At 34.0% G+C, this 72,089-nt stretch overlaps 1 protein-coding gene across 13 annotated transcripts; it reads left to right on the plus strand.

Moving 5' to 3' along the window:
- Positions 1 to 1,152: 1,152 nt before the first annotated feature.
- On the plus strand, positions 1,153 to 28,969 carry LOC123539732 (semaphorin-5A-like). 13 transcript variants are annotated; one of them, XR_008367812.1, is made up of 12 exons: positions 1,198 to 1,345; positions 1,895 to 2,012; positions 4,820 to 4,893; positions 7,877 to 7,918; positions 14,528 to 14,695; positions 14,916 to 18,042; positions 20,196 to 20,389; positions 21,790 to 21,869; positions 23,311 to 23,346; positions 24,826 to 24,873; positions 25,141 to 25,329; positions 26,173 to 28,969. XR_008367812.1 is itself a non-coding variant. In XM_053526646.1 (9 exons), exons 4-9 carry the CDS (start codon positions 20,337 to 20,339, stop codon positions 26,325 to 26,327), a joined length of 561 nt encoding a protein of 186 aa, XP_053382621.1. In that variant the 5' UTR covers positions 7,890 to 7,914; positions 14,528 to 14,695; positions 14,916 to 18,042; positions 20,196 to 20,336; the 3' UTR covers positions 26,328 to 28,969. The 13 variants fall into 13 exon arrangements, 5 of the variants coding, with proteins under 5 accessions (XP_053382622.1, XP_053382620.1, XP_053382619.1 ...); XR_008367815.1 differs by lacking the exon at positions 1,895 to 2,012 and having other exon boundaries at positions 1,193 to 1,345; positions 7,877 to 7,922; XR_008367811.1 differs by lacking the exon at positions 1,895 to 2,012 and having other exon boundaries at positions 1,193 to 1,345.
- The last annotated feature ends 43,120 nt before the right edge of the window (positions 28,970 to 72,089 follow it).

The raw sequence follows: 72,089 nt of genomic DNA on the forward strand, positions 1-72,089 counted from the left end.
CAGCTTCTGCTCAAGAAGTCAGTAAGGGCTGCATTTCTCTCTGAAAATTTACTGTACATGTTTTCTTTAATTCGTACTCAACATATTATTATACTACTAAAGTTATTCTGCTTGTTTTCCATAAAAACTAAGCAATAAATCACGTCTTGCTGTTCTACCTGCAGTTTTTGTGACATGTTTAACACGTGCGAACTATGGCACATGTATACACAAAACAATTTTTCTTTACGAAACGGGAAGAAGGTCTAGGCAGCTAAAAAAAATAAATGAAAGACACGAACTTCAGCATTTACATATTGCACCTGAAAACCACCACTTGACCAATAGATTGATGATGCATTATGGAATAATGGCAGAGGCTACTCGTAATGAATATGCATAAGTGCAAGATGGCGGCGCCATACTGTTAACTCCCTGGGGCCGAAATGCGACTATAGGCGTTATATTTTCTACCCCAGTAGCGTCGATATCCCACTATACGCGCGTTATCAGGACTCCCCAGGACGGCGATTGACGAGTATAGTCGCGGCACCGAGATCATACTGATTGTGACATGTACCTGTTAATTTTTGATAATCTTGGCAAAAGCAAAATTATTTTGCATACTGGGTATTATTTCTTAGATGTTATAATTAGTGCTAATTAGTTCCCTTGTTAAAATAAGTGTTTGCCATTATGCGGCCATGTAAAGACGAATTCCACTGTGTTTCGTTCATACTGTACGTATTTCAAAGGAGTAAAATAATGTCGTCTGCCAAAAATCTTTCTTAAAATAATGAAAATATTCATTATCATACAGCTTCTGACATATCAGTTCCGTCCGATGATGATTCAGACGATGAAATTCCATTGTCAGTTAAATAAATGGTCGGAAAATGTTAAGTTTTAGAAGGCTGAAATATTCGTACACTTACATCGAATACGATACAAACTGAAAAACATGAACACAACAAAACATATTTTATAAAATACAAAAACAACGTGACTACATAAATATATGATTGTAAATTTAATAATCTTTCAAAGGTAAATGTATATATTACAATTTAACTGTCTTATCGCGTGTCACAAAACGTTTGTGTACATGTATACATCAAAATTAATCAAAGGCATAATCGATATTCACACAAAAACGGGTGTCAATTTTCAGTATGCTTTTATAAATAGTCTTTGTAAATATTGTATTTCTATTCAATGGAGTTCAATGTCTTTACATGTGAAAAAGTAAGCGAACCAGAAACGTTCAAATATTTTCAACGCAGTAGGTTCGTTAAAATTGTGAATACTTCGAAGTGAAAATATTGAAATAGGATATAAAAATATTTTTTGAAACTTCGAAGATTTTGTAAGTTTATTTTAATTTATTTTAATCACCAATGATTCCCTGCATGATTTCAATTGACTGCATGCGCGTGAGATAGTGATAAGATCAGAAAATGTTCTTCGACGTTAGGTGGTAATTCTTATCCCGCCGCAGCAGATATATTACGATATCGGCCTCAGGGAGTTAATCTAATGCCTTTGACAGAATGTGTATCCATTACCTGCTCAGTGTATAATGTCAAGCACAATTGTTCCTTCTTTTGGGAAGGAACAATTATAGGAGTACTTGCTTTACGTCAAGAGTTCGTATTATCTTGACTGATTATTTCCCTCGAAAGTTAGTTACTTTGTTACTAATTCGCATGGGTATATCTTAATATTGAACAGAGGGTTGTTTAGAAAATCTACCTCAAAATGGTTACAACCCAGCAAATCGTAATGCCTTGGCAAACATATATTTGTTTATGCTATTTTTTGCGCTCAATTTCTTGTCATTCCAACGATAAAGTTAAGCATACACGAAAGAAATAAAAAAACACCATTCCCCAGTGTAATGATTGATCACTTCCAGAGGACTTCCCTGCGTTGTATTAATTAACTGCATAAGGACAAATCTTATTTAATATGGGTAAACAGAACGTGTGCTGATTTGAAGGGGATTTCAAATGAAACAGCGATTGAAAAAATGAGTAAGTTCGTTTTTTATACTATTTTCCTTTCAACCGTAGTTCATACCGTATAGAAGTAGTCATTTAAACAAATAAATGTTGGTGGATACTGCACTGACTTTGCTGTCTGCAAGTAATAGACAACTGCCAAATCTGAATCAGAGCAAAAGCTAATTCGCTACAGATCACTTATTGATAGTCTTATGCTCTCCCTAATATGTAAACTAGATGTGATTGAGAATTTACAGACTATACATTGATCGTATATTAACTATTTATCCGAATAGAAACAAAAACACTACACATTTCATTTTGCATTATCTATGAGTCAGCTGTAGAAAAGTAATGTTGTTAGAGCCGTTCATAAGTCTTGTAATTTCAAACAACAAAATTGTTGTATGTGTGTTGTTTGAAGTATGTGCAACTGGTGTCAGATAATTAGAATGGCAAGAAATGTGTCCTTAGCGTAACTGCTATATGAAGAAACGAGTTTACATGCTTTTTGAAATCTATAACTAGAGACACAAAACTTATTTCCTCAACAGCTATTTTTTGTTTCATCGCGTTATTAATAAAACAATTTGTTACTGTACTCACATATGTTTTCTATAAGTTTTGGTCGTGTATATGCTGTGAAACAACAACGACAATTTGTGTTACAAATATACCAATTTTGAAGTTTTTATGATCTTTAAATCCTACAATACTATATCCATGAAACACATTTGCATATGTTTAATTTTGATCTATCTTATTGTTTTCTACCAAAAGTAATAAAATACTCCGTTTTTAAGCAGTTGTCCCTTTTTGTATTAAGATCGTCAGTACTATAAACACTCTTTGAAATTTTCTACCGTAACCGCCTGTTAGCCACTTGAAAATCATCGCTATCACAGTTTTGTTCTTAAAACGTGGTGTGCTCAATTTTTAACTTTAACCTTTAACTCTTTCAAAATTGAGTCAATTTGCTTAATTTTGCTGCCAAGCTTTATCTAATATTCTACAACATATAATTACCAAGCTTTCATTTCTCTTAAAGCCATTCATCTATTACATGACAATTATACATCTTCTTTATTTTAGGTATTTATTGTAGGAAAAATAATCAGTGTTGACAAATGTCTAGTCTGTTTCGTTATGTACTAGTATTCATCCTCTATTCAGCACTTTTCTGAAGGTATCTTTAAGACTAACAATGCCTTAGTTTACAACATTACTATCGCATGTTTTGTTATGAATATAATATACAATAACATTCAGTGGCGCAGTGGTTAGCAGGTTGGACTACAACGCCAGCGGTCCGAGTTCGATTCCCGGTCGCGGCTGATATCCCTAGTATTCAGTGCTGGGTGATTTACTTAAACTGGTACTGTTTCCAGCAGTGTCGGTCTAGACTGTATGCTGGGGAGGTAATATATGACACCTGTCGTGGGCTCGACTGGAAAGAAGTTGTTCCATCTATTCCAGGTGACGAACAACGTTAAACAAGAAACTTTACCTTTTTAACTGTGTCGTTTCATTAGAAAACCTGTATTAGTAGCATGACATTATTTTTACATAATCGATAATTTAAATACTGGAAAATTGTTTTTTTTTTTTGTAAAGCAGATTTGAAATGTAAAAGAATTGCTCTCATAAATCTACGGCGCCTCTGGAAAGCTGATAAATTATGCTAATAGCTTAATCTTTAACACATGCTTATGATAATTGTGGCGAGTGGACGGTGTACTCAGTCTCAGACGAAAGTAGTTACTGTTGGATACATATAAGCTCTCAATAAGGACTGAAATTATTACAGCTATGTAAAACTTCCCGCTTTCATAGCTTTGGGTGTAATCACCCCTTTGGTATTGTGCCTGCTTTTTATTTTTGTCTTTAGGCAGTCCCTGTGATATGCAGGCTCTATAACCTCAGACCTCCTTTCTAAATTCTAGTTTGTTTAGTTCTGCCCATTGTTTTCTCGTTTAGGACAGACCCATTATTTTTACCGCTTTTCATGGAATTACAAGCTAGTGTATCATTGAAGGTTCCATGTGCACCGCCGTATGAACACATCTGCGGATGTCACTATTGTTTTTGTACTTGTAGCATGTGTAAATTCGGAGTTCTGTTCAACCCGAGGCTAGAGTGCGTTTATGGTAGCATGCATTTCCACTACTGTTCACGAACAGGCTCAGTCAAACCGAGCCTGCAACATTTTCGTTTTTGTCGTGTTGAGGGACCTGTGGAGTTTCCACTTCTTCTATTTCATTTCTATTCCATGTCAAATAACTTGTAACTTATTAAACTTATCATTTTAAACTTAGGTAAATAGTGACTTAGCAACCATGTCTTGAGCATTATTTTAGGGCAATGTTTTATCATTTTTCGTGCCTAACAGTTCCTTCTTAATGTCTGTGAGCATCATATTTGTAAAATAATAAATTTGCAATTTATTCCAATTTCATGTTCATTTTCATTCATACTTAAATACTTTTAAGATAATTTTACTTTCTTTAATTGATACTAATTTTCATTACAAATAACTGCAGATAAACAAAGTAATCTGATGAAGGTAAATCATGCTTAATGTATGTACCCCTTTATATAGATCTAGGATGATATCTTGACACTTGTATACATAATGCACTACCAAATTTTTTGAACACGTCCTTTGCAGCAGCACCACCAACACCCTTTTCGCGCAAGCGCAATCAATCATTTTTAGAGAAATAAATGAAATACCATTACAGCATCAACGAAGATATAAAACTTGAAATGTTAGCTGCACCAGTTGCGTACAATTTCCGATCGTTTAGACATATTTCGGTGTGTTTATTTTCTTTCAGAAAATGGTGAACCGGTTTACCGAGTAGTGTCCCTTTGAGGAGGTTTAAATGCCGTGAACTGAGATACATACGGGGTAAAATGTTCCACAGGCGGATATCACATTCATTTTTCTAAGTTAAACTTTTGCAGGACAGAGAAATAGTTTATTTAATTAAAATGCAAATGTTTTCTTTAAATGATCTTTAAATATTTCGCAATATTTCACTAGTATGTCTATAATCAATGGTTGCAAAATGTAATTGATTTTCAACAACATGCAACTTTAAATGTGGCCAATCAAATTTTCGAAGTTTACAGTTATGGATTTGGGCAAAACTTGAACTATGATTTGAACTGAAAATTTACACATATTTATGTTCACTGGAGGGAGGCTTAGTACTTGAATTTCACCGGAAGTACTTGTTTTGTTTTTATTTTCATGTCCTGTTTGACAGAAGTATGTTTTGTTAGTATGCTAGTATAACAAACATTACTTTGGCACACAAATAATACTGTCAAAAGCTGTTAATACGACACCATATGACATATAACTTAATCGGTTTAGTTATAAACGTAAGTAAAGGCCAAAATCTGTTGCAAGTCTAAAACTATCTTTCATACCTTATACAAAAGGACAGAAACAATGTTATTTGCCATGAGAATATTGGCCTAGAAAGAAACAAGTTAAACGTTGAATGCACCGAAGTTTGAAATAGCAACGCAATTGCCACTTTCTGTTTCAATGTTGTTGCTTCATTTCTCTAAATTGTCTCTATTTCCATGCTGTTATCTAAATTAATTATTTTTTGTTAGCATAGCATGTAAGAAAATGTACATTCTCCCCACTGTGAACAATACCTTTTTAACTTTTACTAGTCCGTCAGATTTTCACTTATCAATTTTAAAACAATACTTGTTGCCCTATTTCTTCGTTAAGTCAAGCTGACATAAAATGCATAACCAAATATTAATGTAATACATTATTTAGATAGAGAGGGTCACGCCACATGCTATTTTAAGTAACTTTAGATAAGACCAGATCGCAGTTCAGACAATACAAGAGCATAGTTTTCTAATATGTAAACAGAAAATGAAATATCACAGTAAGTAATTTGATATTAAACCAATATTGTAATAGAAGCGTTTATTAAATCATTCTATCATGCAAAATCATTTATTTTCATTTTCAATATAATACAGCACTTTAGACGTCACGTGGATATATTATTTTGTGCCATGCAAGAGCCGTGAAAAAATGATACCGTATTTTATCTTCCTCAGAACGGTGTTACAATTAAGGTAGTTCTGCACGTTTGATAAACCGGAAGTGATGGCGTAACTTCCTTTATCCGGAAAGCGCAGAATAAAGCCTGGATTCGGCGTACGGAAATGAAAATCATTTTATGAATTAATGGTAACCCGTGAGAAAATTTATTACAATGGCACTGTTACTATCTTCGTAAAGTTAAAATATGATATTTAAACGTCTTACACGTCAAATAATTCAAAATAGTGTCTTAGAATAAACTTGAAATGTGCGGTTCACTTTAATCATGGTCAAATATCTCGAGAAAAAATTCCCATAGACTCCCAGTATGAAAAATTGCGTGAGGTCCAAATTTTCAAATCAGTATAGCAGAAAACCAAGCACACGACCCTATATTTTTTATTTGTTGAATTTTCGAAGCATATTATGAAGTTTTGAAAAATCTGGGTTTAATCACATTCTACATTGTAGAAACATTTCGATCCGAACGTGCAAAATTACCTTAATTCCCACATTCTGAGTCAATTATCAGGCGCGCTGAATAATTCGCTAGATGTCTGTGGACTCCTATCTTTGGGCCGGAAACTATATAACAGAACCACATTTGAACACTCCGAGCGCGCTTTTTAGTTTATTCCGGCTACATCATCTTCAAATTATTGCATGGAAGTAATCAAAATGTTACCTATTTGTTGATCGGATACCTTAAAATACAGTAATTGTGTTTGTATTGTACAATCAGTTACATAAACTCTGACATAAAAGTTCGATGTTCGAATCAATTAAAGAGATAATAATTCTTGATAATTTTTAAAAGGAGAAATTTTCTAAATTTAGTGCATAGAATGCATTGTATTTTTTTTCTAAAAAGAGTTGGTAACATGTCAGCAAATTAGCTTTTAATATGACTTAAGTCTACATGTCTAGTTTTCCATGTTTTTGCTATCTCGGATGTAAATTACAATAATGATCAATAATACAGTACATATTCAGTATAACTGCTAGATTTATACATTTATACTATACACTTATTGAATGACTTGTAAGTCAATAGTTTTGTAAGGTATCCAATAATTGTTTTTTTATATGATATCAGAAATAAATTTCAATTACTTACCTTTTCAAGATTTGACTTTAGCCCATCAAAATATTGTGTTGAAAGGTGTGCGATCATATAGTACAAATCATGGACCGGTGATAGAAAGAGTCAAGAAATAACACGTAATTTACCCAACAGCGTTAATAATAGATATAAGTCGCAAACACAATTTTTCAAGATTATTGATTTTATAACCAAGTGAATTTTCTTCTACTTCTAAACAAAGGAATACGTCCGAGTGGCACATAGAAACAAATTATTCGCTCATTGCGCTGTTTCCATTACACAACCTAGTGTCTTGAATGTTCTGATAATATAAAACCTTAATTTCTAACTGACAAGAGCTAAAAGTAAAATTGATGAAAAGAGATTATGTCATGCCGGTTATAACGTTCTTTAATTCTCCTCAAAATGTCCTTTCTATAAGCTCAATGTCTAAGCCTTACCCTCCTCAATTTCTACAATGAATTTGTCAATTTTTCAATTAAGGCAGTACCATTAACTGTTAAAAGGAGTACTTACTAAAAACATACTGATTGAATGGCGAACTTTGCAGATCATGATCAGACTGCACGGATGTGCATGATCTACACTGGTCGCAAAGGCAGAATCAGTCGTGTCCAGCATGAGAAGGGATAATGAATATTTGTTGCAGAACAATGAATGACGACTCATATTTGTTGTAGACAGAATTTATTTCTTTCGTTGTAGGTTTAATCGTGTTACTTGCGTTTCATTCAGTTTCATCAGTAAGTAAGTAAGTATGTTTTTTCTGATCATTAAATGATGATAAAGGCATAGAACTTGGGAATATTTTATTTTTGAAAATATATTATGAATAGTTTATGTTATCCCGTTTCTTTTTCTTCAAAACCACCAGAGAATGTTATTTACAAAGCCACTGTGATTGGTTGGTAATTTAAAGAAAAAGCGGGGAAATAAGATTACAAACACATAATAGTGAAGAAATACATACGATTCTTATTCATGTATTTCTAGTATTTGAAAAATCTGTTTTAAAATCAAATATGTATGAATGTTTCACTGACATATCATTATCAATAATACATTTTTGGTTGTGAGTCATAATCCTCTTGAATTTAATCAACATGTTATTTATTCTGGTTTTCTGTCAAGACGTGGGCCACCCTTCCCATTAAAATACGTCAGCTAATAAAAAGTCCAGTTCACACTTTCTACGTGTGAAAAATGTCGCATTTTCACAACATTTATAGTACTTTGCATTACTTACAGAACAGAACAGAACAGAACAGAACAGAACATACCTTTATTAACTCGAAACTTGTACATAACAGTTATTTGAGTATACAAAGCAAGAGATACATTCAATTCAACATGACATGGTGATATAAGCATGTGCGAAGTCTAATAACATATATAATTTCATCATTGTTTTTGTTTTGCATATCTTTCAAAAAGATGATTAAATTACAGAATATATATACGTATATAAAGCAAAAGTAAGTGGACAAAAAAAATGGGGGAATGTTAATACAATTATCCCGCAATCAATAATAATATTTGAAACAACCTATACTGTGACCGAACTATAATTTCCGGAAAAGACTATATACTACTTAAAGTTATATTGAAGTAGACTACAAGTTTTGACCCTGACGAGTATCTGTGTCAACATGTGCGCTTCAATTGGCATAATTGTCATGAGTAGTGTGTGATTCATGGATACTTTTTTCCCCTTCCTTTTTATTCTCTTGATATTATACGAAGGAATATTCACAAGAGGTGAGTTTGTTATTTCCTATCATTAAACAATAAAGCATCTCCAGTTTGAGGCTAGGAATTTGAACCTAGGAGAGAGAGAGAGAGAGAATAAAGAAGAAGAAAAAAAAAACATTCAAAATAACAAGCAAGTGTAAATTTGGTTACTCATGGTAGAGACTAGGACAGATAATTACTCAAAAAGTAAAACGAAATAAATTTAATAAAGTTTAACATCAACCCAATATTTACTTATTGACATCAATAAGTAAAGTAAATTGGAAAGAATAGATGTGTTATGAGTGATATACAGTACATAATCATGTATATACATAAGATATAACTGCTTGTATGTAAACAGACACTTGTATCATAGAGCTATAAAATTGTTTGATACATAGGATATAACTGCTTGTATATAAACAGACACTTGTATCATAGAGCTATTAAATTGTTTGATATTATTAGTATCTTATTTTGACCTGTGTCAATAATATTTTTAAAAATTTACAAAGTTTTGATAACTGACAATTAGAATTTGTTGTCAAAATATCTTTATGTTTAAGAACATTTGGCCTAGTATAATTGTATTTTTTCAAGTATTTATTATATCTTTAAAAGATATTGAAATTCATCCCCTATGTCCATTGCTTTTCTTGCCTGTTGAACCAAGTGTTCTCTTGCTGTTAAAAAGCTTTCTAATTTTGAAAATAAAATGCCTAAATATTTATAAGATTTTACTATTTCTATAGGCTGGTTATCTAAGATGAATTCAAAATTTTCATCATTTTTTTTTACCCTAAGACCATTGCTTTAGTTTTACTTGTATTGATATTCAGTTTCCAAGTTCTACAATATTCTACAAAATCATTAAAGCATTCTTGTAATTTCGTGTGGATATTGTATCATCAGCATAAAGCAATATCAAAATTTTCAGAAAAGTATCTATTTCGCTGTCTATATTAATGAATTTAATTCCATCATGTGGGTTTCTAAATCATTTAGAAACAGGGAAAAAAGTACAGGGGACAAATTCTCCAATTGACGCACCCCGCAGTTACATGAGAAAAATTTATCATTATTTTTAAAGACACAAGATTTTATGTTTGAGTACATGTTCTTTATGACCCTAAAAATTTGCTATTTATGTTTGCAGCAAATTGTTTTCCACATACCAACCACTGGCGCCAAATCAGAAAGAAAATGCCTCCGTACGTGTTATACCCTACCCCTAGGTATTCTATAAGAACCATGGTCGTGAACGGGAAAATATACTAACCCGTTTCAATCGCGCATTTCATACCTAAAACAAGCAGTGCGGTAGAGGTGTACTATGGATATCAGACAAGTGGTAATTTATCTTCCATTGTGTACCGGTCACATTTTTTCAATACATCTTATCTTCGAAAAACAACGCGTAGTTTATAGTAATTTCAACATTACACAAAAAGCTTGCTTGAACTTCCCTGGTGAAGTTCCGTTCTAGATTACAAAACCATTCTGATTGGCTGATGTGAAAATATATGTCAATCGTCATTTCACTACACGTAATCGCTAAAATGTGAAAATGCAGCATAAATGTACAAAATAAATAAAATAAACAGAACAGATGCAGACCAATGTACGATTTCAAATTAAAGATCATATACAAGAAGAATTTCATTCATCATTTCAGAATTTCATTCATCATTTCGAGTTTTAGTGTAAAATTGTGATTTTTTTTTAAATTCTGTTTTTGTTTGTTTACGTTTCGCCAAACATGTGCACACTGCCGTGACCTCTAGACCGGATGTTCATTAGGGAAGGTCAAGCAAGTTTTTTCTGTAACGTTGACGAAGCATAAAATACGTTGATAATCTCAGCAATATGGAATATTGAGCCAATGTGACTGGTGCACGATGGAAGATAAATTATCGCTTGTTCAATATACTAGGTACCAATTCACCGAATTGCGTGTTTAAGTTGAGAAATGTACGACTGAAACGGGTTAGTGCACTTTCCCGTTCATGACCATGGTTCTTATAGAATACCTAGGGGTAGGGTATAACACGTACGGAGGCATTTTCTTTCTGAGCTGGTGCCAGTGATACCCACTCGCCATACTGAGTCGAAGGCCTGGCTGAAATCTATGAACAGGCAGAATTTTTGTTTCTTGTAATGTCTTAGATCTCAACTATAGAGTTCAAAGTAAAAATGTGGTCGGTTGTAGAGTTATCTTTCCTAAATCCTGCTTGATTTTCTGATAATGTATTGTTTGTTTTAAGAAATTTATTAAGTCTTTCATTCGAAACTGAGGTAAAGAGTTTGCTTATGCAGCTAAGTAGTGTGATAGGTCGGAAATTTTCTGGCGATTTAGGATCTCCCTTATTTTTATAGATGGGAATAATTACAACTTGGGACTAACTGGTTGGAACCAACCCAGTGTTCAAGATAATGTTAAAGAGGGAGGCATAAATTGGTAGCATTTTATCTTTTGAACTTTTAATGTATTCATTCTGACCATGGTCAATTCCAGCAGATTTGTTATTTTTAAGTAGCCTCATACATTTTTAAATTTCTGTTATAGTGATCTCTGAGTTTAAAATGTTGTCATTATCTGTTACATCAAAATTAATTGCTATCTGAGTTTCATCCATATCATGATCTTGTCTGTTATTCACATTTTTAAAAAAGTTATGCAAGTCATTTGAATTTGGTTGCTCTGCTTTTTTGTTAGTTGCGTTTAACTTATTAATAAATCTCCAATAATCTTTGGGCTGTTTCTTACTCATATTTGTAAGCTTATTTTGGTTATCTGCATTAAATTTATTTATGTATTTATTCATTGTTACTTTATATTTTTACAAGTATTTTTATACATAAGTCTGTTATATTCAGAGGGGTATCTGTAATACTTTTTCTTTGCTTTATTATAAGCGTTTTAGCAGCTTTGCCTTCTGGACCAAACCATGGTTTGTGTCTATTTTTAAAATTATTGCGATATACTGTTTGCTGTGGAAAACTTTTTCAGGACTTGTTAGAAAGCTACTTGACAATTTATCTGCAATTTTATCAATTTTGCTTTGGTCGACCTGGTCCTGATTGCCTAGTTTATCTAATAATGATTTAATTTCCTGAATTTCTATGTTTACAACAAAGTCCTCAGAATTCTGTTGTTTCCATTTTGGCCTGCTATCCCATTGAACACTATCTGGTTCCCTACTAATTGTATCAAAATTCAGAGAAAACTCTAATAAGGTGTGTCCATATAATCTGGAAGGTCTGCAGTTTGAGCATTAAAATCTCCAGAAACATAGACATATTCAAACTCACTACAAATTGATGCAATTTCAGACTCTAAAATACCAAATTCATCTTCTTTATAAAATCTGGAACATATATCTTGATTTAACTTTGCTGCAGTTTTATTATTTTGAGTCACAAAATATACTCGGATTGATTCTTTATTGTTTCACAATATTTGGCAATATCCGAGTTTATAAACACTCCTATTCCTCCAGATTTCCGTTTGTATTTTCGTTTCCTTGGCGTATAAATAAATTCATAATTATAAATTTTTACTAAATCATGCTCATCAAGTTTTGTTTCCACTACACAAAATATGTCATATTTGTTTACAAGTGAGGGAAATTCTGGATACATGACTCTCCTTTTCAGACCGCAAACATTTGGCGTTGAAATATTGAGTAACGCGCTCGATACTTTATAATTGTTATTTACTGAGTTGTGACTGTAGTCCGTTTCTGAGTTTATCACTTGAGGAATTTTCCCACGGTCAAAAACTGGCTCGCTATATTTATTGTTAGTGTCAAACTGAACATTTCCCCCGGACTCCTACTTCTGATCTACGCTGTTGTCCGCGGGGCCTCCGCAGGCACCGTCAGGCGTTTTCGGTAAATTGCCTGGCAAACGCGTTTCTTCTGCGGTAACTCCGTTCCGAACTGAGGTGGATTTAGCACTTAAATTGAAAGGATGAATTGTTTTTTGACCAGTCAGCGTTTTGACGGCGCACTTTTGTAGTCGGCTCATTTCTTGGCTGTATCTATCGCGCTCCTCGTGGATACAGTCTGACTCTTCCTCAGACGAGCTTGTCGTGGGTTCGAACCCGGATTCTTCTGACTCCATCAGTGCTTTAAACATATTACTGGTGGGTACCTCTGAGGTAGGGTCTTCTTGAGGTTTCACAGGCTTTTTGACATCGGCCCCCTTGATTGCTGCATTATGTCTCGCCAGTCGGGGAATTCATCGCGGATTACTTTTTTGTTTACAATGAGCTTCGCAGGGTATCCGATGAAAACTGATCCGCGCGTACTTGTAGCCCTTTTTTCTTTGTACAGAGGCCATATTTTATGGGACAGATTTTCTTTTTTGTACATCTTAATTGTCACGTATAATCTATCTTTGTGGCGCATGGTAATTCTTTTAAAACATAGTTATTGTTACATTACGTTTATTTAAGACTTCTTTAATTTGAGATGTGTTTGTCGAGAAAATTTAAGTAATTCTGATATGTGTATTTTTGTATAAATGTTTAATTATAAATTGACTGTATGATTGTGTATGTGTGAATGTATATCAGTTGAAGGTCATACTGGAAATAAATTGTATAATATCTGTATTTGTACACTTAGTATGTAACCTTCAGAAAATAAAGTTATTATTATTATTATTATTATTATAAAATCTAGAGCGCGCTTGTACAATTTCTGGCGGATAATCGCGGTTGATACCTTTGTAGTGCCACTTAATAAATAAGCCTTTGAATTCTATATTGATGAGGTTATTTTATCCACCGTGAAACAAGCAAGGTTTTAATCTAGATCTGTTATAGGACGTGAGTTCACATGTAATGGTCCGTTAAGGTAGTTCTGCACTTTTGGATCGCACTTTTTCTACAGTGTAGAATTTGATTAAACTCTGTTTTTTCAAAACTTTAGAATATACTTAAAACATTCAGCAAATATGACATTTTTTGCTAGACTAATTTGAAAATTTTTGACCTAGTGCAAGTTTTCATAATGCGAGTCTATGGGAAAATTATAACTTTCATAACTTTTTTTGCGAAAAGAACATTTCTACATGTAGATTTTAATGAAACTTCTCACACTTTTAAATAAACATTTGGCCTATAATGTAGTGAAATAAAATGTATAGGTCCGTGTGCTTATTTTAAAGATATTTGACCATGATTAAAGTGAATTGCACGCCAATTTTAAGTCATTTTGAATTATTTAACGTGTCAGATGTTTTTATATTTTATTTTAGCACTAGAAAGATAGTAACAATGCCATAGTAATAAATTTAATCACAGACTGCTATTAATTCCTAAAATGATTTTCATTTCCATACGTCAGATCCATGCTTTATTCTACGTTTTCCGGATAAATGACGTTACGCTATCACTTCCGCTTTATCAAACGTGCAGAACTACCTTAATCTAAATGGTAAAGAACAAGTAATTGAATTCAATGACATTAACAATGGACCAAAGATGATGCAATCGCATTAGCAGTTAAATTGTATGTCTGAGGAAACAAAATTATATATATGTGACTCAACATGTGATGCTCGATAACTGCTTGTTGAGTTTAACGAAGACAATAATCTTGTTTATGATTGCAGATGGCACTTGGTCTGGTTGGAGCAGGTGGGGTTCCTGCAGTGAAACATGTGGCGTAGGGATACGTCTAAAAACAAGAATCTGTGCAAATTCTAACTCACTAATACTTGGAAAACGCTGCAACGGGACGTCTGTAGAAGTTGGCCTCTGCAACAAACATGCTTGTCCAGGTAAAGTCCGAACGCTGATTGCAATATTTTCTATGAACTTCTTGAACAATCCAAAATAAATAGTTGTTGTGTTTTTGTTAAATTAGATAACACTTGATCACAAAACTAATACTACTATATTAACAGAATTTAGACAACCAACGAGCCATCCTCAAGTTTTAGTATGCAGACACAACATTTGATTCAGAAAAAAATAAATGGACAAATATTTTTACTTCAGATAACATGATAGCATTTACGGCATATGGAAAAGCAAGCGGTACTAACAAGAAGATTGTATTCCCAAACGTGCTATTGAATTACGGCGGAGGTTATAACAATACCACGGGAATATTTACTTCTTCGACACCTGGAATCTACCACTTCGCAGTTTCTTTGATTAAAAAATACAACATGAAGGACTCTGTACTTCGTTGCTATTTAAATATAAACAATTCGAAAAAACTTAACATTGATGGACGCAAAGTAATTGATAACGAGATGATGGAGTTTTCAGCCACTGCATCTGTTCATCTTAACAAAAGTGACATTGTTTACATTTTAGACGATTTGTTTGTACTTTTAGATGCAAACAATGATAAAAGCAGTTCATTTACAGGGGCCCTTGTCACCCCAGACATATAATTTTCAAAATGTTGTTTTTTTTCTAAACTTTGCGTTTCGCAGAATGAAAATGAGAAAAATCTAAAATATTACACCTAAGCAATAGAAGAAATTTGTTATTACATGTTATTTAATATATGATATATTAATTGAAACATGTGTATTTCAAAATCGTCAAATGAAATAAAATATGTCGACAATCGGATTACTTTTAGAAGTTTTAAGGATCCGAGGGCGAGCATCCTGCTAAATTTTCTATCACACTACTTCATGTTTTGATTGACATCTGCCTCATTTTCTCGTTCTGTAGTAAATGGATCGTTAGTAGTGCCTAACTTAAAATAGATAACGACCTGACGAGGCTGTTTAACCTAAATAATCTAGGTTTGGTTGTGCACAAAATCTTAACAGAATAATAAAGACAAGGAGTCAGGTTCAGCAACCCGTTTTATGGATTGATTTAAAAACATGTTGTCGTAGCAAAGGGCTCTAACTTATGTGTTCAGGCGGGCATCTGAACGTATGTTGATTAATGAATGAATGAAAGTAACTAACAGCGACCTCATACTGTTGTTCCTGATTGACTTAAGAAATATATTTCAACTACATTATGAGTTAAATCTTAATAGTTCATGGTCGTATGATGGTGGCTAATGAGTACGACAGAAATTAAGACGTCAATGCAATTCAACAGCTGGAACAATAGTTGTTTCAACGGCATCAATGACTACCTCACATAGAAAACAATACGATTAACTCGTACGTATGTATAGACAAAATCTTCGAAAAACATTTTTCATTTTGCAGCCGGATCGATAACGGCAAATCCAGTAACCAGTTTAAGACATGACATCAATATGACTATGGTGCCTGTTTTTAATTTTCTCGTTTGGCAGTTCCTTTAAAATTTCAGTTTATTTAGATCTTCCCATTGCTTTCTCGTTTAGGGCAAATCCATTATGTTAACTGGGGACAATACACCGCTTTTGATGGAATTACACGCTAGTGTATCATTGAAGGTTCCATGTGCACCGCCGTTTGAACACATATGCAGACATCTCTTAATTGCATTTTGTACTTGTACCGGGGCTAGAGGGCGTGGACGGTAGTAATCATTCATTTCCACTACCGTCCATGAACAGGCTCAATCAAACTGAGCCTGCAACATTTTCGGTCTTGTCGTGTTGAGCGACCTGTGGAGTTTCCACTGAATCTATTTCAATGCGTCATAGTAATATTGGACGAAAATCAAATTTCTTACAGCACATGATATACAAAATGTAGCAGAAAAAATGATCACCGAATACGCCTCTCACGCAATGACCTCGCGGACTGACAAAATTGATAAACGGTAAGAGTAGCTGATTTCAATTACTTCAACAACTGTTGGTTCAAAACAAAAAGACAATAAAATACTTAATTTTTTTACAGTACATGGAACTAACTCAAATTCCTTTCCAACATGTGTCTTAAATAGTACAAAAATTTACATGTTTATTATTTCGATGCACAGATCAACAACTGTATCATAAGCACGCATTCAATGTTTTCAAACCCTTTATCACATACATTACAATAACCATACCTTTGCATATTATTTGGCCGCCTTCCGAGATTAATACGAATTCTGTTGGAAATTAAATGAAGAAAACATACCTATTGATACGTCCAAAAATCATAAATATGATCCCTAAAAATAAACAGTCACGCAAATTACGTGCGATTCAATACATTCACGGCTATCCACGAAAATTCATCTTCTTTTATCTAAGAGAGTAAACAGGAGTTGTCAGCGAGTAATCACATGTGTGTCTATATTGGGGAGACAGCAGTAATTTTTGGTTTGGTAAGTTAAACTAAATCAACAAAACATACTATAAATTTCAATGCATATTCTATGCTACAAAAACGAGGTTTTATTGAAGCAAAGCAAATACCTGATGTTCATTTGTCAAAAACAATATTCGGTCATGGCACAACAGGTTAAATATAAAAATCGTGTATTTAAAAACGGCGCGTGAATTGTCTTCTTTTACATGGTTTTTCAACCGTTGATTCAAGCCCGAATATCTTCACGCCTGCATTTATCTCAGAGTTGAATAATATCGGACTTGAATCTACTACTTTTAAAATGATTACAGTATCAAGGATAACAATCGGAAATGAATTTATTAGCCGTAACTGTAACTATAAGGTAATAACCTTTAATCTAATGTCACATAATCTGTAAAGCTCAAATGACAACAGTACACATTGAACGTATCGAACTCACGAAAGTAAAATTATTCTTACTAATTTTTTCAACTTCGTTTAATAAATATTTTCACTATCTACGTGTACATTTTATTTAACGTGTGTGACGTCACTTGTGACACTGAATTAATCGATAAAATATGCACTTGCAAAATAACATCCGATGGCAGGATATATAATAAGAGCATATTTTATTTATTACAGTACCGCAAGATGACGCTGTTTGCCGCGGAGAGACTAGCACTGTTGTGATTTTCTATTTTTAGTATATCTTACAGCAACTGTCACGGCTCAATGAATTTGCGGAAAATAGTTAGCGTCGTTAGTAAGTTTAATAACATACGGGTATCCAATTTTCGTTCGAATCTGGCCAATTTTGGCAGAGATATGTACGGAAAAACAGTACTTTGGAATGAGTATAAAACAAAAGGCGGATGTTTTGTATTTGTGAAATAAGAATTCCGGTATTAATCTGATTTTGAGATACACAGGTAGTATTACTTTATTTTATAGACATTTTGATCAGGTGTTTCAGCGGAAAAGCATTGTTCTCAAAATAAACCTGTGCTGATTAAATGATACAAGTTAAATAACTAGATATATAATTACCGCACAGTATTAAATGGTTTTTATTTTTAGCAGTTTGTAAATAAAATTGGTAGCATTCCCGCTTAAAACAAAAGATATTCAAAGTAAGATCAAATGCTGACCTTGGTGCAGCGAAGGGGATAAGTTGACAGAGTTTTGACGGTCCGTCAATTTTTTTTTTATTTTATACTACGTACAAAGTTTTTCTACGGTTTCTAATTCATTCTTTTGTTCTTACTTTCGTATAAAATTGGAAGTATCTTTAAATTAATTGATACTGTTATATTATGGTCGGACAATATGTTTAATATGAAATATAATTATAAAGCTTTTAGAATATAAGAGGGGAGCTTCTAAACGAATAAAATGTGTACGTGATAATACTGTCATAATTCAGTTATTGAGTTACTTTATTGGAACTACATTAACTAATTTGAGTTGTCTTCGTTGAAACGTATTGAAAAATAAGAATTGTTTACTTTTCTTAAGTCAATTCCTTAAAAAAGTTTATTTTTACATGACTTTACTTTTCCGCTTTCTATGTGTGTCTTGTCTTGTTTCGAATACTGGTATAGATAGTTTTGTTTTTTGATTCCGAGATTGAGTCGGTATTTCAGAGGTGACAGGCGTATAGAACTTTACTTTGGTAGTTTGGTTTAGTTTTATGCCTCTTTAAGAAGATACAATGAATATGATTTTGGAAGGTTTTGCATCGTTTTCGTTTCGAATCACCCTCTTCTATGCATCTAATTGCAATTCAGTTGTATATCCAGGTGAATAACAATATATTGATTATATATCTTATCCGCGTGGGTGGAGCGAATCATTTGCCAGCAGGACTTCGGTTTTAAACATATTTGAATATGGTATATGTCGCTCTATGCCTATAATCGACATATTTGCCCACGAATGCAAAGGCTCAATCTTTTAGAATGACAATTTTTATCAAAACGCATTAATAAAAAATACCATTACCTTTTAAAGTTCACACATAACTAAGCAGAGAAATCATATGTACATCACGAATTTATTAGTAACTGGTATTCATAAATTAAACAAAACACTAGTGTTCATACCTGATGGATGCACGTTATTGAGGAAGTTTTATAGAGTTAAGTAGTTTTTACAATGTATTAAATATGAGACATAATTACATTCGCCAGTTACCTAATGTAAGACACAATTTTCAATTGTAAATGGCACGTGACAAATCAGATTTCCTATCGCGCATATAAATAAATGTGTGTTAAAAAGAACTTGTTTCACTATCAATGTAAAATGAATATCAAACTTACAAAAATAAAAATGCACTCTGTATTATGATAAACTAAAAAGATAATATCAATTTTTAACTGTAACTTTTGTAAATATTTACTAACGTTCTATGATGCCTTAGGCCAATTGTTTCTTAACTATGCCACTATCGAAGTTATATCGAGGGCTGAACGCAATACTGTACTAACTCCTATTAAATAAAGAAGGACTTACGACAGTATTGCGTTCAACCCTCGATATGATCGTAAACCTTGCATCATAAAGACTTTTTTACTAAAACCCTACTCGTGTATTTTAGTTTACATACACTATATTCGTCGAAGCGCGTAACTATTTATGTAACTTGAAACAATTTATACGCCCTTTTTTTTGAAAAAAACAACAACAAAAAACACGGACGTATTATGTAATGGAGTGTGCGTCTGTCCGTCGGTCTGTCTGTCATTTTTATGTCCGGAGCAGAACTGAATACTTAATCTAAGGTACTGCCGTTAAACTTGCCGTGTAGGAAAATGGCACATGAACCGTGTCGGTTAGTCGAAAGTAAAGGTCACAGAATATTCATATTTCATCTTCCGGAATACAGCTTAATAACAGTTCAAAGTATGCATATTGATTGGTGGTGATAAGACGATGTGTAGAGTGCATGAATTACAAATCAAGGTCGCAAACTGAGCCAAAAGATCAAATGTTTCTGTCATATCTTTTGCAGAATATAAAATGTCCTCAGAAATTATTTTACTTTATTGATATTTTATACCTAACTCTCTCTTATTCACAGTGAAACAGAGGACTATATCACTAATCGAATTTCCTGTTCCATTAAAAGGAACAAGCGCATTTCCATTCATTCACTAAACATAGGAAAGATGACCAAAGAGGTTCCGATTGGGTTCCAGATGAACATCAGGCGGATTCAGCAATGCAAAGGGACCGGCACTGCACCTTACCAAGTCTTGATTATGTGACAGAAAGGTTAGTAACATTCTCCAGTCAGACAATTTGTCGGAACAGTTGATGCCCTACCACAACAGACGAGTCAGTTGTAAAAATTGATTATTGTTGAATTATAATTTGTATCAGAGCTTAAACATGTAAATCATATCACGTTTGGGATATTCTCCTAATCAGATGTTAGAGGGGATGATACTGTTTTTCCATATCCGAACATGTACTGATATCCTGAAAACTTGAGACTAAAGACTGTTGTCAAAACAGTCGGTAATACAATCTGATTAAGCTTTAGGAAAGCACTATGTAGAACTTATGATAGGCTGTCGGAAGCGACTGAAAATTAGCTGTCAGAAAAATTAGTGGTAATTCTATTTGTCTGAACGGTCTTAACTTTTAGCCTGCTAGCGGCAAGATATTCTGCCTATGCGACCAGTGCAGACCAAGATCAGCCTGTAAATCCGTATAATTTTATACTGATCATGGTCTGCACTGTTTGCAATTCAGTCAGAAATTTTTCAGTGAACATCCGTTTGAATAATTAATGTTATTGTCAAAATTGAATGTTAGACCGTCCGTTTTAGAAATTTAGCAGGCTAAATGTTAAAAATCCTCGACGTATGAATGCTGTTTCATGGCTTCATAATTTTGTTTTTACAATATTGTCTGCGTATAACAATACAATATCCAGGTTATGATCCATAATTGGTAAATTCCTTAGCTTATAATATTAGCATAGCGTTAGACGGAATAACGGCGTGCTGGAAAAGGAATCAACAGAAATCGGTCAAATATTTATGGATATCGCCAAGGACCTACATAATAATCCTTGATGACGTGTCAGAATCAAAATAAAATATTTCAAACAGTGATTTGCTCTTGCATAAAATCATTGTTTGTCGTTCATATGCGTATTACTACATCACTCGCAACTCCAAACAATGATTTTATTGAATGGCAATTACAGTTTTGGGTAACCTATTTCTTAAATATAGTATCCAGACATGTTCCATGTTGTGTTGTTTCCTAATAAGATGAATGCCTTCTTCCACCAAATTTATAATTAGATCCTGTGAATTTCAACCCAACGTACTGAATACTTTTGATTATTTAATTCCAAAGTGATAGCTTCAGTTTCTTTTTTATAAATTAATGCATATGATATCTATGATGTTCATATTGTGTAAACTTGTCAATATATTTGTATGTAACAAAAAAACGGTATATGTTTACGTTCCAAAATATTAAAATGATTTGAATTTGAAAAAAAAAGAAAAGAATTTTAATGTCATGCTCGTAATGATTTCGATTATCAGAATAACTAGTTACATTAAAAAATTGCTTGAATTGTAAACTATATTAGTTTAACACACTTAACATAATTTAAAATAACTTGTTGAGATATTGTCGTTATATGATTTCAGATGCCGGGGTATGATGTCTTGCTGCGCATCTATAAGCTTTTGTATATTTGAACGTTTAAATGAATGTTTGCAAGTTCCAGGTAATATCTTAATTTCATGTGTACGCGTCAGTATTAAGCAAATCTGCGTATATTGTCAGTACATACGTTTAGGATTTACTACCTTTTGAAATTTTACAGAATGTTGTACATTTTGAAACAAGAATGAAATACAAAAAGTGGGAAATCAAAGATTGCCCAACACGACATAAATGAAAATGTTGCAGGATCGATTCGATTGAGCCTGCTCATGGACGGTAGTGGAAATGAAAGTTACCGTCCAAGCCCTCTAGCCCGGAAAGCCTTGCCCAATGGTTTAATGAACCCGGCTCAAACTTACAGATTAAATGCATTATTATACAGTAATATGCAGGCATATTGTCACAAATATACAATTTAGGAGTTTTGGTATTTGATATGGTATCCTGTCACAGTTTTATAAGAATCTTGTTCAAACTTACAGAAATACAGTACTACGAATTGAGGCTCCGTAAATTATTAGGATAATTACAGTATCAAATTAACGGCTTATCGCCCTTTTAAATATGTCAAGTTCGTAAAGAATAACAGACATTTTGGGTCAGGACCCCATCCCCAACCATTTCAATTGTGAGCCAGTATATTTTGCTTAATAACACGTATTGAGGTAGCTGCGGATCATAATAAGGGTTTTGTTACAATTTCAGAATGTTTTAATATGCTCACCAATGTTCTTTAAAAGTAAAGATAGGCATCTATGAAATTGGCACTAGGAAAAGGTAGTCGATTTTTAAATTAGCACCTGCTTTTGAATCACAGGTATCAATCGACGATTCTGTACCACTCTGCCATATGACACCGGTCTGGACAACTGATATTCGGGTTCCGACGAGAAATCAATAACTTTCATAAGACGATCAATTTTACTTGTATGGAAAACTTCCCTTCGAGTTGATCTCTGCTTTGTACATCGCACATCATAGGCGGGTATCAAAATTGAAGTTTATCGTAAGAAGGGGTGTTTCGGTTTGCAAAGTGCATTCTAAAAACATCCTGGCATTGTAACAAAACCCGTCGTGTTATAATACTGAAACAAAATATTGGCTTACAGTTGGCGGGGGCGGAGAGAGGGAGAGGGGCGGGGTCCTGATCCAAAGTGTCTGTGTAAAGAATCAGTGACATTTCAGGCTTTCTTCAAAGGATATAGCTGTACATTAATGTGCATGTCAGGAGGTACAAGCTCTAAAACAACAAAACCATTAACTTTTTTTGCGATAAATTGGCTCCCCCTAAATTTTTAGTCAATGGATGCCTATAAGGAATAGGTAAATTACAATGACCAGTAACACTACAGTAGAATATTACAGATTTATCTTCACATCTGTTATACACTTTATATTTGCAACATCTGGTTACAATTTTGAGGGACTTTGAATTAATAACTGTAGGCAATGATTTGGAATAGGGGAAGCAGTTTTACTGTAACTTTTTATTTTTCTTACAGGTTTCGGAATTTTGCTATTTTCTGTCGGCATAACAGGTATGAATTTACTTCAAAGTAGCCGATTTAGATGTGAATTTGAGTTATTGTGATCGTACTGTGTCCGACATCGTCGTGTCCCGTCAACAGATATACTCTATAGTTCACATATTTTTATTTGCAAATCTTAAAGAATCTTGGAAAGAATGTTTCCCCAATAAGATCTCGGATGGATTTGATATTTGGTCATCTTGGATTAAAAGCTAAATCAATGGATCGAATCAGAGAAAAACTCTTGCTGACACTCTAGACTATAGAGGAGTTATGTTGTTACTGATTTTCTTGAAATATAGACAGAATGCTTGTCTTTATGAAGTCAAGTTCAAGTTTGAAATTAGATCATATGGGATAAAGCCATACCACAACTACGTAAACTTACATTACAACTTTGTTCACGCTGTAGAAAGCACGTATTTACTTGATTTCAAAATTGATACCGAGTCATCTTGGGTCAAATATTAAGTCACTACTGTTTGGCCCTTCTAATCCATAACAGTGTTTTTTTTTGTGAATTACGGCTTTATTTTATAATATCCAGATGTGAGAGTAGGGTGGATTTGGAATTTTATGGTATTTTCTCAATCGCTGTTTCTTATAAGTAGTAAGTAAAACAGACCAGAAAACAGATGGCCCAAAATGCTTATAAATACATGTATATGAAAATATATCAGTTTAATATGCATAATAAGTATGTGTAATTGTTAAAACTGATTCCCAAACAGAGCAAACTGTGCGGGTTAGGAAACAATTATCAAGCTCTTGCTACATTTTTTATCATATGAGGTGTGATAATTGCCTCAAATTTTGTGTAGATATCTTTTGTACAATCTTTACTTTTACTGTGCTCTTGAATAAAAATATTTAAGTGGGTCTGATAGTTGGCAAAGACGTATGCAGTAAATGCATATTCACACATATATATTTTTTAAAACGCACCTGTATATGAATATGATGGGTATTTTGTATTATTATATATCAACAGCGTCTCAGATGCCTCATTGGTTTAGTACATTACAAAAAAAACAAAACAAAAAACATTGATACTTCAGTATTCTATAGTGTTCCAAAACCTTATATCAATAGGTTTTTATTTTATATAAGAAAAAAAAAACGCATTGACATTTGTAATTACATTTGATTTTTTGTTTCGGTTGGGTTTAACCCCAGGTGTCCCTACGTGCATCATCATTTCAACACCGGCGGGCACCTGGGTAGAACCACCGACCTTCCGTAAGGCAGCAGGATGGCTTCACCACATGAAGGATTCAACGCCCACAGTGAGGCTCGATCCCACATCGGTTAGGGGCAAGTAATTTGAAGTCAGCAACCGTAACCACTCGGCCATGGAGGCCTCCATTACATAACACTGCATTTGATACAATTTCATATTTACACTTTTAAAAAAAAAAAAGAAAGTGTATACTTTTTAAGTGGCAAAACATGTGTATTAACAGTTCTCCTCTTTCCTTTTCTTTTCAGTTGGAATTCTTTATTACTTTGTCGCAAGTTTGGGAAGAAGCATTATAGGTTATGTAACTGTAGTTTATCTATTCTTATTAGATCTACATTGTTATAAAGAATATTGTCAATCAAATTTTCCATGTACAGATCATAGCGGTTAAAAAAGCAAGTGAAATATCATCATGAAAACATTCGGTTCCTATCTTGAATACTCAAACTCGGCATATAAGGATTCTTTCTAACTTTTACATGTATGACAAACATTAATTTACAAAATGTAAACAGATATTCTCGAGATCTTTTAAGTTGAGATATGTTCATTGGATATTCTAGGTGTCGCTCTGGTTGTGAAGTACTTTAAAGACGATTACAATGCGACAGAAAATCAAATTGGTATTGCTTTTTTTCATACAATAAAGGGATCTATAGACCTTCTAACGGCAGTTTCTGTTGTATGTAAAGTTCGTCAAAGACATGTATACATAGTGTTGTGTACTGGAACTTTGCTTTGTTTATTGTATGGTAAGTCAACATTTCATTTCACAAATCAGCTTTAAAGTGCAGTTTGAAACATACCGGGAACCTGCTGTAATCAAATAGGATTTGACTTAAATTAATAAAGAATTAAACTGTTTGTTTTGCTTTTCAAATATACGTAATTACATACACATTAACGATTACAAAGACTTTGTTTAACTTTATTTTTCATTGGTTTTAACCTTACGTATTGAGACTTTGGCATTATTATCAATGCGATAATTTCCGTGACTGGGTATGGACTCCAGTATAATCAGAAAAAATGACTAGAAACCAGACATCTATCATTTATATCAAACGTATTTGCAGTTATAAAACATTTGCAGTATGTCGATAACTTAAATGAACTTCTCAAATGTTATTGGTGCACTATTTTGATAATCATTGCGAAATGTGTTTTGTAACGCACATTTCAAAGCTTTATATCCTCAGTTATATAGACAATATCAAAAAAGGTGAAGCCCCTTAATGTTTTAGTTGCCCTAAGCCTGGCCAATTATTTAGATGAATTCATAAAAGAAACCTATTAACTAAATTAAAACCGTTTGTTTGGATACGCTAAATTTGTCTTCATTTTTGTTTTAAAAATTATGATGATGAATTTATCCTTACAGGATTTAATTATAGCGAAAACTCAAGCCCTTTATTATTTAGCACAACAGCTAGCCAAGGAAATGTTTATCTTATCTGGGACTTAGTTACACTTATCAACATCTGTTTGTAAATAGTTACTTTAACATTATAGTTTATCTAAATCAAAGGGAGTTTGTAAGTTCGAGATGATTATAACCTATAAACGTTTAAATGGCTGAAATGTTACATTTTCAGGGTCAGTGGAATTATGGAGAGAAGTTCCATGCGATGATGTCAGCTGTGATAAAAATGTTAAACGTGTGTCTAGTTATTTTGCCATATTTGATTGGTTTATGTTTTTCTGTTTGATTATTCTTATGTGCAGTCCGAGAGAAGAGTTATATGATTAAATGAATTGTAACTCAGTTACGTTAAAATATAATTCTAACATGTTTCGATTCGACTGCCGGTTATTTAGTAAATGAAATATAACTCAGTTACGTTAAAATATAATTCTAACATGTTTTGATTCGACTGCTGGTTAAACGAGGAAGAAATTCAAGCTCTGTATATTCTGCGATAAACAACGGTTGATGCGCGGACATGTAAGAGAACATTATAACGTCAGTTATTACGTCAGATTGCTGCGTAACGTCCGGTTCTTTACTACTCAGATGAATGAAGACCAACATAAATTTCATCAAAATATTTCATCGAACATGTAAGAATGAAAAAAAAAATCAAGACCTTCTTGTGATTTGACGTTTAATTTACCACGGTTCATCGTTCAGATTCTTAGGTAGCAAGGTACATTTAGATGCGAAAATTTTGGGCACGGACGGTCTTACATGTAGCGAGTCGCAATATTGCACTTCCCCTATGGGCAAAATTTGGGTGGCTATTTTATAACTTGCGTGCATGTTTTGTACTTTAAATTAATGGCAAGATCAGGATTCTCATACAAGAATAAAGAAAGTTATCAAAGCGAAAGATTTACATCATCCATTAAAAATAGCGTGCCAAAATCATCAATTTTGCACCTTTTGAACAGTCTACAATGATCCTGCTGCAAGAACACTGTCCAGTTTTATTGCATTTCTTAATTTAATAGTCCTTACTGAACGTCAGGACATAAACGGAATGGGGGCCCAGCCAGCTCGTTTTTTCGGAAAATAACGAAAATGTTCCTGAGTATCAATCAACAAGCACAGAACCCTTCCGTGAATTGAACTTTTCCGCGAAATGGTGTCTCATTGATCATACAAAGCTACCAGCAGTTAGTATTCCAACTGACATCAGAATTTTACATGTATCGGCTGTATAAATTTTCTAAAGAATTAATAATCATTATCTCTCACCTTAATTTACAGACATCCAAAATCACGATGTTCTCTTTATAACAAATATTGACGGGGGCCAAAATTCGAAAGTGTACCCTGCTACCTTAGATATTAAACCGCTCGGGACTAACGCCCTCGTGGTTTAGTTCCTGTGTATCTGAACTGTAAACCGTGATAAATTAGACGACAATCTACTCGAAGGTAAATGAACAGAAGAATCGAAAAACACAAAATTGTCTACTTTTATCAGCACGCGAGATACATGTAATATGTCATTTGCGTCTTTTAGTATTCTAATGTAGGGATCATTATAGCTTTGTTTAAAAAGAAGTTGTTTGTTATTAACATACATTATAATTATGTCTCCCCATACATCGGAAAGAAATATTGATTTGTGCAGTCTGTCAGTCAGTCTGTTTATCTGTCCGTATAATTATCACAAACGTTTTTTGGACTACTTTCCTGAAACTTCTGGTTGAATTTCAACCGAACAATTAAGCATTGAAGAAAAGTTCGGTATCAAGGCTATTGTCGCATATCATTGGTTTTTTCCGGTTGGCTGAATTTTTTTTTGAGTTATGGCACCTTTAAGGTAGTTTTAATTGTAGTCATTTTGGACTATTTCTCCTATATTACAGCATCATTTCTTCATCAGTTCTGTTTATGTTTACACGGAATATGTGAATTCCATAAAACCTTTCTTTATGATTATAATAGGCCTGATCAGAATGGTATGTTTAGAGTGTTTTCGCCCTTGATTCATCAAAAATGCCGTATTTCACCATATTTATGCTTGAGCAGATTCATTTCGTAACCGAACATAATTATTCTTATACAGAATATGTATACCAATGAGAACTCTCTCATATTCGAATATGGGCCAGATAAGATTAGTAGATTGCGAGTTATGTGCCCTAGAATTATCAAGAAGATGCTATATTTTACTGTTTTCAGTCTATATTACCTAACTTTCTCAGCGTCATGTTTACACTTATAAAAGCAAATCAAGCCGGAGTACTGGTATGGTCAGAGTTGTGTTGTCTAGATTTAATGAACATGTGTATTAACTTTTATAATGGAATTAACTTTTATAATTTATGCGTTGAAACACTTGTATTATTAAACACACATATACCAAACTTGGAATGTTAATTCATGGGTGAGAATGTTTTACGTAGGTTGGGTCTTTGTGTACTTGATCTTGATTTAAGAGCGATTGTAATTAGCCAATGGGTCACAACAGTCCTCCTTTTTTGCCTTTGTTGATTAATTATCCTGTATCCAATATCTTGTTTACATTTGTCAGATTTCCTTTCTATTTTCTCGGAAATTAACTTGTGACACAAGCATAGTACTGCTTAACATTCATGTTTGTCTTTCCTCCAACATATACCTTCGTGTTTAAATTAAGCGGTATGGAGAGAAATTCCCTGTTTCCATAGGCGATCTTTAGTTTGATTTTATTTTCGATTTCACCTAATTTTCACCGCATATTTGTCATATGTTTAATCTTTGATTAACATAGTTCACGCCTTGAATCCTTTACTTTGTATTACCTCCCTTTATTGCTCTTGCAATATATGGTTATGTGCAGCATTGAAAGTAGCGTTTTCCCAACCATGTAGTTATGAATATTCCCTATTTTGACAGCTGTTTTATCTGCTTTTTTTACATTAAACGATTTCGAAAAATAAACGATGATTAATACATGACATCTTTGTTGATTCTGTGTGTTTATCAAATGTTTTAATCGACTCGTTCACATTCGTTGAGAACAGATTGTGAAAAACAAACACACACAAAAGGTCCTTCTTTATTCATTTCATATGTCAGCTCTTCTAAAAACACCAAAACGTAAAAACGGACGAAATAGTTCTGATTTAACAATTCTTACCAAAGCACTGAACAAAGATGGCCAAGGTGATCCGTTGTCTCCTTATCTATTCATCCTCTGTGCTGAAATACTTTCTCTTTTGATAAAACAAAATAGGAACGTAAAAAATATTCAATCAGGTTTTTTTACTGTAACAATATGCAGACGACACCACAGTTTTGCAAGACGGTTCAGCAAAGTCACTGAGAAATACTATGAACATGTTAAAGTTCTATGTCAGGCCTTCATGTAAATGTAGATAAAACTAAAGCAATTAGGATTGATGCTTTAAGGTACAGTAATCACTGTATTTGTCCAGATTTGTACCTTCAGTAGGAAAGTAGTAAGCTGTTGGGAGTAAATTTTACAACAGACTTAGAAGATATTGTACAACTAAAATTTGGCCCCAAAATTGAATAAATTGAAACTCTCTTGACAATTTGGCCTAAACGGAGTTTAAAAACAATAGCACTACCAAAATTAATCATCTTTTTGCTAGTCTTCCTACCTTCTCACGTGAAATGATAAAGGAAATAGAGGATATGTTCTTTAAGTTTTTGTGGAATAATAGCTCTGATAAAGTAAAACGTGATACAGTAAAGCAAGACTTTAAGTGGGAGGAGGTTTAAGAGTAATAAGAGTAATTGACGTTGAAAAGTTCATAATGGCCATGAAATGTTCATGGTTTAGAAGGTACTTGAAAAGTAACTCCTCTTATTATGATCAAGTAAGTAGTATATACCCATGGATTAACTCTATTGAAAAATATGGCACACATTTTTTACAAAAGAAAGTACCAGAATTAAAAAAAACCCATTTTGATGTGTTTTCAGGAATACACCAATTACTTTTTCTATATACTCCAGCAAGTTGGGAAGATATTCTCTCAGAACCCGTTTTTAATAGACTCATTATAGTCATAAATTTCATATAAGCAGCAAACCATTTTGTTTTAAAAATTCCATTTGTAAAGGTCTAGATCTTAGATATTTGGCTTGTAACATTGCCTAGTGGACCTCTACAAAATTTGTTCAAATCATGACCCCGGGGCCAAAACTGACCCCGCCCTAGGGGTCACTTGGTTTTACATAGGAAAATCTTCAAATTTTTTCTAAAAATAAACTAGAAGGCCTACAGCTTACATATTTAACATGTTGCATTGCCTAGTGGACCTCTATAAAATTTGTTCAAATCATGACACCGGGTTAAAAATTGGCCCCGCCCCAGGGGTCACTTGATTTTACATAGGAAAATCTTCAATTTTTTTTCTCAAAATAAACCAGAAGGCCTAGATCTTAGATATTTGACATGCAGCATTGCCTAGTAGACTTCTACAAAATTTATTCAAATCATGACCCTCGGGGTAAAATTGACCCCGCCCCAGCGGTAACTTAATTGTACATCGGAAAATCTTCAAAAAAAATCTAAAAATAAACCAGAAGGCCTAGAGCTTAGATATTTGACATGCAGCATTGCCTAGAAAACCTCTACCTGTTCAAATCATGACCTCCGGCATCAAATTGGCCCCGCCTCAGGGGTTACTTGATTGTACATAGGAAAATCTTCTAAAAAATGTCTAGAAATAAACTAGAAGGCCTAGGGCTTAGATATTTGGTGTGTAGCATTGCCTAGTTGATCTCTACCAAGTTTGTTCAAATCATGACCCCGGGGTCAAGCTTAAATGCAAATCTTCATAGCAACCATTTAACCAGGTGAGCGATATAGGGCCATCATGGCCCTCTTGTAGTAAATGATTTTATGGGCAAAGATGGAACCTCATATCTTTTGATGTGTTTCAAGAAATATATAAAAAAGAAGAAATAACTGTTTGCTTTATAATAATATTGTTGCTGCAATCCGAGCTTATTTACAAACCTTACATGTTTTACATAAAGCAAAGAAGGAAAACATCCCATAACTACCTCTTTTGTCTAAAATATTATTCTGAAACAAAAACAGTTATTGTAACGAAACACAAACCAAAATCTCAGCAAAAATTGGTAAATGAGATAAATCCTGTTAACTTTGATTGGCAAAAGATGTACAGTTTACCTTCTAAAGTTACAACAGATTCATAACTACTGTGGTTACAGTACAGAATCATTCTCAGAATTTTAGGAATTTAGGAACAAATAATCTTTGTTACAAAACAGGTATTGTTTATGATAATCAATGCTCCTTTTGTCATAGAGCTACAGAAGCTATTTGGCATCTCTTTTATGAGTGCCCATTTATAGCTGCGTTCTGGTTAGATATTAGAAATTGGATTCAAAGTAGGTGTTCATCAATTACATTAGGTACAAACTGGGCAAATACCGACATTTTATTTGGTTATCGATTATTTCCAGATGTACTTAACACTATTACCTGATTTAATGTAAACCATTCATTTATTCGTTTAAAATGAAAAATGCTTTGCCAAACATAGAGGGACTGAAGATGAATATCACCTACTTATTTAAAGTGAATAAATACAATGCAGTTAAAACGTTAATGTTACAGAATTTCGAAAATCAGAGAGACTTCCTCCCTTTGATAAATTAGAAATTCTTTGAAAAAGAAATGCTCTTTTTATGCTACCTTTTATACTTTATATATCATAATATTGAAAGTCAAAGTGCTTCTATATTATTCGTTTCAAGTTAAAAGTAGGTTGAAGCCCACTCACTCCAAAAACACCCGGTCAAACAGTAAAAAACTCACGCTTTTTTGCCTTTTTATTCTTTCTCTCTGTTTCTTTTTTTATATCCTTTGTTTATTTCTATAGTATAGTGTTCAAACTATTACAGTAGAAACTGACAACCAGACTTTGTACTGTTTTTTTTTCTCTATAACTCTGTAAATAGTTCTTTAGTCCTGATCAAGTTGTAGGGAAAAAATCAGTGTCCTCTAAAGTCATTTGCTTATTCCTCAATACATAGTTTTAGAATGGAATTTATCTAATCTAAAAAGGCCCAGTCAAACTGTTATCAATATTAAGAACGATTATTATAAAGGTAAATCAAAATTTTAAAAGAATGATAATAACCAAATATGTTTTATATAAATATTTTAGCATATCATCTTTAAACATGTAAATGCTTTTTCCTGTGATCTAAAGCAGTCTTACAAACGGACACAACTTAGCCAGAAAGTTTGTATCATTAGCTACAGCTTTTATCTCCCTTTAAATATCTTGCTCTTTTGTTTGTTCACAAGTTAGAAAATCCGTAATATTACTAATTAACTTTGATAATGTGGCAGTAAACCTCAATACAATCAACACCGTTTATTTTCCAATATAGGTAAATCCAATATTTGCTTTGCAATGAATCTATGAAGGATTATCTTTGAACACCCCTGGACTTACTGGACTCAACTGCCACATTATCAAAGCTTATTAGTAACTAGTACAGCTTTTATCTACCTTCAAATATGTGCTGGCAATAGAATATACGAATATTATTATTGTTATTCACTGACTGTGGTCACCATGTCTGTTTGTTACTTAACATATCATGCTGTTAACTCTTTACTGATTTATTCATGATATATGTGAATCTGTATAATGAAATCTCTAGAAATATAATATAAATTACAAAAAAATAAATAAGAAATAAATGAGCCGCCCCATGAGAAAACCAACATAGTGTATTTCCGACCAGCATGGATCCAGACCAGTCTGGTCAGGATCAATGCTGTTCGCTAACGGTTTCTGTAATTGCAATAGGCTTTGAAAGCGGACAGCATGGATCCTGACCAGACTGCGCGGATGCGCAGGCTGGTCTGGATCCATGCTGGTCGCACATGCACTATGTTGAGGAATAATCTCGCAGTGACAAATTCGTGATGAGAAGTATTTAAGATTAAACATTGTGAAATAAGTTCTGACATCCATTTGGAAATAAAATCTATAAGAACACCATTTGGAGGCATACAACGCAACCAAGCAAAATAAAAGCAGACTCGATTAGGTTGAGTCTATTCATAAGAGGTAATGTAATGTGCAACACCCCTGACGCCTCCTAGCTCCTCTAGTACATAGATATTGAATGGACTCCATGATTCCAGAAACAAAGAAAGTATAACATTGAATCCAAGAAGCAGGGGGTAGGACGTAAATTGTGTCTTTCGGTGATTCAAGTGAGAAAATTGTGTCTATCGGGTAAATATGGCGGATTTTTTTGACAAATCATCATGGTGACTTTCTTGTATCATACTAGTACAGAAAGACCCGAATAGAGACCACATTGTTTTAAAGTTCACCGTAAGATACTGAAATCGTCTTAAACAAGAAATAATCGGCAGTAAAAGTTTCTTGCACTTGTGCTTTGCAGTCGTAAGTAAGAATGAATAATTTTAAAGCCTTGGCCATCATAATTCGGTCGAACTTGTACTGTTTTTTACAAAAATCGTTGGAAAAGTGGCCTTGGGCAGGACTTGAACTATTTATCTCCGTATAAAGCGTTGAAGAACTTGCAATGTTTCCAAAGTAAAAGATATACTTGGCAAAATATGATCAAGTCTAGAGCCACCGATTGGTTCATAAACGAAATGAAATATATGTCTTCTTGAATTACAAATTCTCAATTTCCAAATTTTCCTCTCCTTTTTTTAGTAATAAATTATTCATAGTCCGATGATAATGTTTCATGTGTGTATGTTTTTCCCAGCTTTTCTATTACATCTGTAAATATTGCAGGATAATCAATCAATTTTACAACTTTATCCACAGTATGTTCCTGTACTCATGTACAACTTGAAATTTCAAACCAATCGGTCATCTGTTGAAAGAAATATAAATTATTGTATTTCTATAAGCATCGGCAAACAGTTTCGTAGATTATTTCAGAAGTGTTGCCAATACAAACAATATATAAAGATATACTATTTACTAACCTTACACAGTCAATACATTTACAACACTGAGATCTTGTTACTTGGTGCCAACTTCTGGTGATCACAAGTGGTACTATAAGACCAGAACAAGGTATATTCATCCCTGCAGTTCTGCAATTAGTTCCAGTTAACAAGTGCAATGAATGAGTGTTTAAGACCAGAGGGGGAGGAAGAATTTGGTGCTGGTGATATGCCGTTAGCTGTAAACATAAGAATTGAAAAATTGAAAGATAAGAGTATATTCCTTGAAAGCATGGAACAATTAGCTAACAGTAAAATGAAAAATACAATAATTCCATCCTGTAACACCATATAGATACTGAACTATACTGATGCAAAGTGTACTTTCATTAACATTTAGCCTGCTGGTGGAAAGTGATTTTGCCTTTGCGACCAGAGCAGACTAAAATCAGCTTGCACGTCCGTCCGTGCATGCTTATCATGGTCTGCACTGTTCGATATTCATTCAGTACATTTTTTTTGTGAACACCTCCTTGAATGATAAGTGATACTGCCCAAAATGAATGATGGAGCAGTCCATTTTAAGACATATAGCAAGGTAAATGTTAACGAAATTATAACAATACTAGGTACAATTTCACCATGAGAAATCACGTAAAAGATCTTCGTCATGGAAAGATGTTACATTTTAGTAACAGTCACAATACTTCCTTTCTATAATTGGATTTTGCTTGACATTTCCGTAAGTGATATAGAAATATTTCTAGGAATTTCAACCACATTACGGATAAGGAAATACCAATATACAGAAACATTAGACGAGAATGAAATCAACTGTCTCGAGATAACAGTAATACCATTGATATACTACCACTTACATTAAGTCGTCTTTCACTTGCCAGTTCTGTTTTAAATTTTTCCCTAGGTGTACCTTGTAAGAAATGACCCTGTAGGACCCCCTCAAAACATTCGTTGACCCATGAGGTGTTATTTCCGCTGTCTAGAAGCCTTTCAGAAACAAGAAAATATCCGTTTTACATGGGCATATCCGATCCATTTAATGCAGAATAAAATATTTAGCCAGGTAACTATGAAGTGCTTCAAATTGCACAAAAAACATTACATTTCAAAAGTTTAAAGCTATTTTTATGATTCAACGCAACATATTTTTAACCTATCAACTAATATCTCATTGAATTTTATGGATTTCTCTACACATTCTTTGTTTGACCAACATCTATAAAACTTCTCTCTTTATATACACGTACATTTATCTATATAAAAGAGGTCTGCTTCAGCTGGTGCTAAGGTGTGTGTGGGGGAAGGGGGGGGGGGGGCAGGGGGGGGAAGGGGGTAGCGGCGTGAGGAATGAGAAATCTTTTATTCTATTGCCTCTCATGAACAGACTTATTCCTATTGAGTTTGCTATAAGTTTGCTTTGTTGTATTTTATACCTTCAAAGGACCCTCTCATAGACTTTTTTCATATTGTGCAGAGTTCAATATGCAGTTTTTTCTGAAGTTTTCCTACAGAATACATCTCATCTCTGATGTTTTCCAAGATTATCCGATTTCCATGGGTTTTACACAAATGTATTGTTTTAAGAAATATTTACTAGAAGTTATCACTTATTTATTTTACTTATGTTTCTTCCCCATTTTTCACTTAGCAACATATAGGGAGAACGTCTTATCCTCAAATTATTTTTTTCCGCCAATATATTAAATATTCTAAAGTTTCTGACAGCATTATAACGACAAAATTTCCGAAATCTGCTATAAGAGAAATTTTGACGGCATTCCAATATTATTTCCCAGTCCTAAAGCTCACATCAGCTGAATCAATGGAAAACTTGTGTCTACTTAAAATATCATATACGAAGTTATTAATAATCTGTTATAAATTACTGTAAACTATTGGACAAAAACTACAGTTGCGATAATGAAACATTTAAAATTATCATTCTAATTTTGTCGTAACATAATTCTGATATCAGTAATTTCTATTGTAAAAGTCGGAACTTTTAGACAGCAAAGAGTTTAAATTCATACGTTAAAAGCGGGACTGAGATCAATACTCCAATCGGGTTTAGACTAACTATCTTCCAAGGGGCCTACACCTTATCAACTTAATATATGCTCCCATTCTCTGAGATTGCGTCCAAACATTTAAAAAAGTATTTAATTGCCTATTGTCGTCTTTAAAGATGTTCTATACATATTTTGATCTGGTTCTTGCAAACATACTTCGCTAAAGAGTTTCTATATACTCGAAAAATCTGGCTTGGCCAAACGTATTCCGCTCTAAAAGTACCTTATATACTTGAAATAACAAGCTATGGCATATCTGTTCCGCTATAAAATTACCTAATTAACTCGAAAGAATTGGTTTGGGCACACTTTTTTCCGCTATAAAATTACTGAATGTACTCGAAAAAAACCCAACTGGCTTTAGAAAAACATATTTAAATTATATACATGTGTCGTAATAATGTGCCATCCAAAGTCTTGAGACAGGTAGGTAATAACTCCAAATTTTTCGTAACATAGAACATGCAATTGGTTCTCTCTTTGTCTCTTTGTAACTATATTTATTTTGAAATTCTTTTAAAAGTCTTATTTTTGCTTTATAAATAATTCATTTTTACGCTATTAAAGTCTTTTTTCTTTCTAGAACATTAAACATATTAATAGGGGTGCACATTTTGATGAAAACATATTTATATGTAATTTAGCTCTAGACTTTCAGAGGACACTGTATGACTGGTTCGAGAATCTCTATAACTGTTTTGGGAAATCGTAACTGGGTCAGGAAACAGTGTAACTGTTTGTTTGTTTGTTTGTTTGTTTGTTTGTTTGTTTTGAGTTTAACGCCGTTTTTCAACAGTATTTCAGTTATATAACGGCGGGCAGTTAACCTAACCAGTAGTCCTGGATTCTGTACCAGTACAAACCTGTTCTCCGCAAGTAATTGCCAACTTCCCCACATGAATCAGAGGTGAAGGATGAATGATTTCTGACACAATGTCTTTTATAAAATCGTCACGGAGAACACATGCCTCGCCCAGGATTCGAACTCACGACCCCGAGATCCGTAGATCTGCGCTCTCCCTATTAAACTAAGCGGGCGGGCTACGACCCCGAGATCCGTAGATCTGCGCTCTCCCTATTGAGCTAAGCGGGCGGCTACGGTGTAACTGGTTTCGACAGAAAGTGTAAATATATGAAAGTTAAACTACCCAGTGCTATTCTATACAAGTGACACAGGGGAGCTTACTGTCGTTATAGAATTACTTAACCCTTACCCTGCTAACTTTCTATAATGAACTTGTCCGTATTTCAATTTGGACAGTACAATTAACTATTTAAAGGGGTGCTTACCAAAACAGATACTGACTGAATGGCTAGTAGAGCAGATCATGATCAGACCGCATGGATGTACAGGCTGATCATGATCTACACTGGTCGCAAAGGCAGAATCAGTCGTGTCCAACATGGTAAGGGTTAACACTGTCGACAGAAAATCAGAAAATATGTATATTGTAACAGATCCACATATTGCCATTATAAACGAACAATTGTTTGCTTGAAAAGGTTCTACAGAAATAGCCAACATTTATTTGTGAAGCAACATTGTTATAGATTATTTATTTATATTTTTTGGAGAAGTGATTGTAATAATAATATCTCCGAACCAAATCACATCAGTGAAGGCCCATTAAGAACTTTGTCAAATCTGTCCGTCTTTGAAGAAATGAATGAATTAAAATTGAATGTGTTAGGCAGACAAGGTATTGTACAACGATGACCATAATTGTTTGAAGACACTTTTGTATATAAAACCTAAAATAGCCTTTGGCATTATAGAATAAATAAAGCAAGATAACTACTGAGCAGACTCAGTTTTATATAGTCTGTTCAATAGAAGTAATGAAAAGTGTAACACCCCTCACGCCCCTTAAATCTGCTTCAGCGGAATTCTATTACACATATATTGAATGGACTCCATGAGCCCATAGGAAAGTCATACATTAAGATCGTACCCGGACTAAAAAATGGAAAAAGTAAGCATTGCTCTCTTCATTTTTAAGCTTGCAGCGTTGAAACTTTCTTTTAACCAATTACATTGCTTTACAATTAGCTTCATTTTCAAAGTCGGCTGAATAGGAAAACACTTTTAAACAATTCTAAAGATCTGAAGCATAAAGGTTGCTTCCCGCAATATGTATATTCTTTAAGTTGCTATACCAAAAATGAGCTTTAGGCTGCACGCCTCCAGCTTGTTAACAATTATTTCGAAAATTAGAACATGCTTTCATTAGTTAGTTATGGCATTAAGAAAATATTAAATGATTCTGTACATGTCTATAAAAACATTTTTATTTTAATAATGAAATATGCAGAAACCTCTCAAATGCGTTAGTCACGCTATTGAAATTGGATACACAATAGAAGGATCTAGCCGTATTTCATATGATACGCATTTAAATATATGTTTAAACAATATCGGTTTATCATTTTCAATATCTAATGTGACTGCTTACACTAGGTTATCTTTGTACCAGAAATATTGTTTATACTCTAAGGAATGGTTTTGGTAATGTTTTGAAAATATATATGTTACAATAACATGAACACAACTTATGGCATAAAATTATCAGACGTGTTTGTTCTATGCAATAAACCATCATGTAGCACATGTGCCACAGGGACAATTATAACAGCAAGCCATCGTTTTCAATATCTACAAGTTCAATATCAGTATTATAAAATGACCATAAAATGTATTGTGAACATCTCAGTGATATGAATGCCACTGGGACACATTGTGTACACCATCTTCCTATACGTTGTACAACACTATCATAGACTGTGACCTTCAGTATGATATGTTTTTACATTCACCATCATAGTAATGTGAACTTCAGTACCATGATATACAGTGAAACACAAACTGAATTTACAGTGAACACTACCATGATATACAATGAACATTGCCATTATATACCGTGAACACCACCATCATATACAGTGAATTTTGCCATTATATACCGTGAACACCACCATGATATACCATGAACATTGCCATTATATACCGTGAACACCACCAAGAAACACTGCAAATGCCTATATATAAAATAAGAATACTTTTATATTCTTGTAAAAACCGTCTATATTCAATTCTGTCTAGTAAAATATACATATTGAAATAATACCTTATAATTTTATAATATATAAATTAAATCCGAAATTGTTTATTGTTACCCGCATTATTACATAAAATAAATCAAAGCTGTATAAATAATGTGTACTTTTGTCAAATTACATTTGCTCTGGCAATTTTGCAGAACCGAGTTATTTCCACATCAGGACGATCGTAGACTTATAGCATTATATTTACGTTATGAAAGCAAATCTGATTTCCAATTAGTAAAGCAGTCCGTCTGCTAATATCATCATCTGACTTTATTTAGTTATAATTTAATTTGGGCGAAAGGATCGTAATGAAATGGAAAAGAAATTATTGGTTCGTTAGTTTAATATGGATTTTCATAGTAACTTATTTTCATTGAGCGTAGCTATAATCAGTTGACGAACAAATGAGTATGTACAAGTACTGACTTGTTCGTTGCAAGCTGCACACAACAGACATATTGCCTTTCGTTTGAAACAACTGTCTGAAATGATCGAACACCTGACTTCTATATTAGCGATTCGTCGCCTTCTTCACTTAGTAGATTTTAGACGAATGCTAAAGTAGCAAAACAGAGAAAACGCATTATGCCACTATCTTTCAGCCGTTTCAATACAGCCTTTTTAATGCAGCAGACGAGAGACATTCGTCACATTTGGGCAACTTTGCCGTATCAATCTGCATTAAATTACATTCATTAAATGTTTAAGCCCATTACTAAACTGAGACAAAAGATAAATCAATTATAAAGAATGAAACCACTTGTGTATTTAAACACATTAACATGAAAATGATAACTGAAGGAAATTTTCTCATATAGCTTTATGTGTAACACTGACACTGGTAACGTCAAGAACTTTAATATGATTGAACTAGCTTGAACATACTTTGTATAGGTCCTTTAGTACATGTATATGCTATATGTAAAGTGTATTGGCTTTGAAAAAGTGTTAGAGCGACACATGCTAATGCCACAGGTTTGAGTCCTTATGTTTAAGCATCAAATTTTGGAAGTATATGTTAATGCTTTCCTCGTGACCTTTTTTTGTAAACCACTCCTCATGAAGGTCTTACGCATAAATGTGGCCCCAGAAACACTGCTTGGCCAATCTTCGAAGAGGAACGTTGCAAACGATTCATTGAAGATATCGTGTGCCTAAGCCTTACGCTTTGCAACGTTTTGTAAAGTCGCTGACCCTTCAGTCAAAATGTTTTGTCCCCGGGAACAAACTTGAACATTATTCAGTTCAGCTGCAATGATGTATTAATCAAGTATTACATTTTACATTTGATTGGGTAATATTTGCGAATGATAACACTCACGAATTCAAAATATTCCTGAAGATTTTTGTGCATCATGTCGTCAAATCATTTTTCACAAATTCGTACCATCGCGAGTGACGCTGCCTACCATGAACTCGCTCTATAAAGCATGCGCAAACTTTTCAGTACAGTAGCCAATTCTGTAGACAAAAGTTAAATGGGGCAAACTGTTTTTATTGATATTTCTATTCGTATTAAACGTCTTCGTATACAGATTTAGTTTTTCATTGTTATTTCTATTCGTATTAAATGTCTTTGTATACAGATTCAGTTTTTCATTGTTATTTCTATTCGTATTCCTAAATGTCTTTGTATACAGATTCAGTTTTTCATTGTTATTTTTATTCGTATTAAATGTCTTTGTACACAGATTCAGTTTTTCATTGTTATTTCTATTCTTATTCTTAAATGTCTTTGTATACAGATTCAGTTTTTCATTGTTATTTTTATTCGTATTAAATGTCATTGTAAACAGATTCCGTTATTCGGTGTAATTTCTATTCGTACTAAATGTCTTTGTATACAGATACAGTTTTTTTATTGTTATTTCTATTCGTATTAAATGCCTTTGTATACAGATGCATTTTGACCCGATTGTGAAGAAATGTTTCAGCTTTTAAAATTCGTTTCATAGGAACAGATTCAATCCTTACTGCAGCAGGACCCGAACCCACGACTTTCAGTTTGAACAGCTATACTTACTCTTCAACTCAATGTTGAAGAAAAACTTTAGCTCATATGTAACATCTTTAAGGCCATGAAACGGGGAAAATAATGAAGCGAGATAACTATCCGGCGTAAGTTCGAATCCGCAATCTCTTAAAAGAATGGCTGTCATATGCAAATCATTGCAATTCTTCTACCGAGCTTGCAACTGATAATCACTCAATTAAACATGCTTTTTGAAACCCTTTCTGCATTTTCACTACTTCACCACATTTTTTATAATACAGATTATGAAATTATATATTCTGTTAATAAGCAGTCATAAAAATTGCTTTTAGGATTGACAAAAAAAGCTGCAAAAATCACCATTTTTACGAAAAAAAAAATCTACTGTGGAGGAATCTTGTAACATTTTTTTTTATCATTTTTTATTTTTTATAATAATTTTTGCCAATTCTCATATTTCACAGTGTATTTAATAACATGATATTCGCAAGACATTAATTAATAGCAGTATACATCAGATACTGTAAGATTACAAAGGAACCATACTCCGTTAAACATTTAATACACATTAACAGGCTGGGCACATCTCCCGATCGGGGTAATTTACCTCGTTCGGGGTATTTTACCCCGATCGAGTTAAAAAACGAACAAAAGAAAACATAAAATACTAAAATTTTGACCGGAAGCGTGTAAAAGCGATTTCTCTTCCATGTCTCGATGGTTTCTAAGTGTAAAAACAAGGCAAATTAAACACATACATGTACATTTTTCTCTTGCATAAATTGCGCATTTTGGGTGCAAAAATCACATTTTTTGAAAATACAGACAATACTGACCCCATACTATCACTTACACTTTAAATTTAGCCAAAACAATTTTCCCACTCAATCCAGTATATCAACAGCGGCCATTTTGAAGTGAATAAATTCTATCCGTGATGCACATTACGGAATATTCTATTGTTTTATGTTAATTAGTACAGGGTGTGCGAAAAATTATCACAATATACAATTTAAGTTATGAAAGAAAAAAATGTTTATTAAAACTATGTGGTTGATATAATAAATCATCATTTTATTTACTTTACCTACTATAACGTTTGAAGTTATAACTGCGAACCAGTGAAGCGCGGATACAAGTGATTTATTTACCGGTATTAACAACCAGTAGCTTCATTGACAGTGACTTGCATTATCTATAATTGTATTATGTAATTAAATGCAAAATAAACGAAGAAAGTGTGGAATTCATGTTATTACTCTCTTCCCCACCCCCCACGAACATATACACAATTTATACTATTGTGGCAAGGTGGAGTACTTATATAGTATAGCGAGGGATACCTTTATATATAATATAGAAAAAAATCTTCAGGATCCAGGATAAGATAGTAAGTTTCCCAAAGTACTAATGTTTTTAATTTTTTGTTGATTCTCATTTGATACATGGTATTTCCTCTATGCAGACATATTTGAATTGTTATATGCATTTTCGGTGGAATTGTTAGGATGCTTGATATGCAGTACACACAAGATGAACATTCCAAAAAATACACATCACCGTGATATTTAATGTAAGTTTGTGGCCATTTATTATGTATATGTTATTTATATATTAAATAAATGGGGAAGTTAAAGTACACAGTGTCCATATAGTAACAAATTTTAAATAAGTGTGGTTGGGACAATGGATGATAGCATTATACCCTATTATATATTGATAAAGCATATCTAGTCCTTACGCAAATTACGCGCTTGTATACATATATGAATTAAATTAATATTCAATATCTAATTGACTTAATATACCATGTTTTATTACAGATAATCATGTCTAAGTGTTTCTGTACAGAACATGACTCGCTGACTGATGGAAAACAGTACAGACTAGTAAAAATTGCCCACAAGAAAATTAAAGTAGGAACTTTAAACTTTATGAAAGAAAAAAATATAATTTCTGAGAAAGCAACAGCTGTATGCAACATATGCTTATATCATACTGAAAATGTTTTAATGCTGCAACCGCCACAGAAAAAAATACGAAAAGAACAAGTGCATGAGCTATTTCTTTCAGAATTAGAAAATGATAACATTTCAGAGGACATTTTGATTAACACAGTTAAATTGATTGGTGCGAAAATATCAGGTGCAGTTCAGGACGATGCTATGAAAATCAGTACAGAATATAAAAGTGATGTTTTCAAAGATGACTTCAAAGTGAAGAATTGGATTTTAGGCAGAAATAAAATACTTACCAGTTTTTTAATGGCTGCTGCCAATATGAAGTCCATAGATGAAAATAATAAAAAAAACTTGTATATTGCAGGATCAGTAGATTCACTCTATAAAGCCCGCCATTTGTCAACGGTTTCACCAGTCCATTTTTACAAAAATTTAATTTCTTACTACATTACAGGTAGTAAGTTTGTTACAAAATTAAATAACATCCATGCCCCAGCTGGTAGCTACTCTTGCCTGACAGAGTGGCTTAAAAAATTGTCGAAAAAGGCCATAGGTCAAAATGAAACAGGCAATGTATGTATATTTTTTGACAACAACCAGGTTGTTGCTAGAAACTGGCGCGTTAACTATAATTATAAAACAAAGGCCAGTGTAGTGACAACAGTATTGAATATAACGTCATCTGCAGAACCACTAATTCAACAAAATGAAGATGTTTCTCCAAGTAAATGGCTGTATGATCATGATGACCCCAAAGATACAGTAGATAAAATACAGAAATGTTTGAATGAAAATGAACAGAATTATAAAAATATCAGAGACCAGTTTATCCAGCAGAGGATTTTTAAAGTTAAAGACGAAATGACCAAGACAAATGGACTTGTAATGGATCATGTTGATACGAAAATATCCGGTAAATAAAAATTCGTAAAAAAATATTCAAGGTAGCACGCTATGAATGTACTGATTCAATATCTTAAGTACAGTACATGCGTGATTTCCATTATATCACCGTGTACGTAACCGCGATTAACATTTATGTTATTAGGTTCTATATTGTTTATTGAATAACACTATTGAATAACACGCGCATAAGAAAGCTTCTTTAAAAAATTAGAGAGGAAAAAGTCTTATTAATCATCTGAATTAAAATTTTATTTTGGATTGAAAACCTGTTTCTTCTTCATATCATGATCAGTTTTAAAAATCGAAAATTGTACTTGAATATGAATATTCACCGAAAAAAACTATTATCGTAAAAAATATATATTTTGTTATTTTAAACTCAAAGATGACGTTGATCGATATATGGAAGTGGATAGTTTGGACAACTATGACTGGGTCCCTAGTATCCATCCGACTGATCCACCGAAGTTAGGTATCGCAGAGCCTGTAATGTGCAACCCATGTTCCTATGCATCAGTGAAAAGGGTCCTTGAGGTATTATAAACCATAATGTTAAGATGCATGACTCGTGGTGGCGGTTTTAGTTTGATTTCAAAAGTCATCTTCGATAATTTGCTTGAAGTGAACAAACATATTGAAAGTTTGTTTTAAAGTATTTTCGAAAGCAATACAAGTTTCTCTATCTAACAAATAATGTATAGAAAAACTATGTTTTAACGTTATCAATACACGGAAAGAGGCTATAGTCAGTGGAATAATATCAACATTTTGTAGCCTAATTAAATTTTCATTATGATCTATTATCAATTTTGATAGAATGAATTTACCTTGTTAATAATATTGCAATACACTATATTGCTTTCAATATGCGTTTATTATCTAAAAGTACATGAAATATACGTATGGTTGCAATCGTTCTTGTTAGTAACAAAAATGACATCATCGTATGTTAATGTTACGTCATTTTACCGTAACTTAGTTTTAACATAAAAGTATTTACCCATTTATTATATTATGAACTATTATTAAATTTTAACATATTTTTTCAAGCAAATTCAAATTCAAAGTGTCAATGGTAGACGGAAATGGGCAGTTGTCGGATGCGATGGTTTACCATACAATTTATCGACCAGACTACTGACAGAAAATCATAACTTAAGAAATTTACTTATAATGCCAGGTGCCGGACATATTGAAATAAATGCCGTTAAGGCAATATTCAAACTTTTGTGGGAAGTTGCTTTTAAAGATTTGGCAAAGTTATTGGGGTACAGAACACCAAGGGCCCTTGTGTGCTGTTACAACTGCACTGACCACCATAAAGCGTGGCATATAATAAAGATATATTTGTTTGGAACAATGGACGAAATAATTAGGCAATATATTTGTGAGTGTTATGCTCAAACATCTGAGCCATCTATTCAAGGATTTTATGGTTACATATCAAGATCTGGTCCTAATATCCGATTTTTATGTGACTCACTCTTCAATTATGTATTTGCTGTATATTTATATCGGTGTGGAGTAAGAAGAAACAATACAAAATTTATCATGGCCGGAAGATCTATGTTCATGAAATTATTTTTTGTAACAAACATGACAAACTACCAAGAAATTATTTTTAAAGACCTAAAGGTTCGTGTATTGGCACCAGGTCCCGTAAAAGAATTTATTGAAAAGACTGAAAGTTTTTCTGTTAGTGGCAATAATAATAAAGGGGAAGGAGGAGATTTTATTTTAGAATCCATTAACGGGAAAACGAAAAGATGGCTACCTCCTGGCATCCCGACAGAAGCACACTGGCTTATGGTTTGCAGAAGCTTAGATACACTTGATAAGGTAACCCCATTAAAATGAATACTTTAAATATTATTTATTATGACCTAAAAGATTATGCATAAAGTAATCATTTATAAAATTAAATCTGTTTACTTTTGAATCACAAATTTTAAACAGTTTATAAAACCAAATATGATATCATTCTGATGAATTAAGTTTTCACTTGCTGCGGTTTTCTGTAGTATTCTATTAAACACATTATATTAATGACAAGAAGTTCATATTTCACTGTAGGTGGATAATTTTAACAATTTTGGTAGACGAGCATTAGATTATGCTACGTACCAAATAGAAAAGCGCCATGAAATTTCGGTTGCCATAAGTTGTGTATGGAATTAATTTTTTGGAACGTTTTTTAAAAAGACAATCCAGTGAACATCCTTATGAAGTTTCTTCAAAATTAACCTGGTTGGTTAGAGGAGATTTTTTAAAGGAAATTGTAGACGGACGGACGCTGGACTCTGAGCGATCACAATAGCTCACCAAAGCACTTTTTGCTCTGATGAACTAAATATATATGACATATAACTTAATATGGATACGTTTGAAATAAATTGTTTAGACAAAAATATTTCAATTTACTATTAAACCTTCAACTATATATGTTAAACTCTGAAATATTCAGATCAAAGACAGTTTGGTAAGCGAATTTGCTCTGAAAGAGTCAAAGGCAGACACGATATACCAGAGAGACATTCGTAAGGAAATATTAGAATGGCGTGTGTATTTGAGGAAATCTGAATATTTATCCACAAAAAATTACGGAAACGTGTAGGTATTCCATTTGAATTGACAAAAATAATATTGTCAACAGTCACTTGCAAATATTATTTTAAGATAATGATTTCATTTTTAACATATTTTGTTATCATATTTGGTAAAAAAAAATAACTTTAAAAAAAAGTGTAGTTAATGCGTTTTCCTGGAAAATGATAGCATTACCACTTTACAGGTAAATGGAATAATTTGAAGAATGACATATTTTTTCTTTCAGTGAACATATTTCATTAAGCGGCCAAAAACTGGACAGAGACCTAGTTTACTTTGAATGCAAATGTACCCAAAATGTACAGATATACCTTCAGAATACCCGCGGGGGTAATATTCCAAAAAAGAATTTAGGACTTACACCAGTGTTTGTCACTGAGGAAAACCGACAAAAATACCACGATATAGGTAGAAAAACCAAAGAAGTCATTGTCTCTATAATCGAAAATATTATAAGCGAAATTCGAGAATTAGGGAATGTAACAGAAGCGCTAGTGCTCGAAGAACAGTGGATAAAGATTAAAGGTATAAATAGAATAGAAAATTATAAACAGAAAAAAAACAATATTAAATGAATCTTTTAATATGTGTCGGACAATAATACTGAACATTCTTTACATCTGAATCTTTTTTATACACAAATCCAACACAAAGAGCATGAACCCAGTAATCACAATTAAAAACTTCACACTTGAGCCAGTTACACAGTTTTTTCTCCTTCCCTTTCTTACTTTTCCCTACATGTGACTTTTCACATATATTACACTCAGAAACTTTCATCTTTTTTCTTCTATTCCTGACTCCTTCCTCCACTTCCGCATTTACTTCAACATCTGTTGGTTCAGGTGGTGCAGGATATTCAATTCCACTTGCTTTCTCTGCGTCCATGCTAAGATTGGACGTTTCCACCTCCTGTACAGTCGTGGCACCTAAAATAATATTTATTTGCATTTTATCAACATAAAAGTTATTAATATTTCCGATTTATTTTGTGTTTCCCCTTTAAAGTATGAAATATCAACGCCTATTAATATGTTTTAGGATAAAACCTTCATAGAGGAATAAAACTTTATGAGACAAGACAAAGTAGTTTTGTTTTAGTATGTGATATATTTTAATAGCATAATGTAATTAAAAACAAATACCATCGCTAAAAGAACATCCTGGAGAGCAGTAACTACCCGTAGCTCCACTTTCTGTTTCCCATATGGCCCACCACTTTGTATGGGAAGTTTTATACATCTCATCCATCTGACATGTAAATTGTTATGATTTTATAAAACAATACGGATATAATAAAAAAATATTAATAAAGTTATCAATTATAATATTATTTATTTTTTACATTTAGCATCAACAAAGAACGATATGCTACAATTTTATAAAGAAGTGGTAAATGCACTGGAAGATGCTTCTTCAGAAAATGTTGCATGCGAAGAATGTCACACAGATTCAAGCGGTAAACTTACTTTCTTTATCACAGTTGGTGTCCTCTTTGATACAGTTTTCGACCTCGCACCTGGATCCTCCACATACGTCTGTCCCATTTGCCCCGTGTGGTGTTTTTTCGCTGTACACTCTTGCCCTTTGATATTATTTCCAGGGTTGTTACCCTTTGTCTTTGCGTTTTTCTGAAAAATATGGGTTACGATTATCTACACCGCTGAATTTAAAATATTTTTCTGAAGATAATCATATACTTGTTTAATGCAATGTTTAATGTTAAATATACAATTTACATTTCAGATTCCTCTGACGATGAACAGGTTGCCAAGTAGTTGTAAATATTTAAAAAAAAGTATACTTACATGCATAGTAAAGGCAGCACTGGATACTCCTTTTTTTACGACACGAAAATACCGTGCAATATTGTGACGTGTTACGTGGATGCACATCATAATGAAAAAGGTTTGCCAAGCAAACCACACAAAAACACTAATAAAAAAAAACACATGATGTTTCACTTTTTATGAGTACACCCTGTACTAATTATTAAAAACAATTGAAATAACGGGATATGTGCATCACGGAAAATATCCATTCGTTTCAAGATGGCGGCGATTGATTTGGTGCGTTGATCTGTTGAATAATAATTCTTGATCTGTAAGTGTAAGTGATAGTATGGGGTCAGTATTGTCTGTATTTTCAAAAAATGTGATTTTTGTACCCAAAATGCGCAGTTTATGCAAGAGAAAAATGTACATGTATGTGTTTAATTTGCCTTGTTTTTACACTTAGAAATCATCGACACATGGAAGAGAAATCGCTTTTACACGCTTCCGGTCAAAATTTTAGTATTTTATGTTTTCTTTTGTTCGTTTTTTACCTCGATCGGGGTAAAATACCCCGAACGAGGTAAATTACCCCGATCGGGAGATGTGCCCAGCCTGATTAATACACGTTATTACATGAGTACCTATAAATAGTAACAAATTTGTGCTGAAAATTCTCCCATTATCGCATTGCGTCATGCATTATCACATTATCATAATAAGCCCCGGGGCCATTATCGATAATGGCCCTGGCGTTAGCGCGGGAAATTAACGTCCGTAAACAGAAATGACGTCATGGCTTATCATGGAGGTAAAACAGGAATATTTCCGTTTTATTTTATCATCTTGAGCGTAACATCGTGTATTCTTCGTGAAATAACGTATTTTTATCCCTAAATTATGCAATAAGCAAGAAAGTACAACTATCCAGGTATTTAATCTTATACAGTAAATAGACACTTATACAAATAATATAGAAACTGAAAAGCTGAAATTTATTGTGCCAGAAGATGCAAGTACCTACAGAAATGACACAAAAAGCATTTCTTACTATATTATAGGTAAACATGTAATAAACAGGTAAATACATGGGAGAGCGGTGCCTTTGAGTGATAATGGCCCTGGAAGAAGATAATAGCCCTCGGGCTAAAGCCCTCGGGCTATTATCACCTTGCCAGGGCCATTATCACTCAAAGGCACCGCTCTCCCATTTATTAACCTATACTTAATACACACACCTTTCGTTAACTAAGCGGATACAATGAATCGTCAATATTTTTTTTTCATCTGTGCAGTCGGATCCGGCTCTAAACTGTGGACTGTTATAGTAAACATTCTCATCTCGATATCAAATTTTCTATGTTAAAAAAAGACGAAAAGAAAAATTTTGCCAGCATGACGTTAATCAGCACATTTAGTAGTTAATAGTTAATTAAAATCTCTGGTCGAATTCGGCGAGAAAAAAATCATGGAAATTTGTGTTGCGAAAACAACCCACAATATTCTGTTACTGAATCTGAATTCTAAATACAGGCCCATGTCGAGATGAGCTAAGTTACGAACTAAATGAGAATAAGCATTGATTCAGGTGTGCCAATGCATATTGAAATTAAGATAGCGACCTGAAATGTGTTAAACACGTTTGAGTTACTTCCCTTGATCCAATGGACACTATTTTACATTGCAATGCCTTTTATTAAAGTATAGAAGACCTTGAAAAGAAACATAAGTGGAAAAAAGGAAAACTTTAGGTCAAAGGGGACCGGGTAAAAAAAAAACGCCTTAGATTGAAATACAAAAGAAATATTGTACATATAAGGTGGTGGTTTCTTTGAGAAAAATATATCTTTAACTCAATTTTAGAATCTGTGCTTCTACAGATTGGTACTGGCAAGCACTGTAAACTGTCTCCACATTTTATTAAATCTATCCATTCTAAATGATTTTACTGATATGAATCTCTCAGTTTGAAACAATGATGTAATTTTTTCTTTAGAACATTTAATTCAGGAACACAAGCATTCAACTTGCAATGATAAATATACAATTTGGTTGTTTTAACAACACTATTTAAAACTGGTTGATTTGATATGTTACCTACAAAACGTCACTTTTGGTAAACACAACCGTGTTTTCTAAACAGGATCTATTTATCTATGACTGTACATTCAACCAAAAAACATGTGTAATGTCACCAGCCAAAAATAAGTGTACTAATGTTTCTACTTCTTGGGCACAGAAAGAATATAAATTGCTATTGACCATACCCATTTTTTGTAAATAAGTTATACCTAAAATTCTGTGATTTATTCTAAACTGAAACCACTGCAGTTTGAGTCCTTTGTGCACTTAAAAGATAATAGGTAAGGTTAGATTTCTCGGAAGCACAGAGCAACAAAAACCCAGCCCCAGAGCCACGCATTTACATAGTAGGCCCACAACAAAAAGAAGCTGTAATCGAAAAATATTTCAGACGGGTTGCTTCAAACATCCAATAAGTACATATTAATTTAAGCTAAATATTGATATAGGGGAAGGAAAGGTAAGGGGCGAAACGGGGTCGGGGTGAGAGAAGGAATCCGAAGGGGAAAGTTGAACAAGGACGAATATACTAGGGAATGCCATGTTCTTTAAAAACATGCGCACTACAACGTAAACCACAATAGCGCAGACACTCGTGTACCAAAGATAAACACACAACGACGATCAACTAATAAAAGGCAATTTATAGAATATTATTCCAGATTGGGTTTGTTAGATTTAATTCTTGTATCCACTTCTGTTGTGAGGAAGGCTGCCTTTTTTTGCTATTGAAAGAGTCAGCCTTTTACTCCAAAGTTTATTATTGCTATAGGCAGGGTTTGCAGAGGATTTTGTCTTGGTTAGTGCCCTGATGCGGAATACGAAGGCTATCTAGATATGAGCGGGAAGAGAAAATTGTGTTATAATCCAGAAAATTGGTCCTTGTATTGTATACCTCTTGAAATTCCAAGATTGTTTCCATTTACTTGCATAAAACCGTTATCGTAGAAACCCCTTTGTCCAATATATGCTGATTTTCAAGAGTTTTACCCCCTAATTTGAATTTTGTATTATTCCATACTAGTTCAGATAAAACTCATACCATGTGTTAATACCCCCTTCCATACATCTCTCCAGAACTCATTTTGGATTAAAGTAGTCTTTTGTTTTATATGTTTACCAAAATTGGATACAAAGTTATTAGTTCAAAATATTTTATTTTGTTTGTAATTTTTTTAACCATGTTAATTTCAATGCTATATTAAAATTTTCAACATTGATAACGCAGAGACTCCCATTTTCAATATTATGTGTAATTACTTCCCTTCTAATTTTATCTGGACCTTTATTCCGTAAGAAACTAAAAATAAAATAAATATATTTTTTATTTGCGGGGGGGGGGGGGGGGGGGGGGGGGGGGGGGGGGGGGGCGGTGGTAGACAAATAATTAGGTGATTTATTTTTGGAAGTGCTACATTTTTATTACTATATTTTTCTCTATTGGTGTTAAAATTCTTTTAAACCAAGTAGAAAAAAGGACTTAATGAGCTCTTAAAAACGCACATGACGGCAACAACATATTGTTTTGAAAAAAATCTATTTAATTTGCCATTTATTACTGGATTGAGAGAAACTTGGGGAATGTGTAGGATGTTATAGGCCAATACACATTGCCATTATTGAAGTACTTTATGTAGTGTCAAAAATCCCCTTCTTGGATTGTTATATATTGTTAAGTTTATAATGAAATATTCTAAATTCCCTTATTTGGGTTGCTATATCTTATTACCAATATAATGAAATAGTCTAAAATCCCTGTTTTGGATTGCTATATCTGTTACCAATTGCAATATTATGAAATGTCCTAAAATTCGTATTTTGGATTGCTATATCTTATTACCAATTGCAACCTAAAATCCCTATTTTGGATTGTTATATCTTATAACCAATTGCAATATTTTGAAATGATCTAAACTCCCTATTTAGCTATATATATTTTTTGGGGGTTGCTATATCTTATTACCTATCTGCTGAAGTATTCTAAAATCCCTGTTACGGAGAGCAACATGTCATTATCTGTTCTAAAAGCCCTTTCTTGGATTGTAACATGTTATTTACATTAAACTGAAATATTCTAAAATCTCCATTTAGATTGCTATATCTTATTATCTATACACTGAAATATTCTAAAATCCATATGTTGGATTTCTATATCTTATTACCAATGTTCTAAAATATTCTAAAATTTTTATCATCTCTTGATAGTATTTACATTGTATAAAAGAATTATTAACCTTATCATGCTGGACACGATTGATTCTGCCTTTGCGATCAGTGTAGATCATGATCAGCTGCACATCCGTGCAGTCTAATCAATATCTACACTTTTCGCCATTCAGTCAGTGCTTTCTTGGTAAGCACCCCTTTTAACAGTTGATGGTACTGTCCAGATTGAAAGATTGACAAGTTCATTATAGAAATCCAGCAGGGTAATGGTTAAGACTGCATATGTATTCTTGTTGTATTTGTTTTGTTAGAGTACGTCTAAATCTCTGAATTTGTTGATTAGATTTAGAAAATTCAAAAGTGACACTCCTGTTAAATCAACCTTCGTCTAGATATATCTGATAACAAGATCAAGTCTCTCATTTATTTCTCAAAATTATATTATCCGGGAAAGTCTGCTATAAGACTGCAAGAATTTTGTTTGAGTTCATTGCGTTGCTATTTTCTAATCGAGAAACCTTGTCTATTCTGGGATATAACGCCATTCTTTATTCAATTATACTAACAGACTTGAGCACCAAAATAAATATTAAATTAACTTCTTGTTTTAAGGCATTATTCAATTTCCCGTTACAAAAAGGCATGCCTCTTGATGAAAATCAAAACATCTTTATTACTTTTGCAAGGGAGGTTATCATTCTGATATATACCGCTATAAGTTTTACAGTTATCGTTAAAAATACTTTGATCGCAGGTAGCCATTATGATAGCTTTGGTAAAGGGAATCAAGGGAATCTGTTTAACAAATCACTTACCAACCGTTCGATGTATTTCATAGGTGAAAACCTTGTGGGGTTTTACTCTCAGTTGTTGGTAACGGAACATATTTTTAAGACAAAAAATGAACAAGTTAAATTTTGAAGATGTAATATCTTTTGTTAAAATATCTTCTAATTAGACACCAATTAAATTATATGAAATTAATCTTTTAACGATATTTTCTCAAATATCGAATGAAAATATCTTTCCAGAAAAAGGCACCATGAACGAGTTGTATAGTGTCACTGGGTAAGAAAACATGACAACCAAAGTAGAATTCAAACCAAAGGTCTCGTTGGTATTATTAAAATGCGTTCTCGTCTTGGTATTCATTTGTCAGTACTTCACAAAATCTTCGATAGCCTTTTTTATGTCTAACACAATAAATGCATGTCCCTGATTACCAAATTTGGAAAACTAAAGAGAAATGAGCCGCACCATGAGAAAACCAACATAGTGTGTTTGCGACCAGCATGGATCCAGACCAGCCTGTGCATCCGCTTTATTATGAATTATGCAAGATAACATGAAAAATTATCAACATGTTGTACGTAAAGGAGTAAACCTTTGTAATTCTTTTGAGATATTTGGTAATGACATTATTTATGTAATTATCTGTAAAATATCCTATGGAAATGACAAAATGTATAACAATTAATTTTCTCAGCACATTTTTCCCCCAAAAGTCTAAAGAAGCATTCTTTCTCCAAAACAAATGTGTTCTTAAAGGAACTGACCTCAAGGTAAAAAAAAAGAAAATTTTAAAATATTTGAAATTGTGGTTAAGTACAAATTTTCCGTAGTAAACTGGTCAAAATTGTAAGAAAGTTTTTTTTATTGCCGATGCAACCCAGATGAATCCCGACTCAGAGATGTTTTTCTTGCCTTAGCATTTTTTTGTTAGAAATAAAAACTCATGTTCTTATGTTCATAATATGAACAATCTTCAGTTTTAAAGAAAGATTATTGTTAGCCAAAATCTTGAATACAGTCCCATGGTAATCATCAAGTTATTTTGGCAGAATATAAACACAATTTATCTGCTGAGAATGATTAGAAGCACGTCAATAATTATTATACAGAGAATTAAAGTCTGTTGAGGTACTCACTTATTTTAATGCATGTGAGTCAAACTGAGATCAATGCAATATGTTAAAAAGTACAACGGTATGTTTGATGATAATTAGTTTATGTAATGTTTTGGAATATTTCTTCTCACCAGCTAATAAAAACTAATCTGATTTAAACAGTCTCCTGATTATTTTGAAGAGAAAACAACATGGTAATGAAAGTTTAACAGCAAAAGAGATACCAAAAACAGTGCATGTAAATCTTGATTCCTCACCTCCCTCGTGGGACAGAACGTCAGTACTTTCCAGTGAAAATGTCTTTGCTAGCCTTTTGTGAACGATTTATCATTACCGCTAATTAGAATTGTTGCTTGATATGTTGGGGTTTGCGATGGAAAATCAAATTCTAAAGTAACAAACACTTTCGACATATATTTATACGGACTATGTAGTTTACACAAGATGTTAAAATTAAAGTTAAAGTCTAATCTTTGTTGTATAAAGCTGCAGCTATACTACGATCTGAAATATTTATAATGGAAGTTTAAAGGAGTGGTCTCCTGATGAATATGACACTGTCAAAAAATGCTCAATAAAGAGAACAGCATCTAGACGCATAAACAAATGTTATGAGTATTTGATGACCATGAGTACGGCCAGACTGATGCCTCTATTTTGATACAACGTCTTGTCATATATGGTTGGTGTCTAGTAAGGAGTGGGTTAAATGACCGAGTTCAAATAGTTTTCTTTATGGTTTGATAAAACTGGTTCCGTCGCATCCAGTGGATGCTGAAGCTCACATAGCTGCACAGATGATTTAAAAGTCTGTCAAAACATAGCCACAAGAGCTTATTATCTGAATACTATTACATGTAATTGCCGTTATTTAATCAAATTAGTGTACAATGTTATATACCAGGGTATCCGGATCCAAAAATTACTTTGTCGTAAAGGATTTTAGTAACATTACGTAAGGGAAACTGTAAAAAACAGTCTTTTCGCATAGACATGAGCTTTTGTACACGTCTCATTAGCCAGTGATCAATGGCCAATAAAAAAAGTAAGAAATCTAACAAGTTTGTTTAAGCAGGGTCTTTACTCTTCAATAAAATCTCTATGAAATATACGATTTCATTCATTATATCAAAGGTCAAGACCCAATAGAACCTTTTCTTGCATTTCAAGGTCAAATCTTCCGAGTTTCGACTAAGACTATTGATGAATATGGATCTTGCAGTATTAAGTAAGCCTATTTAGTTCCCAGTAACATGTTTGGAAGATTGTTATATCATAACAATGAGGTTATCGAAAACTAAATGTTGTAACACTTTTTTGAAGTCGATTAACCTCGCTTTAAGATGCTCGTATGGAATGTATATTTTCGGCATATAGCTCATCGAATAACAAATAAACTGCGAAATTACCTTGGTAGAAATGTTTTATACAGACATAGAAGGAACTGATATCTTTGTGTTTAACTATAAGTCATGATACAACGATAATGTCACTATTTATACAATATCTGGAAAAAGGGGATTTACTATTAACACGAGAATTGCTATAATAACATGTAATGTGGAATTGGGATATGGGCTACTCTGAACAGTAGCTGTGACGATTAAATTATATCAACAAAGGGTCAACATGATTTTAAATATTTAAGTATAATTTCAAGCCCTTGTGTTATACAATCACACAAATACTGCTTTTTTAATATTGTCCTTGATTAAAAGCATTTCTCGAGATATTTCAACAACGAAATAAATATTCTTTAAAAAGATAATGATTTATGATTTTGTAATACAAAAATACTCCATGCATCGTTATTTAACTAATTTTACTTTCTTCTAGATTAGAACCGAGCATTTGGCGCAACAACAACATAAATGTGAGACGCAGTGCACCCTCGGTCTACAATTATTTCTACACTTTATGTTTTCAGAGATTAAAATGTTAAGTATGAGTAGTTGGGTATGTAAGAAAGTCTGTGAAACGTTACTTGTTACAACTGCCTTTAAGACCGAAACGATTAATTGGCCATTTTTAACGATACTCATTTGCCACTCACAGTTTGACGTCAGAGCAATGGATAAGCTGAACCAATATATATTGAACAGCTTTAACCAGATTTAAACGAGAGAAAAGACACAGAGAGAAATCATGTTGATTTTTTTAATTCATATAAATGAGCTTTGGAATCAATAAAAGAAAAATAAGGCCAAAACGGGGAAATAGCAGTAAAAGCTACACAAATGTGACAACGTAAATCCTTATTATCTTCATAAACGGAAGAAACATCTGTTTGCTCTTAACAAAATCTTCTGTAACTTTAGATACAATATTAAGAATCAGCTAGAGATGTTAAGTGAAAGCAGCCAGTCGTAAATCACTTTTATGGCAGATACCGGACACAAAAATGGGTAATAAGGATTACTGTCTCCTTTTGTCTATTTATCGTATATTCCAAATAAGGTTTGTTTGTTTGTTTTGTTGGGTGGGTTTAACTTCGCAATGGCACAATTGTAGGTCATATGGCGACTTTCCGGCGTTGATGGAGGAGGAACCACCCAGGTGCCCCTCCGTGCATTATTTCATCAAGGGTGGGCACCTTGTTAGAACTGCCGACCTTTCGTAAACCAGCTGGATGGCTTACTCACATAAAGAATTCAACGCCTCGAGTGAGGCTCGATCCCACATCGGTGAGAGGCAAGTGATTTCAACCCAGCGACCTTAACCACTCGACCGCGGAGGCCCATACAAATAAGGTGGAATGGTATGAATTGTGTGTGTTATATCTATTCGTATATTGAACGATAGTTAATACTTTTTTATTTCATTCTTACTCGTTTTAGCTCTATTGTAAAAGACACGTAAATCTGTTTTGGATCAACCTCTAGTCAGCTCCTAGTTCAGTCTCATATGAAAAGCAGGGCTTGAATCAATTACCACCATGTTGTGAAGCTGACATCACGACCACTTGACCACTGCTTTAACCTGTTCAAATTATTTCCACTTGATATGCAATCTGGAAAAACCTAGTTACGGAAAAGGTGAGTCAAACAGTAAACTCTATAAATGTAATATTATATGAGTTGTTGTACACCTAACTTAAGCATTTGAGAGCCATTCCTAATATTTTCAGGCGCATAGAATGTTGTTGTTTTTTACTAACAGAAACTGCAAAAACTGTCGTAATTATACTTTCTGATGAGTAGTAAAATCATTTCGAATAAACAGACATTAATCTAAAGTTTTTTATCCTTGAAGGTCGAATACTGAAATCCAAATGCGTCACATAAAAAAACATTTTATTATAACAAACTCAGACAATTCAATTAGCAGACTCAAATGTTACACTTTCATGTTTAATCAACTTCTGTTCAAGTTTTTAAGATCAACAAGAACACATACAAAACAATATGCAAAAAAACCAACAAACATATAGATAGATATAAGTTAAACGATACTTAAGTGATTCAGTTACGAAGTTCGATCCCCTGGCGAGGCGTTTGTTCTCCGTAATGTTGTGTCCTCCATCCCTGATTTATGTGGGGAAGTTGACAGTTTCTTGAGGAAAATAGGTAAGTGCTTATATAGAATACATGAACATTGGTTATGTTAACTACCCGTCGTTTCTTAACTAATATACTGTTATAAAGGTGGGCCGGTGGTCTAGTGGTAACTCGCTTGACTGTCAATCCAGAGGTCCGGGGTTCGAATCCCGGTCAAGGCACTGGAAATTTCTGAGATGCTCTTGAGTGTCTCCCACCTAACTATAGGCCTCTACTGGTTCTTCCCAGGAAAGACGGCTTCGCGTGTATCGGTGCTAACACCGGGCACGTTAAAGAACCAGACTGTCTATTCGAAAAGAGCTAGGCTAAGTTAGCCGGACACGTATGTATCTGAAAAGTTCTCTCTGTCTGTTCTGGGAGCTTTATCTCATTCTGTCCCTCTGGTCAGATTGCTCTGTGTCTGTACTAGTAGAGGATAATTTCGCGCCCTGTGTGGCTGCAGTATATGTAAAGCGCCTTTGAACGTGTTTATGTAGGGATAACGCATGTTTTTTCGTGTTATAACGTCTGCAGAATCCCGAGGGATTGGTTGGTGCCCGAGCCCGTAGGGCGAGGGTACCAACGTATCCCGAGGGATTCTGAAGATGTTATAAAACGAAAATAACATGCCCTAACGCTATTCTAGCATAAAACGCGAAAAAAAAAAAATAAATGAATACATTATCCCTCAACGTCATTAAATTTCCATGAAATGCGCGGGAGTACCAGAGTTGCTTTTTCACGTTGACGTCATTTCCATTTGAATTATCCGTTTTGGGGCCGTAATACGTTTACGCTGTGCCACGGAACGCACATATATAAAAAGGTGTTATAAACTACCTTCAAACTACATCCCGTCCGAAACATAAGTCTAGAAGTGTAATGTAATATACCGACAATATGTATTTCGTTATATCCGTTGTTTACTTTCGAAACGGTTTTCAGTCAATATCAATTTCCCGAGTCATTGTCAGTTATTTGGGAAGCATTGTCGGCCGAACGAATGAGACAGTTTTAGCTGTTATATACTATAAATCTGTAATATTTGTGTTTAGAAAAAAAGAATATGGCATTACAAAAGCTTTTATTAATCTCACATTATGATTATTCATATGATTAAATAAATATAGACTGGTTACTTCACAACCTGGTTGTATTGAAGAAAGTCTTGATATTTTTCTTTGCTGTGCTTTTAAAAAGAAAATGTTGGTACAATAACCTGTGGCAATATAAACGGAATAACCCTTCATTTTGCAGTTTAAAGTGCAAGTTTTCTGCAATCCTGACAATACAATGCATATTTCATAGAATGTAAATTAAAGTCAGCTCAGTTTGCAAGGAACTGAAAAACCAGAATGTGTGATTGATGATTTCTTGTTTGTGTGGGCTTTGAAATTTCTCATTTCACAAACTAATGAAAAACTAATTAGATTTAAACGAAGCCCTGTTTGATTTGAATAGAAAACAATACAGTAACGGTACTGTAAAAACAAATTCATATAATCAAATCACCGCATATGCACCCCATTATCAGTTCATCAAAAATAGAAAAATCGATAAAAACCGATAAAGATTGTTATATTTTTGTTGGTTAAATTACTCGAATCACCAGTGCCCCTCATGGATATTTGATGATGACACAAGCAAGCATAAAGTCAAACCCAATCCTGTAATCCAGCTTGATTTCCTACATAAATTGTAATTTTACGAGGTAAGTTATTTTGAAATTAGACCGGGGGTCCTAACCTAAAAAAATTTTAAAACAGGAGAATGTTAACGGAGAATATGGCCAGCGCACAATATCAATGCTTCATCAAAAATAGAAAAATAGCGGATATCAAGAACCGTAATCAAAGATATTTTATAGTTTTTGTGGGTTAAGAGTCAATCGAATCACCAGGGGCCCCTCAGGGCAATATTTCAGTATGGAGACAACGGGCTAGAATAAATTTCCCCCCGTAAAAAAGCTGGAGGCTTCCCACTAAAGAGGGTCTGCACTCCATGCGAGGTTTTTGAGTCAGCTTCCTTGACAATTAGACCGGAGGTGTCCTCCATATTTTATGAGAAAGATGTAAAAAAAATATTTTTACTATCAAGTGCTACACTGTCAAAATGAACGTACAACGTATCAGATTATAAAACAAAATGGAAGTCAATAAGTTGTTTGTACTAATGTACCTATCATAGATAATTCATAAACTTGTCAGTTTATGGTTATGCCAACGGTTATATTAGATCTTCAAATATGTGCAAAACACGCATGACAGACTAGCTTAATCTTCCCTTAATGAATATAAATCGAGATAAAGAGCTGGACGATTTTCCCAAATGAGACATTAACACATTCAAGTTTCTAGAGAAAGAGGAATTCTTGAAAATAGGTGGGATTGTTAAAATGTAATTCACTAAAACAATACATTGTATTCTTATATTGTTTTACTTCCAAAGTTTTTTTTTGATACTGTATCTTTTTAGATGACTTATTGTAACATATTCTTATTTGATGTTTATTTGTGTGTTGGTCTTTTTTGTCAACAGTAATTAGTTTTTCCAAACCGATAGAAAGCATTATTCCTATGTTTTAGTCTTAACTGCACAGTATTTCATGAAAAAAAGTTTGTATAGCAATCGATGCAAGAGCTTACTCGTATTTGTTTGCAATTCTTGATCAAAATAACGCTTTTTCCCCCTTGATATTTTTTTTACACAGAATGGTTTGTGTTGTTCCGGATTTGTTCAAATTAAGTCCCAGTTACTACGTCGGAACTGTCGAAGGACCAGGGTTTGTACCAATGTGTCAGCCATACATCCCCAGCACCGCAAGACTTAAACGATAGACAATTTACAAGAATCATTGACTAGTGTTCCAGTATCAAATTTCTTCAAGCAGTGCATATCTTCTACAACAAAGTTTCAACGAAATATAATGTTGTATTTTCCATTTCCGAACTTGAATCTGAATTAACAGACTCAGTATGTAGGTTGTTACAGTTCCGAGTACTGGCTTTATATAAAATATAGATAAATATATAAAAGTTGTTTATCTTAGAAGTGACCTTATCTGTAATTTTATTTTTTTACAGGGTTTTAAAAGTATACATCCATTTATTGAGGTTACGCGAGCTTAGCCTCCCGGGCAATTAAAGAGACAGACAAAAAGTAATACAGATTATTTAAGTCTTGGACGATAACGCGAGCTTAGCCTTCCAGACAATTAAAGAGACAGACAAAAAGTAATACAAATTGCTATTTAAGTATTGGACGATAACGCGAGCTTAGCCTTCCAGGCAATTACAGAGACAGACAAAAAGTAATACAGATTGCTATTTAAGCCTTGGAGGATAACGTGAGCCTAGCCTTCCAGGCGATTAAAGAGACAGACAAAAAGTATACAGATTGCTATTTAAGTCTTGGAGGGTATAAGGTATCAGTTATTTTTCAAAGACATTCTTAGAGATAAAACGTATTACATCTTCATTCGGAATGCAGATCCAGTATAATTTGAAAAATAGCTCGTTCCCCTACATAATTAGCACAGATTAAAGGGAGTATAAACTGAAAAAAAGAGCAACACAATATGCTATTTGTTGAAATACAATATCCAGCTGACTTACGGAAGGTTGATGGTCCTACCCATTACCCGCTCATGACTGAAATAAAACTCAAAGGGATATACAATCAAACGCTGGAAAGTGGAGATATGAGCTGTATTCATGTATTTTTAACCCATACAAAAATAATTGTTGTACATAGCTGATAATCTAAACATAGTTGTCAGATACGTATGACTAAATTTTCTGTCAATAAACCATTTATTTTGAATGATGTATGGACATAATAACTTATAATTTTAATGGGAATTGTTCAAACTACAACAGTCTGCATCTAGATAGTTGCTACAGCGAAGAAGTTATATTGACACTATATATCAAGATAATGACTCTGTATATCATGGTAATGACTGTAAATGTCAGAACATTTACCCTATATTTTAGTAAACTAGCTCTATATATCAGGATAATGACACTTTATTTCGGGATAATGATTCTATATATCAGCAAAATAACTCCATATATCTGGGTACTATTTCAAGTACAGTTTAAAATGCGTTCGTGAATTTCTTTATTACAATCTGGCCTTATTCAACAACGCAGTAGTAAAAATAAATATCTAAGTCTAATACTGAAGAATTACCACTGATGAACATTCTAAATCAAGACGAGTCATCAATTATTTGCTTGATTTCATCGTATCCTTCAAAAGTATCAACTATATGTGTCAGATATTTTAAATCTCTTATTTAGTCTTATATTTAACCTTCACCCTGCTAAATTTCTACAATAGACTATCCATCATTCAATTTGAACAGTACCATTTATTTACTGAAGGGGTGTTCACTGAAAATTTACTGACTGAATAGCGAACAGTGCAGATCATGATCACATGTGCAGGCTGATCTTGGCCTGCACTGGTCGCAAAGGCAAAGGCATTTGCCACCAGCAGGCTAAAGGTTAAAGATATTCAATGTGTATCTTTTACTAAAATAGTTTGTTTTGAGATGCTGACTTTAGATGAGGAAAATGCTCATGAAATGAATTAAACTTGAAAATCTGTGCTTGTGGAGCAACAGTCGTTTGTTAAAAAGACCTCCAGATCTTAAGTGGTGGTACACATTAATACTGTGTTTGACTATACATGTGTTAGATGTGTACTATTTTATACGTAACGCACAGAACTGTTTATACAAACATGTTGATTTTACATTTATAATATGAAATAATTGCTCATACCTTCAAATTTGATGTTTGGTCTTATATTTCTTTAAAATGCTAAGCTGTCTCAAAAATATATATAATGTGGGTGCTTTTAAAGTTACAAGTAGAACAAACCTTCTTCTTTTTCTTCTTGTCGTTCGCGTCTACACTGTCAGACCAGTAGCCTCGATGAAACTTGTGGTTTGCCGAAGATCTTCAATGCCTCCATACAGTTTCTGGTGGATTGAGGTATCTATCGGCCAAGTCGCAGCTCGCTCCTGGTCATGCCTTTTACATCTCTGAAGTATATGCTCCGCCGTCTGATCTTTTTCACCACCTGAACAAGTTGGCGATGATGTCAGTCTGTATTTCTTGTACATGTGAGCATTGAGCTTGTTGTGCCCTGAGCCTGACCATCATCACTTGTTCAGACCGATCAAGGAGATGAAAAGCATCTTCCCCATCCTTGGTCTCGTTAGCCCCTTGATGATTGTGACTTTCTCCTTGTAACAAACATGTTCTGTTGGTTGTTCTGACTGAGCTCATAGCTTAGCCAGTTTGTCTCCCTCTTCATTGCCTGCAAGTCCACAATGGGATGAAATCCACTGAAGTGCTACTTTGCAGGTTATACTCAGGCTCTGCATTTTCCTGGCTAGCTGCGGAGCTTTATTGTTGATCAGAGCTCCATGACAGACAGTGCATCCGTGAGAAAGACGACTGAGGAGCTTTCTTCTGCCGAGTCTTCAACCATTGAGACGACCTTCATGAGTGCTTCAGTCTCTGCCTTGTAATTGCTGCAGTGTTTTCCTGTGGCTGCATGTAGTGTTTCTCTCTTGCCAGATGGGTATTGAATGAAAACTCCTTCTCCTCCATCTTTGACGGCGCATGTGGCTGATCCGTATGTATAGACATGAGTCAATAGTTCCGGAGGATAGTCTTCATTGATCATAGCAAGTGTGAGGCTCTTCCGAATGCCTTCATCCTCTTGCTTCCCGCGGTCAAGACGAGGAACAGCAAGTCTCACAGTCACTGAGGACAGATCATTCGCTAGTGGGTTTATGATGCCTTCACTACCTAGGGGAGTCGTTGGTATGCTCAGCTCAGTTTTGAACTCTCGGTTGAGTTTCTTTGCCTCCTGTACGAAGCTGCTACGTTTGAGCCGATTCTTTGTGTAGCCATCTAGCTTGGCTTTCATGGGATGGTTTTGAAAAGACCTGAACTTCTCTACTTGAAGCAGAACCTTTGCATGTCTTCTGTCTTGTAACGGCTGTGTGCCTGTTAGCTTCTCCATGAAGGAGATTGGTGTAGACTTTGTAGCACCTGTCATGATCCGCAATGCTTGGTTCTGAACCTTGTCTAAAGCCTGTTGATTAGTTTTGGCAGAAGTGAACCAGGCAGTTGAGCTATACTCTAAATGAGGTCTCACTGTTCCCTGATATACTGAGTTGAGTATTTGCTCATTTGCTTCCCACGTTGTTCGAGCAAGTTTGCGCATCATGGCAAGCTTCCTACGGGCCTTCCCTTCTGTTTGACTAATGTGGGGCTTCCAGGTTAGCCGTTGTCAAAGGTCACTCCGAGGTATTTTGCCTCGTCTGCTTCAATCAGCGAAGTATTTCCCATCTTGATTTTACCCGCCCTCTGCTTTGACGACAGGGAGAAAAGTGTGGTGGACGATTTCTCTGTATTGATCGATACATATCAATCTTCAGCCCAAGCTTTTGTGACTCCGTCTGGTCCAGGAGACTTCTTTGTCTTCAACTGCCTAAGAGCTGTCTGTAGCTCATGCAGTTTAAGACCCTGCTTCATGCATTCTGTTGTCACTTGGCTTGTCTGCCTTTCCCTTTTTTTCTCTTCGGCTTCCCTTTGCCGTTCCCTGTATGGGTTTGACTCTTTGTAGTTAAAGCAAAAGGTTTGCCGCTGTTTACCCGCAAGTTCCAATCCTTCCAAAACGAGCCACTCCTTTCCACACTTTTGGCCACCGCTCTAGTGAGCGAGGCGTTTTGTTTCCACTCTTCTCTGTGCTTCCCTTTGTCCTTAGGAATGGCCTTGGCTTCTTAAAAGAGGTTATTTCTGAGGGATTGTTTTTTGCTTCCTCACTGCTTCTGATAACTTTCCTGTAGATCTCCACCATCACTCCGTATGGCTTATACCTTCTTGCCCCTTGAATGCGTGTAAGCCCTTAAGTATACGCGTTGAAAGTCTTTGACACCTAGTTGATGTCTCATCTTCCCTCGATGTCTTTACAGACTCCACCAGACTTTGTAAAAGGTCCACCTGCCTTCTTGTGTTCCATCTGGGATTTTAGTGAAGTAGAGGCTATACGTCCATAGAGTTGACGGCCGATGGTCGCTACCTCCTATTGTTCATGATTCCCGTTGACTGTCCATGTAGGCCAGTACAAAAGAAGATCAGGTTGATGTTGTTCGCCAGCTTCTGGAAAAGTGGACACTGGCTTGTTATGAGACTGTTATCACTGCCAGGCTCCACTCTCTCCACGTTATCCATGGTCATACCCCACTTGTGAGTGACTGTTAAAGCCCTACAATGAGAACCGGTTCATCAGTGTACTTTGTCAAGGGCAGACTTTGTCACTTGGAGTATATGTTCCAATCAAACGACTCGTTCTCGAGCTCGAACTGAACTCGGAGTCTCCAAGCGTGTTGGCGGACAGCGCTGATTCTTTTTCTACAATGCATGATGCCCCTGTCGTCTGTCATTCTGTCACAGCGACCGGTAACCTCTACTTTGAATGATTCCTGACTGTAGGGTTCCTGAATGCAACAGACATTGATTTCTCATGGAGGATACCCAAGTTCAGCTCTTGTGAAGAATCCTCCACATCCAATCACCTGAAGTGATCGTTGGTCTTCCCTTGGTATGTTTCTCTTCTTCTCTTTGCAGTAGTGGATGAAGGGGACCCCCAGTGCTGTGGGGCCTGTCGAGGCTCAGAGCCCGCACTGATGCCCCCGAGGACCTCAAATCAGCACACGTTGTTGAATACTGGATGCTGTGTAGACATAGCGATTTCATGTCTGTGGTCGTTAGAAGTGCCAATGCCCACACCTCTCTTCAACTCCCTGGTTCTTTCGGGTTACCTCACCCTGTTCCATAAAACCGATCCTGGGACACAGAGCTATTTTCCAAGCTGGGGGTCTTTCATAGCATCAGGCGTTCCACACACCGGTGGTGCATGCCATTCTGGGGGCAACCTCCTCCGAGTCCCCGCAGTTCTGCTGAAGGCTCAAGGTGCTAGTACCGTTGGCACCAACTCGAGCACTGCAAAAGGCTTGTCTGCAGGAGGCATGTACTGGCAGGGAAGACTTACGCACTCGGCTCCTCTTTTACCAGAAGGCTAGCCAGCGGTGGAGGCTGAAAGCGGATGGTGACAAACACACAACACACAGCACACCACACTTTACGCATCAGCAGACCAATTGCCACACAAACCTGTTTATATATGAATTCTGCAAGAAAAATTGAAAAATTACCAAAATATTAATCAAGAGGGAGTAAACCTTCGTAAGTTTGAATTGTTTATTCTTACTTTTTACAAATATCGGACACTTATTTTCACTCACTTCCTTTCTCTTTCAGGGTCATATATACATTATATGCCAAACTTGCTGGCAATTAACATGTTGACAGTCTACACATCAACTGAAGGCGAATACTTTTAAAGTATGATTTTAGAGTATGACAAAAAGTCACCCCCACTGAGATATAAATCTAATAAATATTTTTCCTTCCGAAGCACATGTATTCCCAGTTTGGGAGGGTCTGAAAAAAAATTTCGCCATTCATAATCTGTAAAATATCCTATTGAAATGACAACATGCATAACAATTCATTTTATAGTGATTCCGCTGCACATTTCTTTCCCAAAAGTCGAAAGAAACATTCTTTATCCAAAACAAAACCGTTCTTAAAGGAACTGATATCAAGATAAAAAAAAGAAAATTTTAAAATATTTGATATTGTGGTTAAGTACAAATTTTAAAATTGTAAGAAAGTTTCTATTGCCGAGGCAACCCAGATGAATCCCGACTCAGACATGTTTTACATGACTTAGCATTTTTTAGATAGTTAGAAACAAAAACTCATGTTCTTATATTCATAATATGACCAAACGTTAGTTTTAAAGAAAGATTATTGTTAGCCAAAATCTGGAATACAGTCCCATGGTAATAATCAAGAGGCGTATTACCATTTATTTTGGCAGAATATAAACACAATTTGTCTGCTGAGAATGAAGCACGTCAGTTCTACAGAGAATTAAAGCCTGTTAAGGTACTTATTTTAATGCATGTGAGTCAAACTGAGATCAATGGAATATGTTAAAAAGTACAACGGTATGCTTGATGATCTTTTTGTTTATGTAATCTGTTAGAATATTTCTTCTCACCAGCTAATAAAACTAATTTGATTTATACTATCACCTGATTATTTTGAAGAGAAATCAATATGGTAATGAAAATATAACAGCAAAAAAAAAGGTACCAAAAACAGTGCATATAAATCTTGATTCCTCACCTCCCTCATGGGACAGAACGTCAGTACTTTCCAGTGAAAATGTCTTTGCTAGCCTTTTCTGAACGATTTATCATTACCGCCAATTAAAACTTTTGCTTTATATGTTGGGGTTTGTGTCAGAAAAGGATATTCTAAAGTAGCAAACACTTTAAAGGAGCGGTCTCCTGATGAATAAGACACTGTCAAATATCCCAGAAAGTGAACAGCGTCTAGACGCATAAACAGATGTTATGAATATTTGAGTACCACGAGTACGGCCAGACTGATGCCTCTATCTTAAGACAACGTCTTTGCATATATGGTTGGTGTCTAGTAAGGAGTGGGTTAAATGAGTTCAAATAGTTTTCTTTATTGTTTTATAAAACTGGTTCCGTCGCATCCAGTGGATGCTGAAGATCACATAGCGCCACAGATTGATTTGAAAGTCTATCAAAACATAGCCGCGAGAGCTTATTATCTTAATACTATGACATGTACTTGCCGTTTTTTTTATCAAAGTAGTGTACGATGTTATATACCAAAAGTGCTTTTTCGTCGAGGAACTAATTAACATTACATAAGGAAAACTGCAGTTTGTTTAAGCAGGGTCTTTACTCTAAATTAAAATTCTGATGAAATATACAATTAAATTCATTATATCAAAGGTCAATAACAATACAACTTTTTTTTTTTGCATTTGTAGATTAACTATTGAAATATGAGCTTTGCATATTAAGTAAGTCCTTTTAATCATTTCCAGTGACATTGGAAGATTGTTATATCAAACAATGAAGTTATCGAAAACCCTAACTTCAGATGCTCGTATGGAATGTATATTTTCGGCATAGAGTTCGTCGACTAACAGATAAACTGCGAAATAACCTTGGTAGATATGTTTTATATGCAAACATAGAAAGAACTGATATCTTTGTATTTAACTATAAGTCATGATACAACGATAATGTCATTATTAATAAAATATATAGAAAAAGACGACTTACTATTAGCACGAGAATTGCTATAATAACATGTAATGTGGAATTGAGAGATGGGCTACTCTGAATAGTAGCTATGACGATTAAGTTTTATGAATAAAGGGTCAAAATAATTTTAAATATTTATGTATAATTTCCAGCTCTTGTATTACACAATTACGAAAATGCTTTTTCAATATTGTCCTTGATTAAAATCATTTCTCGAGATATTACGGCGACGAAATAAGTATTCTTTAAAAAGATGAAGATTTATTATTTTGTAATACCTGTATACTCTATGCATCGTTAGTTAACTATTTTTACTTTCTTCTAGATTCGAACCTAGCATTTGGCGCAACAGCAACATAAATGTGAGACGGAGTGCACACTCGTTTCTACAATTATTTCTACAATTTATGTTTTCAGAGATTAAAATGTTAAGTATGTAAGAAAGTCTGTGACACGTTACTTGTTACAATTGCCTTAAGACCGGAACGATTAGTTAACCATTTATACATTTATAACGATAATTATTTGCCGATAAAATAAGAAAACCAATTGCAACTCATAGCTTGATGACAGAGCAATGAATAAGCTGAATCAATATATACTGAACAGCTTTAACCAAATTTAAAAGAGAAAGAAGACACAGAGACAAATCATGTTGATTTTTTAAGTCATAATGAGTTTTGGAAGCAATGAAAGAAATATAAGACCAAAACGGGGAAATAGCAGTAAAAGCTACACAAATGTGACAACGTAAATCCTTATTATCTTCATAAACGGAAGAAACATTTGCTCTTAACAAAATCTTCTGTAACTTGAGATAAAATATGAAGAATCAGCTAGAGATGTTATGTGAAAGGTGTCAGTCGTAAATCACTTTTATGGCAGATACCTGACACTAAAATCGGTAATAAGGATTACTGTCTCCTTTTGTCTATTTATCGTATATTACAAATAAGGATTGTTTGTTTGTTTTATTGGGTGGGTTAAACTTCGCACTGGTACAATTGTAGGTCATATGGCGACTTGATGGAGGAGGAAGACCCCCAGGTGTCCCTCCGTGCATTATTTCATCACGGATGGGCACCTTTGCGGACTGACGACCTTTCGTAAACCAGCTGGATGGCTCCGAATCAGGCTAGATCCAATATTGGTGAAAGGCGAGTGATTTCAAGCCAGCGACCTTAACTACTCGACCACGGAGGCCCATACAAATAAGGTGGAATGGCATGAATTGTGAATGGCTAAATCAAAATTGTTTGTTTATTTAGTTTGTTTTAAAATGCTGCAATTACAGTTAAAAATCTTTCATGACAGTAATCAAGATATTTTGATTGTACCTCTGGGATTTTAGAATGATGTATTTTCTTATTTTTGAAGTACAATATGGGAAGTCCTAGTTAGGTAAAAGGTGGAGCAAACAGTAAAATATATAAATGTAATATTAACTGAGTTTTGCATTTGAGAGCCATTCCTAATATTTGCAGGCGCATAGAATGTTGTTTTTTACTAACAGAAACTGCAAAAAAATGTCTTCTTTATACTGTCTTATGACTAGTAACAAATCATTTCGAAACAAAAACAGACATTGATCTAAAGTTTTTTATCCTTGAAGGTCGTATACTGAACCCCAATTGCGTAACACCTAAAAACAATTCAGGTCTAATATATTTAGAAGCATTATATTTACCAAGACAAAACATAATTTATAGATTAACAAGAACACATACAAAACAATATGCAAAAACGAACATATATTTAGATACATATTTATGCAAAAACACGCCTTAAAGGAAATGTTTTTACATTTATATAGCTTTTAGAGAAATGCAATTATAAAATGAACATAAAAAATAAAGTATTTAAATGCGGTTAAACGATACATAAGTGATTCAATGACGAAGAAAAGGAGTTCGATCCCCTGGCGAGGCGTTTGTTCCCCGTAATGTTGTGTCCTCCACCCCTGATTTATGTGGGTAAGTTGACAGTTACTTGTGGAAAATAGTTTAGTGCTTGTTTAGAATACAAGAATACTGGTTAGGTTAACTGCCCGCCGTTTCTTAACTAAAATACTGTTATATAACGTCGTTAAACCCAAAACAAAAGACGCTCACATAGTTAAAACTGTACATGTTACAGTGAATTAAAATTATTACACTATGCCTATGGAACATAAAAAGATGAGTTAGATGTAATACATAAAGCATCAATTATATCAAGATGTACAGTCTAACCTGTACTAAGCAGCCAATAAAGGGAGTGGCACAGTCTGGCTTCTTAAGGTAGGTGAATGGTTAAGACAAGATCAAAGTAGAACAAAAAGTAATTACTGACTGCGTAATGCAAGTGGCTGATTAATACAAGGTAACGCTTAAGCATGTTCAGCTGCTAATGGAATTACCAGACACGTAATGCTAGTTTTCCCCTTTGATTTTATCATCATGCACACTGTTGTTTAAAATCCTACTGAATTCTCTTACTAAATGCATTTATCATTATTTTGTGACAATTCAACAAATATTAAACTGACGAAATACAAGTTAAGGCATGTTGAACAAAACTTGTCTACTGTCACATGGTGTGAAAAATAGATCAGAATTTCAACATAGGGCCTAAAAGAACCGTTTCCACCGGAAAGTCTGGCTGCAGAGTAGAATGTTGGCTTCTTTTTACAATCTTTATTTACTTTTTATTGTTTTAATAAATATGTTACTTGGACTTCGTAACAAAAGTTTATACAAGTATTGGGAATAACATTTAAGAAACCGAAGGTATCATCAGTGATACAATACAGTTGGTCTCTTTACCTATTTCCTTCTTAGATATCAACTAAAAGGATAACCTTTATAACGTTCTCGTAATACTCTAGCATTTCATTAAAGTTACCCTGCTAAATTCATATAATGAACTTGACAAGTTAAAGTAATCAGCAATTTCTAAAGTAGTCAAAGGAATCCCTTACCTTGTTAAATTTCTATAATGACTTGTCCATCTTTAATTTTGGACAGAATGGACAGTTCCATTAACTGTTAAAATGGGGTGCTTTCAAAAAGATACTGACTGAATGGCGAACAGTGCAGATCTTGATCAGACTGAACGTATGTGCAGGCCGATCATGATCTATACTGGTCGCAAAGGCAGATTCAGTTGTGTCCAGCATGGTAAGGGTTAAATTACAAATTATACTTTTGGTAGTACATGCACAAAAACTACCTTCAGACTACATCCCGTCCGAAACAGAAGTCTAGAAGTGTAATATAATATACCGACAATATGTAGTTCGTTATATCCGTTGTTTACTTCCGAAACGGTTTTCAGTCAATATCAATTTCCCGAGTCATTGTCGGTTTTTTGGGAAGCATTGTCGGGCGAATGAATGAGACAGTTTTAGCTGTTATATACTATAAATCTGCAATATTTGTGTTCGGAAAAAAAGAATCTGGCATTACAAATGCTTTTGTTAATCTCACATTATGATCATACATATGATTAAATAAATACAGACTGGCTACTTCACAACCTGGTTGTATTGAAGAAAGATTTGATATTTTTCTTTGCTGTGCTTTTTAAAACAAAATGTTTGTACAATGACCTGTGGCAATATAAACGGAATAACCCTTCACTTTGCAGTTTAAAGTGCAAGTTGTCTGCAATCCTGACAATACAACGCATATTTCATAGCATGTAAATTAAACTCAGCCCAGTATGCAAGGAACTGAAAATCCAGAATGTGTGATTGATGATTTCTTGTT

This window comes from Mercenaria mercenaria, chromosome 16, assembly GCF_021730395.1.
Source record: "Mercenaria mercenaria strain notata chromosome 16, MADL_Memer_1, whole genome shotgun sequence".
Lineage (NCBI taxonomy): Eukaryota > Metazoa > Mollusca > Bivalvia > Venerida > Veneridae > Mercenaria > Mercenaria mercenaria.

Bases quoted from the DNA above. Each gene is read 5' to 3' on its own strand.
- LOC123539732 (XM_045324474.2), top strand. From the start codon at position 8,866: ATGGATACTTTTTTCCCCTTCCTTTTTATTCTCTTGATATTATACGAA. The intron at 8,930-14,527 runs GTGAGTTTGTTA...TTATGATTGCAG, and splicing joins CGAAGGAATATTCACAAGAG to ATGGCACTTGGTCTGGTTGG. The intron at 14,696-14,915 runs GTAAAGTCCGAA...TTTTTACTTCAG, and splicing joins CAACAAACATGCTTGTCCAG to ATAACATGATAGCATTTACG.